Source organism: Enhydra lutris, unplaced genomic scaffold (assembly GCF_002288905.1).
Source record: "Enhydra lutris kenyoni isolate GAN:26980312 unplaced genomic scaffold, ASM228890v2 scaffoldscaffold55, whole genome shotgun sequence".
NCBI lineage: Eukaryota > Metazoa > Chordata > Mammalia > Carnivora > Mustelidae > Enhydra > Enhydra lutris.
The window spans coordinates 6,461,306-6,527,858 of record NW_019154139.1 but is presented as its reverse complement, the minus strand read 5'-3'; the positions used below and the strand labels follow the sequence as shown (position 1 = coordinate 6,527,858).

The window sequence follows — 66,553 nt, the reverse complement described above, 5'->3', positions numbered from 1 at the left end:
ACACACACACACACACACACACACACACACACACACACACACACACACAAAATGAGAAACCAGTTCTCACCTACTAGACTGACTATAATGAAAAGCCAGGCACGAACAAGTGTTGGCAAGGATGCAGAGACTCGGAACCCCCGTGCGCTGCTGGTGGAAATGTCAAAATGGGGAAAGCCACTTTGGCAAAAGGTCTAGCCATTCATCAAAGGTTAAAAAGAGAGTTACCGGGGGGGGAGGGGGGCACCTGGATGGCTCAGTGGGTTGAAACCTCTGCCTTCGGCTGGGCCCATGATCTCAGGGTCCTGGGATCGAGCCCCGCATCAGGCTCTCTGCTCGGCAGGGAGCGTGCTTCCCCCTCTTTCTCTACCTGCCTCTCTGCCTACTTGTGATCTCTCTCTGTCAAATAAATAAAATCTTAAAAAAAAAGAGAGAGAGAGAGAGAGTTACGGTACCACCCAGCGATTCTACTTCTAGGTCTAGACCCCAGAGAAATGAAAATACACATCCACACAAGAACTCGCGCACGAACGTTTATAGCAGCATTAGTCACATTATTCGTGGTAGCCCCAAAGTGGGAACAACCCACATGCTCCCCACTTGATAAAAAAAATGCAGGCAAGGTAGCCATGGAATATTATTCGGTCATTAGGAAGAAAGGACTGACTTGTGCTGTAACATGAATAAGTGAATCTCTTTTTTTTTTTAAAGATTTTATTTATTCATTTGACAGACAGAGATCACAAGTAGGCAGAGAAGCAGGCAGAGAGAGAGAGGGAAGCAGGCTCCCTGCTGAGCAGAGAGCCCGATGTGGGGCTCGATCCCAGGACCCTGGGACCATGACCTGAGCCGAAGGCAGAGGCTTAACCCACTGAGCCACCCAGGCACCCCATGAATAAGTGAATCTTAAAAACACATCATATGAGGGGCGCCTGGGTGGCTCAGTGGGTTAAAGCCTCTGCCTTCGGCTCAGGTCATGATCTCAGGGTCCTGGGATCGAGCCCCGCATCGGGTTCTCTGCTCGGCGGGGACCCTTCTTCCCCCTCCCTCTCTATGGCTGCCTCTCTGCCTACTTGTGATCTCTGTCTGTCAAATAAATGAATAAAATCTTTAAAAAAAAAAAAAAAAAGACAGTCCTGTGAAAGGGACACTATTAAAACAAAAACAAAAACAAAAACACATCATACACTCCGTGAAAGAAGCCAGACACAGAAGGTCACATATTGTCTGATTCCATAATGTGAAATGTCCGGAACTGGCAGTCCACAGAGACAGAAAGCAGGTGAGTGGTTTCCAAGGGGAGGGGGAGCCGAGGGGCCACGAGTGGGCTCAGAGTTTCTTTGGGGGATGATAAAAGTGTTCTGGAATTGGATAGCGGTGATGGTTGTACAGCTCTGTAAATATACGAAAAATTGTGGATTGTACACTTTTAAAAGGTAAATTTTATGGTATGTGAATTATATCTTGATAAAACTGTTTTGTTTTGGTTTTTAAGTGGTAAGGTCCCTACAGAGCAGTCTACCCCATAGGCCCCCAGGAGTTGGCCTACCCAGTCGTGGCCCCTGCCCCTTCCAAGTTGCCTTCCTGGGTGGATGGTGGGGTGCGGGGCAGTGGCTACTCTGACAGGGTGGGCGCTGCTTCCTGCTGTGGGTCCAGCCCATGCTTTTTGCTCTGGAGTTTGCTTCTTCCTGAAACACTCTTTCTCCCAGTCCTTCTCATCCTCAGGATCTCAGCTGGGAGGGTGGGCTGTACTGGGTGGGCTTTCCTCAGGGCAGTGGGAAACCGTGAGGATGAGGAGGACGGCATGCCAGACTTGGGTTCTAGAAGGATCCCTTTGGCTCTTTGTGCAACGGATGAAGGAGCAGTACAAGGCTGGAGGCATGAGGCCGGGAGGAGGCCAAGGAGAGGCCTGGGGTGTAGGCCTGGAGAGGCAGGGCCCAGCCTGGAGCAGAGGCTGCGCAGGACAGAGAAGGAACACGCTGGGGAGGAATCTGAGAAACGGAATTAAAGCGACTTAGAAGTAGCACCGATGTAGAGGACAGGGAGGCTGGGATGGTGCCGGATTCCAGCGGTGCAGAGGGCTGGGTGGGAATGGGGCCAGTTCCGAGGTGGGGAGCACTGTAGAAGGAGCACATCTGGTATGAGGTTTTCTGAGGTGGCCAACTGTGGAACCCCAGCAGGTCACATTAGCCCCATGTCCAGATGCAACCAGTCAGTCCTGTGACACTTCCCATATTCAAACCCCTTGATACTCCTGTTTTCTGGGTTAGGTCTCTGTACCCTGCACTGGCCAAGGCCACAGCCTTCTCTCTGGTCCCCAGCTCAGAAAACATCAGTGGTTCCCCACTGCCCTCAGAACAAAGACCAGGTGCTCCCGGGGACCCACCTGGCTTTGCAGCCTTCCCCACATCCCACATTCGCTCAGTCCTGCTCCACACCCCCACCCCCCACCCCTGCCTTTGGGTGAGCCATGCTTCTGCCTCCTTGGGAGCGCTTCCCCCCTGAGCCTTGGCAGCCTGGGGCCCTCGGCTCTGCCAGTCTTTTCTGGAACACAAACCAGGAGGCATGACCTGACCAGGGTTTCCGGTGATCATGACTTTATTTGAAATGACTTAGAAAATGTATTACAATGAAACCACATGTAGTCACACACTTGTTGCATGACCTTAAATCGGAAAGAATTAAGAGGATCCATGGGTCTTAATCTGTCCCATGAAGTTGCTTCGAGCCCAGACACACTGCATGTCAGGTCCGTGAGAGCAGGGACCCCATCTGCCGAGTTCTTGGGTACAGCCCCAATGCCTCGGGCAGTGCCTGGCTGTTGGGGTGCTAAGGAGGGGCTGGGCGGGGTGGTGGGGGAGGGACAGTAGAAGGATAGGAAAGAGAGAGGGAGGGACAGGGAGACCAGGTAGCCGTGTGGGTGAATGGGTGGGTAGGAGGCTCAGGCTCAGGGGTCTTCCTATGGGCCCAGAGACCACTTTCATCCCAGCCCCAGACCCGCATCCAGAGTGAACGGCTCTTCCCAGGGCTGAGCCGGGATCCACGGAGCACAGAAAGAACCGCCTCATCCCAGCCCACTGCCTGGTCTCCAGCCTCCTCCACTGAGCCTCTCGGCCGGGCTGTCCTCTCCAGCAAAGTGACCAGAACTCTCTGGAGCCAACCTTGACCCCCTGCTTGTACTTGGACGCACACCCTCCCCCTCTCCTCCTCTTCTCTCCCTCTCTCTCTCCCACATCCAATCCATCAGCAAATCCTGTTACATTATTCTCAACAGCCTCCTATCTGGCTCCCGGACTCGCCCTTGCCCCTCCCCCAGCCTACTCCCAGCTCAGCAGCCAGAGGGATCCTTGTAAATGGTGAGTCTGGGAGGCCTCACCATCTGGCCCCCATTTCCTCACTGGGGGACTCGGCTACCGCCTCCTCCTCCCTCGCTCGCCTCCAGCCACACCGGATCCAGCCTTCTTGCGACTCCTGGACCGCTGGCACGCTCCCTGCTGCGCACCTCTGCCCTGGCTGTTCCCTCTGCCTGGAAGTCTGTCCCTCCCAAGAGCCGTGGACTCACCTCATCACCTCCTTGCCGTCTGTGCTCAAATGTCACCTTCTCTATCAGACCTTCCTTGGACACCTTATTCATAAATAAAAATAAAAATCTACCTTGTTTCCTTTTCCTGTTTTATTTTTCTTCTTAGCGTTTATCACTCTGGAGCAAAATATTTTTTTACGCCCTTAGTATGTTGTTTGTCTCTGTTCCTCCACTAGAATGTGATCTCCATGAGGGCAGGGGTCTTGTCCATTGCCATGTCCCCAGCCCTGAGCACAGGGGTCTGCAAGTCACAAGTGAGGAGATCAATGAACATTTGCAGAATGAATGAATGAATCTAGGGGTTCAGGCTTGCTCTTACTGGGCTGGCTTGCCCTGGGCCCAATGCCCATGCAGGTCCTCGATGCCCCATCACTGCCTTTCCCCTTGGCCCCAGCTGATTCAGCCCACCAGGGGTTAAAGGATCCCGAAGTCCCTTGGGGCCACTCCCCAAGCCCCATCAGACCCCAGGAGTGTCATGCCCACTTGAGCTCCAATGACAGCTTGGGGACTGCGGCCAACCGATAGGTGAGCGGTGACAGTTTGACCTGCAGCGTTTCACAGGGACCTCACACGGGTTTGCGGTCATAGATCCTTGACTCTGGAGACTCGGGGAACTTGTTGCCTGTGGAGGTTGCGTGTATACGTGTGCACATGTGTGTATGTGTGCATTTGAGTGTGTGTGCATGTGTACGTGTGCAAGTATTACAGGCCCCCGGGCTCATGAACAGGCAGATTGCCATGGGCCCCCAAATCCATGTCCCCTCACCCCAGTGACTCCAAGAAGGTGGCCTAGAGATGAAGCAGGGCACCCAGGAAGGGGAGAAGGTCTCTGGACGATTCAGCCAGGGCCATAACAGGACAGCATCCTCACCAACACACGACACAGCGAAGTCAGCCAGACCCAGAGGCAAAACCCAATTCAGCTACCCGTCCCCGTTCTCTAAGCCTCAACTCCATCGTCTGCAAAATGGGTCTACTAATTCCCCCGTCGCAAGGTGGTCGAGATTGAACAAGATAATGTAGGTATTCAAAACACGATAACTATTTAGGTTACTGGTAGTTTTATTAGAGCTCACACTGGAGAAGGAGAATAGGCTGCCCATTTGTTCCAGAAGCTATCCCAAAGCCCCCTTTCTGGCCTTGCTGGGAACAGGGCAGGGACACTAGGCCTTGCCTTCAGGGAACCTGTAAATAATAATGATGTTCGCAAACCCATGGGTCCCAGCTGGCTGGCTTTAGGAGGCGGTGTGGTTTCCTGCTTTATGAACACAACCTCACTTAATCCCCTAGAGAACTCTGTGAATTGGGAGCCGCTAGTGCCATCCTGCAGATGAGAAAACAGAGAGGTGAAGTACCTGGTCCGTGGTCACCCAGCAGAACAAGGACAGCACCAGGATGTGGGTGGAGGGTCTTACCACCACACTCCGGCAGGACAAAAAGCTACACACTCCCTCTGGGTCATTGCTCAAATCGAGAAAGCACCCGAGGCTGTGAGAGCACTGGGAGGGAGGGTGCTGAACGGGATGGCTCAGGAAGAGACTGACCCATGAGCAGGGACCTAAGGGTACGAAGGCTGCGACAGGAGAAGGGGAAGCGGCCAGGCAGAGAGGGCAGCCTGAGCCAAGGCCAGAGTGAGGGAAGAGCAGCCAACCCTCCCCGGCCAGATCCTGGCTCTGCCCTCCTAGCTGATGCAGCCCGCTCACACTCGCTTGCCTTTGTCTCTGCAGTCCCCAATGTGCATGTCCTCTCCCCTCTGCTTCCCTCCGGGTCCAGCGGTAGCACGGCAGGATTTGAAAACCGACCTGTGCATCTCCTGCCGCCCTGCTCTGCCTCATAGAGGGAGAGACTTGAGTCCGAAGAGGCTCAGGGGAGGATGGAGTCTGCCTGGAAGTGCGTGGTGAGCAGGGGGAACAGAATGTGCAAAGATATGAAGGCATAGTCTGGGTTGTGCCTTTCTGCACTGCTCAGAGTCCCCCCATCACATCCCAGGGCTCTGAAGCCAGTGCTGCTTCCACCGTCCTGCCCGAGGGGTGGTAGGGCATAGACAGGGCAGGGCATAAACCGGGCACACTTATACACTGGGATAGAATTCCGGCTCTTGTACCGCTCAGCCCAGTTTTTTCCTCTCCCTGAAATACGGCCTTCTGTCCTGTGACATGAGATTGTAGGCCCCACCTCAAGAATTGTTCAAGCAGAGGTGAGGAAGGTCCCCAGCCCAGAGTAGGTGCTCAACAAACAGCAGTTGCCTGGGGCATCATGACAGCGCCCATCTGGGTGACAGTCCCCCAGCTCTCTGGCTCCTGGTATGGAGCCACTTCCGAGCCAGGAACCAGGAAGCCCTGGAGGGGAGGGAGGCTCAGAGTTGAGCCTGGGTGGGTCTGAAAAAAAGGTAAACCCGGCCCCTCCTGGAGGCTGGAAAGTCTGTGATAGCAAGAGGTCCCCTCTGCCCTCAAGGCCATGTTTTCCAAGGTCATTGTGGGGACCCCACCCCCACAGATGGCCCAGCCTATCTGACAGATGAGATGGGAGACAAATGCCTAGGACAGTTCAAGCCCTGCACAGACCCCTCAGTTCCCCAGACAGAGACGGGGCTGGTGAAGTGGCCCCTTTCGCACTCTGACCTCAGAGCCTGGCCATCGTAGAAGTCTGGGAGTCCCAGGAGGGGACAGTGGCACTTACTGGGTACCTTCTGTGGGTGCTTTACGGTGTTCCCAGACTACTACTTCAGACAGCTAGGTATTAATATTCCCAATGTACAGCTCGGAAAACTGAGGCTTGGAGAGGTCAAAAAAATTTGAACTGCTCAGTCCAAAAGCCCCTCTGACGTTATTCTTCCCTCCCACCAAATGCAGAGGTTGTTGGAACTCGTGATGATGGAGACCTCACTCCTGCAAAAATCCATCTTGGGCATCCCCAAAAGAACATTCTTCTCAGTGTGGGCTGAAACGGGCGACCTGAAGCTCCCAACAGAGGCCCCAGTGATCTGCTGCACAGGGCGCCAGGCCCCCATGCCTGGGCAGCCTTGGGAAATTGAATACAGCAGGACACCCCCAATTAAGCAGCATGCCTCCCTTGGACAGGGCTCCTCTCTGAGCCTCACTTTCCTAAGCTGTACAATGGGGATAACAACAGCCCCTGTGTGAGGGGTGGTTGTGAGGCTTCAGGGAGCCAACAGCCTGGGAATTTTCCAGGAGCGTCCAGAGTCTTCAGAGAAGCTCCAGCCAAGAAAAGAGGCTCAGGGGGCTTTCCAGAGGCCTGACTCACCTTCTCCAAAGGAGGGAGTGGCCTTGATCAGAGCAACCTCATGGTTGTGGGGGAGAAGGGACAAAAATTTGAAGTCTGTCATGAATGGGGATTTCACTGTACAATTCTGCTTTTTTTTAAAAGAGGTTTTTGTAATCCCAACTTTTTCTCTCTTTTTTTAGATTTTATTTATTTATCTGACACAGAGAGAGACAGAGCCCAAGCAGGCGGAGTGGAAGGCAGAGGAGGAGGGAGAAGCAGTCTCCCAGCTGAGCAGCGAGCCTGACAGGGGGCTTGATCCCAGGACCCTGGGATCATGACCTGAGCTGAAGGCAGACGCTTAACCGACAGAGCTCCCCAGGCGTCCCTTCCCCTCCTTCCCCTCCCCCCACCCCCTCCCCCTCCTCCTCCTTCTTCTTCTTTAAAGAAAGCTCTACACCCATTGTGGGGCTTGAACTCACAGTCCAGGGATCAAGAGTTACGTGCTCTACTGACCGAACCAAGCAGACGCCCCTCAACGGTGCAATTCTGGCTCTCCCAGACCTGGAGTGAGCTCACCCGCCCCACCCAAAGAATGCGGCTCAGTTTTGTTGAAGGACAGCAGGGCATGGGTTCAAGGCCTTCATCTGCCGCTTCCCAGCAGTTTGGTAATGTACCAGCAGGTCACCTCTCTGCTCTGAGCCCTGGCTTCTCCAGCTCCAGGGAAAGGCCTATCTCTCAGGGCTGCAGCACTCAGGAGAGTATGAGGTTAGAGCCGGCCAGGCCCTTGAGTGCAGAGACGGGGGCGCCTCAGGCCTCCACTGGGGACAGCCAGGCCACCCCCATCATTGTCTTCCCTGCCTCTCTGTTCGCTGAGGGAGGGACTGAAGAAACGCAGCCTGGAGGAGGGCCCCATGTCTTTGCACATTCTGTTTCCCCTGCCTACCATGCTCTTCCAGGCAGACCTCTCTCTACCCTGGGTCTCTCCAGGCTTAATGAAGTCTCTCCCTCTCTGTAAAGTAGGACAGTGCTGCAGGAAAGGCTGTGCTCAGGAGTCTACCGATGGGAAGCTGAGCCCAGCGGAGGAGAAGCTCCGCATCCAGGATCACAGAGATGCAGAGGGACAGCGGGGATTCCAACGCAGCCTCCACGGGTCCTCCTAACACCTCTCCAGGTGGCACTTAAGACCTTCCCCAATCTGTCCCCTGCCGGCCAAGCTGTGCACATACATGCCGGGTACATTTCCCCCTCGGGGAACCCCAACCTGGAAAACCTGCCCTTCTCTCCACCCACCAGGTTCCTGTTGACATCGAAGGCCCCACTTACTCTCCTGTGCCCACCCAGCCCAGTCCTCAGCCCCCGGAGTGCACTCCCACTTGTCCGCCCAACCCCTCTTCCTCCAATTCCTCTTCCCCCTCTGGCCACCTCCTGAGCCACCACCTTCAGGAAATAACCTCTCTGAAACAAAGGAGAAAGTGATATAAACATCCAAGGAAAGCGCATACCCGGAGAGGGGACAGCAAGTGCAAAGGTCCTGAGGTAGGAATATACATGAGATGTTGGAAGAAATGCAAGGAGGTCAACGAGTGGTGTGAGGGCGATGGGAACTGAGAGGGATCAAGCAGGGGACAGACACAAGACTCTGCTTTGACCCTGACCGAGCCATTGCAGGGTTCTGGGCTGAGGAGTACAGAATTTGACTTAAGTTCTAACAGGATCACTCTGGCTGCTGCACCGAGAATGGAAGCGAGGGGCCCCAGGGAGAAGCAGGAGACCCACGAGGAGGCAGCTACATGCATACAGTGGCAGTGGACATGGTCAAATTGCTGATATATTTTGAAAGCAGAGCCAGTGATATTTGCTGATGGATTGAATAAGGAAGGAGCCCAGGGGAGAGAGAGAGGAGAGAAAGGGAGGGGAGGCATTAGTAGTGTTTGCAGGGCTGGAGGGCCTGAGCAAGTGCATGGAAAGTGGAGGTGCTCTTACCTGAGATGGGGAAGATGTGGTGGTGGGGCAGGTTTCTGGGAGTGACCTCTGAGGGAGAGGGCCCTGCGGCCGTCCACATGGGGATGTGGCAGAGGGCATCAGCGGCATGGGTCTGTAGTTCAGGAGAGAAGTCCAAGCTGGGTATGGGCACCAACCGTATGAGTCCCCATGTTTTGCACATAGTAGGTCCTTAGTAAATGGCTGCTGACCTGGCCCACAAGGCCTTGTGGGGGACACAAAACTGGCCACAGTCCCACTCCTGGCCTCTAGGGGAGGTAGACAAGGGCCCTGGGGCCCAGAGCAGAGCCACACCCTGAGAGGGGCCAAAGATGACATGGCGGGAGGGTAATCTAGGAAGGCCCTTGGATGGGGTAGTGGAAGAGTCTTGGCAGGGACAGGGCAGCCCCTGGAAGGCAGTGCTCTGGCTTCCGGGATGAGCTGGAACAGGTGGAGGAAGGCTCAACAGAGCCAGGGGAGCCGGAATGAGGTGGGCAGGTGCAGGAGCCCACCCCCTGGCTCCAACCTGGGCTCTGTGACCTTGGGCAAAGATGCTTAATGTCTTTGTTTTTGCTTCTAAAATAGGAATCATGGACATAGGGGACCCATGGAAAGTTCTGTGCAGAGCGACAAAGAATGTTCCATTCCGCCCTTGGTTATCCTCCTCCTGTGCTCAGCTTGACACGTCCCCTTGCATCCCGGGCCCAACGGTCCTACCGGGCAACCTGCCTGCAGGGCTCAGGGGCCCATCTCGTAAAAACAGCTAAGGCCTGGTGATGGCTCACTATGTCAGTCCTCATGATGGCCCCATGTGTGGGGTTGGCCCTATTATTATGACGCAGATAGCAGCCGGCAGAACCAGGATGTAAAGACTAGAATCTATACTGGCTTCGCTTGGCTCCAAGGCTGTCCCCGGAGCCCTACGAAGTGGCCGGGCACCCGGGGACTGTCCAGCCTTACGGATTCTCCCAGCACGCACGGTGGGGCCCTTGTGCCAGGGTATTGGGGGGGTGGGCACTGACTACAAGATGATGTGACTTGCCCAGGGCCCCACAGCTTGTCCAAGTGGGAGTGGAGACTCCAATGCAGATCTGACAGACTCTAAATGCCAGTGCCAGAGGCGTGGTAGGCATAGCACCCCCAAACCTGAGCTTCCTGTAACCGGGGCCAGCATCAGCGGGGAGCTCCCTCTGTCTGGAGCTATTTCTGAGCTCTGAGGTCCTCTTTGGAGGGGGCAGGGAAGACAGTGGGTTCCCCCATGCCCACTCTGCCCCTTTACTGTCTGCTCCCCTCCTGACTTTATCCTTTCACATAGGTTTTTCATCCCCAAAACCGCCCTGTTCCCAGCTCCCTGTTCCTGGCTCTGCCCTGCCAAGAGGACACTGAAAAGCAGGCTTAACTGCACCGTCTTCACAGTTTCCCAGCCAGAAAAACCAGCAGAGGCAAATACAATGTTTGCAGACCAGGTCAGGTCCAAGGTCTCTCTATAAAAATGGATTCCTGGAAAAACATAAACCAGCAATTTGCCCGGTGAATTTTATTGGCCTCAAACCCAAACAAAACAAAACAAAACAAAAAAACACACCCAAACAAACAAACAAAAAAAAAACTACCCCATTTGAATAACGAAGGGACAGAAACCATTCCCAGTTCTTCCTTTATTAGTGAATAAGGACACACAAAAACTCAACCGAAAGCGAACACATTGCATTAGGTCTGATTTATTAGACGCTTTCATTTCATAAAAACCAGCATTTCTATTAAAATAGGATGATATCCAAAAGGTCCTTTTGCTTAAAAAAAAAAAAAGACTGTATTTAATACAGGACAAGGCTTAGTTTTATTTTTTTGTTTTTTAAACAAAGCTCACATTCTCCTGACTTCACTCCCATTACTACAGCCAGAGGGAAACTGATTTCAGAATCCATCTGATATGTCGGATTTCTTTGTGGCATCCACTCATCGCTCAGCAGCCAGCCATGATGTCATAAGCCCATCAGATTTCCGGTAGGGGAAACGCTGGGGAATTGGAAAGAATGGATGTTTCTTGCCCGTCAGGAAAGGGGGGCTTGGGGGGGGAAGGGGCTGGGTGTGTTAGGAAGGTGGGGGACGGGAGGCAGGCTCAATGTTTGTGATATGTAATGTCAGGCAGAAATCTGAAAAATCCAGCCACCCAGATGTTTTCTAAATATCCAGATGTCTGGCACCGAGCAGACCCCACTACCTCCCATCCCAAGAGGCGCCCGGCATTTCGGCTTTGACCTCGAGTCTGTGGCGAGTGCACGCTGCCAGGAGCTGTGCATCCTCAAGGCTGCCCACCCTCGGGTTAGGAATTTTTTCCTAAATCTTTACACATGGATGACAGGGGTAACTAGGTCCAGATTTTTAGAAGCTGTTGAAGCAGTGATTTGAAAAGTTCAGTCCCTGGAATTAGCTTCCACGGAATACGCTATAGAAGCCAGAAAGGAAGAAAGCAATCCCATAGCCAACACTCACACAGACATCCGTGACTCTTAAGCCACAGGACTTAAAAACCCAAAACAAAACCAGCGAGTCTGAGAACCGAGGACTCCAGACTGACACTGAGAAGCGATGAGCCCTCCCCCAGGAGCACGCTTCCCCCAAATCAGAAAAACACCAAACAGCTTTGTTCTTCCTGACAAAGCCCCTCGCTTCCAAGGAACAGACAGTGCCAACAAAAGCACAGGGTAGAACTAATTTACACTGAGGCTCGGGGCTTCAAGGAGTCATAAAGTACAGAAATGGCTTTGCCGGGGAATCTGCCTCCCTTCAGCTAGCAGTGGGGACCCCCTGGCCTGGGGGAGTCCCACAGGCCACAGATGGAGTGGCGTTTGGGCTTCCAGGCACACACACCCACTGAGACCACCACGGAGGCCTGTGACATCATGGCTAATTGCTCCTGAAAATGAGCCAAGAACTGCAGGCCCCTGGGGCCCAAACCCTGTGGCTTCTGCTTCGCAGGGAGCCAGGAGGAGAGGCAGCTGGGGAGGGGGGCCATCTCCAATTAGAACCCAGCGCCTAGATAATGCAAAAGAGGGTGGCCAAAGGGAGGGTGTCTGGCAGAGGGGTGGAGGAGGTACACGGTGTGGTGGGGCTCGGGGATGGAGTTGGGGGTGTGCTCTGTGGCCTCATCTCCTAGAACAACCCCTATGCTTTCGAGATGGGGAAATTGAGGGCCAGGAGTGGCTGAGTGGCCCGCGCAAGGTCACCAGGCTAATTAGCGGGACAGCCTGTACCGGGGAACAGAAAACACAGGCCTGGCATTGCACAGCCCTTCCCTGAACGTTATCTAATTTAATCCTCCCAACACCCTGTGCGGGAAGGATTATCATTAACCTCAGTTACCAGAGGAGGCAATGGAGGCGCAGAGAGGTTAAGTAATTTGCCCAAGGTCACACAGCTTGTCATTAGCAGAACTTGGCCTGAACCTCTGAGTTGTGCCAACTCCAAATCCAGGGCTCTTTCTGCTGGGGGATTGGGGGGGAGATGCTTCAGGTTTAACTGGGAGCAGTGAATCTGATTTAAATACATATTTAAAATGCTGGTGATCCCCACAGAACAGAAGGACGTAAATCATTGCAAATTAATTTTTTAAAGCAATTCCAGTCAGGAGGGCTGGCTGGCTGGCTGGGTGGGGAGGCCGCTTCTGTTTGGTCCCCACCAGAGCCTGAGTAAAGCTTGCAGACATTCTAGCGGAGCATGGAGGCAGCTCCCTGAGGTGGACGGGCGGGATGGGAGGGGGGAGCTGAAAGCTTTGTTGGGCATCTGTGAGAGCGTAATCTGCCACCAGAAAAGTGCCAGGCCCACAGGTCTGACAGAGCCAGGGGAGGGAGAAATTCACCAAGTGTGGAAACTATGAAAATTAAGGAGAGTTGGTCTTTCAAAGCCTGAGTCCTACTTTCCTGCCAGGAGTTTCAGGGAAGGGTGGGGAACCTCCATGTTCCTCACAGCTATCTGTGGCCCAGAGGCCTGACTCTGGGGCAGGCAGGTGCCACAGACAGCCTGTCGGCTCCAGATTGGGGGAGAGGCAGGAGAGACCAGGCAGCTCCTATGGCCCTCGACCCTGGCCATCTGGGGACCCTGCTGGCCACCACCTTCTCCAGAGAAGCATTTGAAGGAAATCAAGCCTCCCAGAGCTGGGACGGAGGTTGAACTGAGGACTAGATTGGTCTGAGCTCAGAGAACAGGACAGGCACATGTCCTCTGGCCTCCCCCTCTGCAGTCCCTTCCCTTCCAGTGGAACAGCCCTGGAGCTTCAGCGGGCCATCTGGGCCAGGCCTCTCCCTGCTCACTTCCTCACCAGGCCTGCTGTTTCTTTTACTTTGCTTCTGTGAACTGCAAATGGGGTGTGGAGCCCAGGACTCAGTCCAGGGAAGGAGAGAGAAGTTTCTGCCATCTGGATGCTCGACCTGGCTGAGCAGCTTGTGTTTTTCTGGGGGAAATTCTACCCATCCTTTATTCGATTTGTGTACTGTCTACCCAAAAGAAATTTGGGTCCTGCCTTCGTTACACTCCCATTTGATGGAGGGAAACAAATATTAACCCAATAATGACATAAAAATGTTCATGGAAGGAGTGGTTTCCAGGCTATAACAGCCTGTCAACAGGGGAAGTGTCAGGTCAGTGAGGTCAAGGAAGGCTTCCTGGAGATGACTGGAGTCTAAAGGTTGAGGAGGCAGAATCCCTCACTGTCACCTCTCCCGGGAAGCCTTTCCTCATGACCACACAAGGTTGCCTCGCATTCCCGTGCCCCATTCCCTTCTGGATTATTATTCATCATCTGTGTCCCTGCACTGGTCTGGAAGTCCCAGACTAGGTCTGCCTTGTTCACCACTGAGTCGCCTGTGCTTGGGATTTTCGATGAGTACTTGTTGATCAAAAAAACACACAACATGTGCAAAGGACCTGTGGTGCGGGAATCAGAGAGAAGGGGGAGTGTAGGAGTAAGAATGGGGGCAAAAGTCACAGGGAGTAGTGGGAAATGGGACTGGGCCACCCCAAGAGCCACCCTGGTATCTCTTCCCTCCTCTGGGCTGCCTTCTGCCTTCCTCCTGTGGCAGAAACTGAGTTTCAGGGTCTTCCTTACCCTACAGGAGACTGTCACACAGGTACTCTGTCCCACTGCATCAGCCCCAGGCACAGCATCAGGAAGGCGGGACTAGCATCACCTGCCCAATAAGCTTCCTCCCCACCCCTGCCTTCCCTCCTCCATTCACTCCCTCTCCAGTGCTCAAGGGCCCCCCAGATCCAAGGAAAGGCAGCGGGAGGCCGATCCAGGAGTCCCGATCCTCTCCCTACACCCCACCCCCAAGTCCCATCTGCACCCGCCCCCCCCCCCCCCCCCCACGCCTTTCTCCTCACTGAGGCGAAGTGGAAGGAGAGAAGGAGCTGGGCTGCGGGCTCGGACCAGACCGGGTTTGAGGCCCCTCAGCGAGTGTCGTGTCGGTAAGCTGGCCTCTGCCCCTCAGATTCCTCCAGCTGGAGAGACCCCCGGGCTCCAGCGGGCACAGCGCGGGCGCTTCGGGAACCTGTCTGAAAGGCTCGAAGTCAATCTCCTCCGGTTTCCCGCCCGCGCTCAGTTCAGCTGCTCCCTCCTCCCGCCCCCCTTCCCCCCCGCGTCGGCGGCTGGGCCCGGGCGCGGGGGTCCCCCCGGCTCCGGCGGCGGGGAGCAGCGGACACTCTCCCGCCGCGCGCCCCGGGCCCCGCGCCGCTTCGCTCTGCGCTCAGCCCCCCGGCGCGCCCGCCCCGCGCGCTCCGGCAAACTTTCCGCCGCCGCCCCCCGCGCGCGTCTACACCGCCCCGCGGCTCTGCGGCGCTCCCCCGGCCCCTCCGGGGCGCTGCGGCGTGCCTCGGTCAGTGTCCGCGCCTCCACCGTCTCACTCCCGCGAGTTACGCTGACCGCCTGGACTACCTCGGGATTTCTGAGGCGCCTCCGCGGGACCGCCTGCGCGCGTCTACACCGCCACGGCAGTCCCCCGGGTCACTGAAGACTCCTCGGCTCAGAAGCCGCGTCCACGCCGCCTCCGACATGCCCCAGCTCCCGGACCGCGTCTACACCGCTCAAGGCTCACGAGGCTCAGAGGGCGACCCAGGACGCAGACCCCGCGACAGCCGCTCAGTGAGCGGGGTGGTGCCGCGTTTTCCCCCGGTGCCCCCGCGCCCCGCGAAGCCGGCCGGGGGCTGCTTACCTTGCCCGCGCCCTCACGCTCCGGTCCCGGCGGTGCAGTCAGTCCCTTTCATACATTTTGCAATATTGTCGACAGCGAAAGAAAATATTATAAATCCTCTCCCAGTCACGTGGCTGCCCCCCAGTCTCCCCGCTTTCCTCTCTTTTCGGCCTTTGAGACAATACTGGGCCCCAGCGGCCGGCCGCTGGCCGGGGGGGCTGCAGGCGGGCGCTCCTGGCCGCGGCGGGGCGGGGCCTGGGCCGACAGGGGGCGGGGAGGGGGCGGGGAAGGGGCGGGGCCGGGCGGGGCGCGAGGGCTCCAGCGGCTCTTCCGCGGGAAGCCGGGGCCCTGCTGCCAGCGCTCCTGTTCCAGCGCTGATTGGTCGGTCGGCCCGCGACGCTGAGGCCTGACTGGCTGAGATGAAGAAGCGGCTCAGGCAATGGGGTGGGGTGGGGGTTGCGGGTTTCATTCTTTGCCTTTTCTTTCCTGCGGCCACCGCTGCTCTTTTGGGCCCTCCTGAGATCCGCAGCCTTTTCATCGCTGCTTCTGTGCACCCCATCGTAACACTTAACCACCCGAGTGTAACTGCATTGCTTTGCCTTTGGCGACCAAAGAGGTAGCACCTTGAGGTCGGGACCCTGGGTACGTGGTGCTCACCGCTGTACCCCCAGGGCCTGGCATGCAGGATGTACTCACAATGTGTTTGTTGATTGAATTAACGGAAAATGTGCATACAGCTTTTTAGAGCTCTCTTTAAGTCTGGTAACATCCCTAGAGAATGGTATTATCATTCTCCTTCAAGAATGGAGAGACAGACCTGCCCAGGAATGCTGTCGCCTGGGAGTGATGGCTGAGCTGATACTGGGACACGCTTACACCACTGGACCTCAGATCTCTACACAGCGATGCGCTGTGGACCATCAGGGCCTCAGTTTCACACCTGTCCAAAGATCATATTGATTGCGGAAGGTGGTTTGGAAGTTGTTTCAGTGAATATGCTGTAGGCAGGCCTGTGCTTGTCGGTGTTAAATTCTGGGTTCCTCTCCTTTTCTGGCAACCCTCCCCCACAAATCACAGGGGACGTTAAAAGCACTCTGGTCAAACCAGACTACCTTACCCACCTCTGAGGGTTTGGGGACATGTGGGAGGATTTTTCTGGGGGGAGCCCAGGGAAACTGACTTGACCAGGCATGCTATTGCGGGGGGAGGGAATCCTTGGGAAACCCCACTGCATCCTAAACTGGTCCTTTTTTTTTTTTTTTTTTTTCTTTTTTAAAGTAGGCTCCCTGCCCAGCGTGGAACCCAACTGTGGGGCTTGAAATCACAACCCTGAGATCAAGACCTGAACTGAGATCAAAAGTCAGGCATTTAACTGACTGAGTCACCCAGATTTCCCCCCCCAGACTGGTCCTTCTGACTGAAGCTCGGTCTCTGAGATGGGATAGAGGAGAAGGTTTCCTCCCATAAAAGAGGGTGTAGGAGCTGCTTTTGGAGTTGGGTGAGAGCATTAATTGACTAGAAACATGGGCTCCTGGGTGGCTCAGTGGGCTAAGCCTCTGCCTTAGGCTCAGGTTATGATCCCAGGGTCCTGGGATGGAGCCCAAGTCCAGCTGTCTGCTCAGCAGGGAGCCAGCTTCCCCCCCCCCCTTTCTGCCTGCCTCTCTGCCTACTTGTGATCTCTTTCTCTCTCCATCAAATAAATAAATAAAATCTTTTTTTTTTAAGATTTTATTTATTTATTTGACAGACAGAGATCACAAGTAGGCAGAGAGGCAGGCGGAGAGAGAGAGGGAAGCAGGCTATCCACCGAGCAGAGAGCCCAATGGGTCCCAGAGGACCCTGGGATCATGACCTGAGCCGAAGGCAGAGGCTTTAACCCACTGAGCCACCCAGGCGCCCCAATAAATAAAATCTTTAAAAAATAAAATAAAAAACAAATTTAAAAAAATTAACAGAGACACGCTGCCTAAGATCCTTGGACAGCCAGATTCAGGCATGCAGAGGAGCAGGCTTGATGGCACAGGGAGTTCTCCCTGTGTCTCTGTTTCCCTAGGATCCTTTATAAGGACAACGGTCATTGCATTAGGGCCCACCTAACCCAGTATGGCCTCATCTCAACTTCGCTACATCTGCAAAGGTCCTATTTCCAAATCAGTGACATTCACAGGTCGGGATTTCAACATCTCTTTTTGGAGGACACAATTCCGCCTGCAACAAGGCTCAGTGAAGAAAGAACATTCTGGTCGGAGGGGGACAGCAAGAGCAGGTGATCCTTCTAGTGCCCACTGCCTTCTGGGGTCTTATCTTCGGCTCCTCTCAGTTCCTGTTACCTGACAGCTGCGGAGCCAGGAGTGAGCTGATGCTCTGATATGAGGCTTTCTCAAGCCTCTCTCTCCAGCAGACTCTGCCAAGCATGCCTGTCCCTCCTTTTCCTGCCTGCATGGTCCCCACCCCCATCCACATCCCACATATGAGATGGACAAGGACAATAAAAGCTGTTTCACAAGCAGGTGGTGATTAATCGCCAAGTTAATTAAAGAGGCAGTAATGACAGTCAGATTTCAGAGGAAGGAGCGATGTCTTGGGCAGGGATGGGTGGTCAGCCTCGGTCTCCCCGAAGAGCGGGGGCTGGAAGACAGAAGGGATTTGAAAAGACAGGAAGAAAAGGCAAGTAACATTTTTAACAAGTGGGTACTTCAACCGTAGCTGTAATGTTTTATTTGACAGAGTTAGGTGGTGGGCTCAGACGTTAAGCTCATCTCTGTACTTTTCCGTGTCTTTGAAATATTTCATTAACAATAACAACAACAAAAAATGGTAAGGGGGGGGGTTAAGTTTGGGACTTATAAATGGCCTCAAATACCAGTGTGCCCCACTTTACACAACGGAGAGGGTCTTAACATTATGTGTAAATCGAATCCCTTTTGCCCACCCAGTACATTTTAACATCAGCAATGCTCAATCTTCATTTCTGATTGATTTTCCCTGGCAGAGGCGCAGAATTCTTTGCTTTAAGTGTCAGGCTCTCTCTGTCAAGTAGTTAATGACCTATAAAGCACTTAAAATGTACTGGAGGAAATGCTATTTGGAGGCACCCCGTGGTGTACCCTCTTCTATTGTCGGTAATCACCCCTCATTTATTTGCTCTTATTGGTTTAGAATTTCCTATCAGCTTTCCCTAAAGTGAAGCCCATCAGGAAAAGTCCAATTCCATATGGGCCCAGGTGGGTGCTGGGGTTGGTACCCTGAGGCACCAGCAGCAGAGGAGGGAAAGGGTCTTTCCTTAAGAGTCCTTGACCTTGGGTGCCCTGGTCACCTCTTGCCACACCTTCCCTGACTACCTCATTCCCCCTGCAGCTATGCCCACCACAGCCTTCCCAGTTTCTGCTCATCATGTGTCTGCTATCGCAACCTGTCCCCTGAGTCCTGATCCATTCTCTTAACTGCCTTTAGGACACCTCCTCCTGGTTGTTGCCCAGATTTCTCCCTACGTTGGTGCTCCACTCCTGCATTTCTGGTTGTGTTTACTGAAATCAGCCTCTGTCCCCTGGATGAGGCATGGACACTTGAGGCCAGTAGATCACCAGGTCTTATTGTCCCCTCTCCTCCGAAGTGGCTCTAGAGTCTTGTCCCCTGCCCCAGGCTATATCTCTTTGGCTTCAGTCCCAGTCCCAAAGCTTTCGCTGGTGTCAGCAGCCTCCAAATGAAACAAACCAGCCCCCCCTGAGCCATTTACTTCAGTTGCCTCCTAAAGGACAGTGTAAGGGATTTTGCTCTCCTGCTCCCCAACTTCTGTGTGCTCTTCAGGCCTCAGTCTGATACCCAAGGCCCTTCATGATCTAGGCCTGGTGCCATCTCCCCAGGCTCCCTCAGACACCTCACGTGTTCTGCCATCCCTCCTTTCATCTTCAGGCCTTAGCTCATGATATTCTCAATCTGGAATGCCTTCATCCTTCAAGGTCCCCTCTTCCGGGAAGCCTTCCTTGGTTAGCTCAGGCTTGGTTTACTCTCCTCGTGGCTCCCATAGCCCTTCCGACAATATGTTTTCTTTGGGTTTCAGTGTCTGCTTGCCTTTCAGGGAAATTTACTGTCACTCATTCAGGAGTACTTATCAAGGGCCACTCAGGGACCCTCATTCAGTGTCCACTGGGAGAGGAGTTGTTAGGAGCACCAGCTCTAGAACCAGCCAGGTCCAAAGTTCAAACCTGGCCTTGCCCCTTGCTAGCTGAGTGAACTTGGGCTTTCACTGTCCCTCTCTGAGCCTCAGTTTCTTCCTCTGCTATGCCCCAGAGCCGGTGCCTGCTCTTGGACAACTGGAGGATGACACCAGCCTGGCAATGTCAGTGGTGGGAGCAAGAGAAGAGGGCCAAGGTTGGGGCAAATGCAGAGCAGCAGCAGAACCTCCAGGGTCAGAGGTTCAGTGACCACAGGGAGCACAGAGCAGGGAGGAGCCACACACCAGGCCTGGGAGGCTCTTCTAGAAGGGAAAGCATAGTAGACTTCTACAGCTGCTGTAAGCAGGTACCACAAACTCAGTGGCTTAAAATAGTGCACATTTGTTCTCTGACAGTTCTGGAAGCCAGAAATTCAAAATCAGTTTCACCAGGCTGAAACCAAGGGCTTGGCAGGGCCATGATCCTTCCAGATTTTGAGATAATCTGCCTCATCCCCCATTCCAGCTCTAGAGCTGCATTCCTTGGCTCATGGGCCCTCCCTCCATCCTCCTCCAAAGTCGACAGTGTAGCAACTTTAAATCTCTCTACTTCCATATAGCTTTCTGCCTTCTATCCATAATCCCTCTTATAAGAACACTTGCGAATTGTAATAACCAGGATAATCTCATTTTAAAATCCTTAATCAAACCTGCAGGGTCTTTGCCATATAAGGTGGCATTTGTGGGTTCCAGGAATTAGGATGTGGACCTCTCAGGGAGGCCCACTATTCAGCCTATGGCAGAGGGCCACTGAGCAAAGAGGTTCAGATCACAGACTCTGAAGTCACCGCTGGGCCTGAATCTATCTCCGTCTTACCCCTTGCCTCTCCCCCTGCCCCCCCCCCCCATGTGGACCTGGGCAAGAGGCTACATCTCTCTGATACTCTGTTTTCTCATCTATAAAATGGGAACAATGCCTCGCTCTGGATAAGAATGTAGCAGGCATGTAATTACACAGTAGGCAGAGAGAACTCCTATGTGTCAGAGTCTGGAAAGACCCTTGTGTAAGAGGGAGGGAGGAAGGGCAGGACATGGGGGGGCAGGCTGGGGTGGAGAGCTGGAGGGTGGTGGACTTGGGTGCCTTCCCGGGGAAGTGTGTGTGTGTGTGTGTGTGTGTGTGTGTGTGTGTGTGTGTGCGTGTGTGCACACACGCATGTGTGATGTGTGCTCGGTCCTCTGTCCTGGGGGTCATGAACAGGGGACACAGAAAGTGGTGACATAGGGCAGTGTCTGGCGTTGTTTTGTCTTATTAAGATATAATTCACATATCATAAAATTCACCATTTTAAAGGGTACGATTCAGTGGCTTTTAGCATAGTCACAAGGTTGTGGAACCATTACCATTATCCTATGCTGGAACATTTTCATCACCCCAGAAAGAAACCCCATATCCATTAGCAGCCGTTCCTCCTCCTCCAAGGCAAGGGCAAGGGGTTTTTTTTGTTGTTGGGTTTTGGTTTGTTTGTTTGTTTTTTGGAGCATCTTAAAGCTCTCTGTGATCTCCCACTCCAGGCTTGAACCAGGGGAGATGACAGCGGTACCTTGTGGCGCTGAGCTGCGGGCTGGGAGTAACAGCCGCAGGACCAGGCCAGTCTGGGGTTGACTCTCCTCAGCCTCTCTCGGCTTCCTTACTATATCCCAGGAGGCAGGATGGTTAACCCACTGTACAAGGCTGAGGAGGCCCGAGGTGTGGGAGCTCAGGGCTCACTTTGTATCAACACAGACAGCATTTTTTTTTTCCTGGACCTAGTCACTCGGTTCCAGAGTCTCCCTCCCCCCAGGACTAACCTGGCCAGACTTTTCCTAATGGGTCAAGGGGCAGCTGTCCTGGCTTCACCCCCAATATACAGCACTTCAGCCTCCCTGCCCGCAAGAGGCAGTGGGCCATGAGGCCATTGGAGGCAGGTGGGGGGCATTTGAGGCTGAGTTCAGAGAGATCAGAGTATAGGACTTTTTATAAACCCTGAGTCTCCTCTACCCATCCAGACATTGTCTGGGTGGCTCTGACCTGGCCAAGGGGCTTCTTCGGGCTCCCACCCTGCTCCCCGCCGTGGGATCAGTGCTGCTGGCTGCTTGGAGGATCCCAGATCCCACATGGTCAGGGCTCGAGGCAGCTGAGGCGGGAGGAACGGCCATCTGGTGAGGCGAGGAACGGCGGTCAGAACATTGCTGAGCTGGCTAAAGCATCCCCTGGCAGTGACAAGGGGCTTCTGGGATCAATTAACAGAACCACCCGAACAGGGCTCTCGGCCTCCAAAGCAAGTTCCACAGACACGTGTCATCAATCCGAGCCTCTGACAGCTTTGGGAGCAGGGAGGTGAAGCCCGGGGCCGCTGCTCGCTCTCGCTCTCGATCACCTTTCTCTTCCTCATGTGCCTGGGCCTCCAACCAGTCCGCACAGAGCCTGCCCCCTCCTGTCTGGAGGGCTGGTGCCAGCTTTCCAGACCCTGCACGTGCCTGGCCTCCCCTCTCCCGGAGCGGCCGGAGCACCATGTCTGTTTCAGTTCTCACCGATGTGAAATGGATCATGTCCTAGAGATCACTTTCTGGAAACTGGAAAATAAAATCATTCTTCCTCTTTCAGCAAGAACGGGCACTAAATCGCCAGCAAAGGTAAAAGTTCATTTATTCTTTAAACAATTGGCTCTTGAGCCCCTCCCATGAGTTGAGGAGATACACGCGGCCTCTTCTCCGAGCTCCGAGCTCCGGAAGTTCAGAGCCTGCTGCGGGGGATGGGTGTGTGTGACCCAGTTCAACTCAAGGAGGTCAGAGCAGTGAGAAATGCAGGAACTGCTCGGTGGAGGCGGGGGTTGAAGGAAGGCTTCATGGAGGAAGTGGCTTTTGAGCAGGAATACCTCAGGCAAAGAATGGAGTGAAGGGCCTTGGGACAGAGAAAATGGGAGAAGAACAATTCAGAGCTTTGCAGCTCCGTGAACTGCAGCTGTGTCCGGGCCTGCGGGAGCGGGTCAGAAATGAGGCTGATGGACAACATGAGGACAGAAGCATACGTCTCTCTTTCTCTCTCTCTCTCTTTTTTTAAGATTTTATTTATTTATTCGACCGAGAAAGACACAGCGACAGAGGGAGCACAAGCAGCGGGAGTGGGAGAGGGAGAAGCAGGCTTCCCTCAGAGCAGGGAGCCTGATGCGGGACTCGATCCTAGGACCCTGGGATCATGACCCGAGCTGAGGGCAGATGCCTAACGACTGAGCCACCTAGGTGCCCCAGAAGCATCTGTCTCTTTTCCCACTCTCAGCACAGGGCTGAAGAGTCAAGGCTCCAACCCGTGGATGGTGGAAGCCACTGTGTGGTTCTGTACAGGGTGTGAGGTAGGGGTCTGGCTTCATCCTTTTGCATGGGAACGTCCGTATCTCCCAGCATTACCTGTTGAAAGCCTGTTTTTGCCCCTATTGCGTTATCGTGGCCCCTTTGTAGCAATGAATAAATGTAAGGTACTACAGGGTTTTGAGAGGGGAGAGGCATGGTCAGATCTGTGCTTTCGAAAGATCAGTTTGGTGGGGCGCCTGGGTGGCTCAGTGGTTAAGCAGCTGCCTTCAGCTCAGGTCATGATCCCAGGATCCTGGGATCAAGCCCTGCATCGGGCTCCCTGCTTGGCAGGAAGCCTGCTTCTCCTCTCCCACTCCCCCTGCTTGTATTCACTGTCTCACTGTCTCTCTCTCTCTCTCTGTCAAATAAATAAATAAAATCTTTAAAAGGAAAAAGAAAGAAAGAAAGAAAGATCAGAGACTGGGAAGGGCCAGCAGGAGAGGGGGTTGAAGGGAGACGAGATGAGTGGGCTGGACCCAGGAAGGAGGGAGAATTGGGGAGAAACACGACCCCCTAATCAACCTGGGGCTCCCATGGGGAGCCAGGTACAGGGCTGTGCCCTGAACCAAGGCCATGAGCTCAGCCAGCCTGGGGCCCCCGGGCCTGCCTGCGGCACTCACTGGGGGATCGGAATGGGGTGGGCGAAGGGGCACAGAGAAAACGCCTGTTCTCTTCTGCCCCTCAAGGTCCACAAAGTGGTAAACTTAAACCCTCTCCAGATACAGCCACCGCGAGGAGATTTTCAGGTAACAAGAGGGTTGTAAATGCAAACCACTGTCAATTACAGCAGCATTACCCCGGATTAGAAAGCTTCCAAGAGGCGGCTCACACCTCCAGGCGTGTTGTGCCCAGAAATTTTCAGGGGAGTCTAGGGATCCAAATGTCTAGGCTGCCTGAAGCCAGGCCCCACAGTGCGTGCTGTCTGCTGGGCGGGCCCAGGTCCACCAACCTCTACAGACCTGCCTTCCTTTCCTCAAGAAGATAGACCAAAGGCAGGGAAGGAGGACCCCCGCCCCACCCCCCAACAATCCTGCACTTTGTGCAACCCCCTCCCCTCCCCCTCCCCGATCTGACCCATGGAGCCCAAAAACCACACACAAGGAGCCAGCCCAGGGCTGCCCCTTCTGGGCTACAGGACCTTCAGCCTCTCTCTCTTATAGTTTCTGCTTTGGTAAGATGGGGAGACAAACCCCCCGTCCCCCACTTCGCAGGGGGTTTTCAGGATTAGATGAGATAGTGCAGATAGAAGCCTTAAAGAATGGAAACCCGTACAAACCTTCTGAGTGCCTACTTGACAGCATCTGCTAAAATAGTAAATGTCCACACCCGGGGCCCCAGCGAGTCCTTTCTGTCATTTCCCACAGAGAAAGTTCTGCAGATTATGTCCAAGACTGTTCCCTGCAGCACCTTCTGTGAGGCTGGAAATTGTAAACAACTGAAAAGGCCATTTATAGGGCTCTGGGTAAATTAGGGTCCATGGGTGCTGCGGAATCCTTTGCTGTAATTAAGGAGTCTGGCAGCTTCGGTGTGCTGTCACGGGCAGATCCCCACCACGTGGGGCTGTATGAACAAAGCCAGCACAGACACCACCTACAGAACGATCCCATTTAAGCTTTCAGAACCCCCCGCAATCACTGTAGAGTTTATATGTCCATATTTATGCATATTTGTTTGTGGACACAATGAAAACAGCCTGAAAAAAAAAACACACCCCAATGACCCCGGGGTGGCCTCTGGAGGGGCCTGGGATGGAGGCAGCGACTGGCAGGAGAGGAAATTTGACCTCCGGGGGCGTCTGGGTGGCTCAGTGGGTTAAAGCCTCTGCTTTTCGCTTAGGTCATGGTCTCAGGGTCCTGGGATCAAGGCCTGCATCGGGATCTCTCCCCTGCAGGGAGCCTGTTTCCTCCTCTGTCCACCTGTCTCTCTGCCTACTTGTGATCTCTGCCTGTCAAATTAATAAAATCTTAAAAAAAAAAAAAAAAAAAAAGAAAAGAAATTTGATCTCCTGCGTGATGCCCGTTATATCTGCGGCACCCGCTTAGATAAACACATGCAAAATACCGAGTGCAGATAGGGACCCAACCTGCACTCGGTCAAGGCTCGCAGGTGGTAAATTAAGACGGCAGGTCAAGGAAGCAGCCTGGTGAGGAAGGTGGTCCAGCGCCTCCTGCTGGTGCCCCCGACACGTGGAGCCTGAATCCGGGTGGGAGGAAGCGCCTCAGGTGGGTAAGGGATGTCCCCTGGCATGAAGAGGGACAGAGAGACGCCGCCTTGTCAGCCTAGCTGGGCTGGGGCCACAGCCCACCTCTTCCGGCTGAGCGGTCTGCCAAGAAAACTATTGAGCTATATAAAAATCCATCCTGGAAATCCCAAAGGCATCCTTAGAATGGAGTGCGCCTTTAAATTAGAAGTAAAAAAGAAAAGAAAAGAAAAGAAAAAGGCAGATTTGCCAGTAGCTTGATTTCAGGTTGGTGAGGGTGGGGGGCCACGACCGTGGCCGTGCGGGGCCGAAGCCCCCGGGGCCCTGGTCCTGCACTTTGGGCTGTGAGGGGGAACCCCAGCCCTGCCGAGGTTCTGTGTGGAAGTGCACGTGTTCCCATGGAAACTCTGCTCCACAGAATCCTCTGGAAATTGTTGTCGAGGAGGGGCCGCCGCTCCCACACCTATTTTGTGTTTCCTGGGCTTGGTTTTCAGGGATGATTTTCTCCAGCAAGCGCTGAGCGGAGCAGGAGCAGGAGGGGGGCTGCTGGCCGAAGCCGGAGGGAAGGGGCAGGGCAGGCCCCGTCTGAGGGGCTGCCCCAGAGAAGCCCTTGGAGGTGGAGGGTGTCGGAAGCAGCTGACGGGTTCCAGGAGCCCAAGGCTCTGCGGACGGTGACCCGGGAGGGCAGGCAGGCCCTGCTGAGAGCCGGGAGGAAATCCCGGTCAGGGCCAGGCAGGCCAGGCCCGACTGCCCCTCCGAGGGGACGAGGGGGTACCTTGGGGCAGGGTCGGGGTGGGAAGGAGTGGTGCCCAGGGCCTGGCCCTCCAGGACCGCAGGGGACTTCTATCGGCCCTAGGCCTGGGACCCACCGTTGGGGATGCTGCCATCCAGCCTTCGGGTCTAAGGCTCCCCTCACCAGGGCCTGACCTGTTCCTCTTCAGATCCTCCTCCCCGTTGGGGCGACAGAGCCCGGGGCCCCTTGTTTAGTGAACCCCCTCCGCACTGTTCTGCCATCGCCTGTTTTTCCTGGAGGAGAAGCCGAGAGGAAAATGCACACCCGCTGAGCGAGAGTTCCCCATCTGTCTTCTCTGAGCCGCTCTGAGAGGTCTCGATTATCCCCGCAACCAGGGTTCAGGAGGGCACGGCTGCTGGGAGACAGAGCTGGGGTTCCAGAAAGCTCAGCAGCCCCCAGCCCTACAGGGCTCCCAAGTTCCGTCCTTCCCTCCTTCGCCTGCTCAGAGTCCAGAGTCCACATAGGCCTGCCCTCAAGGAGCTCAGTTCGAAGCCCTCTCCTCCCTACTGTCCCCTGCTCCCCCTGTGGGAATCTGCCACCCCCCTGCCCCCCACCCCTGCACCAGCTCGTGGGGCTTTCAGCCCTGGAGGTGAAGGGACAGGTGCTCCATCGTCCTCGCTCCACACTGGGAGTCCCGGGATATCTCTTACCCCACCCCTCCAGCTTGACCTTCCTCTCTCTTCTCCTCCCTGCCTCTCTGCCTGCCCCTTGGACACCTCAGCACCCTCCCCGTCTTGCCCCCGGCCAGACTCGGCCACTATGGGGGCAGTGGCTGTGTGTGCAGAAGGGTGGCAGGTTGGTCCTGAAGGGCCTCACAGGCCTCAGGAAGGGGTTAGGATTTCGTTCCCAGTGAGGTGGGGAACTGGGGACGGTGGGAACAGCGGAGCACGAGGAGGGACGTGATCCCATGCAGGTTTTTATTTATTTATTTTAAAGATTGATTGATTGATTTGAGACAGAGCGAGCGCATGGGGGAGGGGCAGAGGGAGACCGAGAGAGAAACTTCAGCAGACTCCACAATGAGCAAGGAGCCCGACGCGGGGCTTGATCCCACGACCCTGAGATCACGACCTGAGCCGAAACCAAGAGTCAGAGGCTTAACCTCTTAACCAACTGTGCCCCCCAGGCACCTGCATCCCGTAGATGTTTTATCTGGATGCCCACAGTTGGGTGACCCAGTACTGCTCAGGGGCCAAGGTCAGGGCCTGTGCCTTGGGCCCCTCATGGTCACTGTACATGCTTGTGGGCAAGGGCCCCTCAAGGACCTCTGGGGCAGCCTGGGGGTGGGAGGGAGGGTTTTACAAATGAAAGAGTAGAAGGCAGTGGCAGAGGGGCGGGGGTAGGGGAGAGCAGGGGAGGGAAGGAGCCGAACCCCGCAGCCTGGGTGACTCCCCACCCCTCAGCCCTGTCTGCCTATGAAACGGGTTCCAGCAGGGCTACTGAAAGGGAGGAACTCGCACTGGGGGCTGCAGAATGGCTCCGTGCCCCGAGGGGCCCCCGTCTGGACAGGGTCTGAGCTCCGGCACCACCAAGCAGCTGGCCACCTGCTGGAGGAGCCCCAGGCACCAAGTCCTGCGGCTAGATCATGGGAGAAGGGCTCCTCAGAGGCCTGGGCCAGGGGAAGGAGGCAGACCAGAGAGGAGTGGGGTGGGGTCCAGGTACACCAGATGGGATCTCTGGGGAAGGAGGAGCAGCTGAGGCCTGGACGGGGTGACCAAGCATGGAGTGCAGATGGCTAGGCTGATGGGAAACCACCTCAGGGTCCTTGCTGGGGGGAGGGAGCGCTTCAGGCAGTTCAGCCTCTTTGGCCAGCATCTCCCTGTCCCCTGTCCCAAGAATGTCAGATCTCCTTCCTCGCCCTCTGGCTCCAGGCCCCCAGCCTGATGACCTCCACTCAGCCGCCTCCCTGGCCTGTCCCTGAGCCCAGCCCAGCCTCTGAGCAGCTCCCTTCTTGCCCACCCCCCCCATGCCCCCGCCCCAGCCCCCTGCCCCACCTTGCACGGCTGCCTTGTGCCTTCAACCCAGCTGGGCAGGGGGCATTTGTGTAATTGGTCCTTTAGGTGTCCCCACTGATGCTCGTGCTCACAGCAGGGACAAGGGTCCCTTGCCCATGGCTGGCCTTAGAGTCTGCGTGCAGGGCAGGCTGGCGGTGAGCGAGCCTGTGGATCCTGAGAAAGTGCGGAGGGCTTGGGGATGCGGAGGTCCCAGAGAGCCCATGGTGATGGAGGGAGGGCTGGCGGACAGAGGGAAGAGCCCGGGCAAAGGCCAGATGTGAGATGCTCAGTGGGTATGGCTGGGCCACAGAATGGGGGGGTAGGGGGCAGACCGAGGCCTGAAGTGCCTCGAATGTGGGGACGAGGTGATGGGGCACCCCTGGGACCTTGCTCCTGGTGTGGGGCCAATTCTGTGGAGGGAGGGGCTGCATGGGGCCCTGGATCCAGGCCCAGACCAATAGGCCAGTGGTTCCCGTTCTAGAGGTTTTCATAGACCATGTTAAATTCACTGTCATCCGTAAATCTTTGCGGTTTCTCCTGGGAGAAGAAAGAAAGAAAGAAAAAGCAATAGGAAGAGAACAAAGTTGCACTAATTCAGTTTTAGTCAGAAGTTAACACATAGCTTCCTGCGTGGCTTTGACAGGAAGGGTTGTCCTTGTCCCTACGGCCACCCCGCCAACCTCTTCTCCCCCCATGCCACCCACACTTGCTCCCTGCCCTCCAGCCCTTCAGGCCTCTTCACAAGCTCTCCCCGCTATCTGGGGGGCTCCCCCACCCCCAGCTGCTCCCCCACTACCTCCTACTCACCTTGCAAGTTTGGCTCAGCATCCCTGAGTGCCCCCTCCCCCAGCCCCAGCTTCCCCGCAGCCCACCCCTCACAGGGGGCTGCCAACGTCTCTGTTTGTCAGGTCAACGTCTCTTCCTGCAGACCTGAGGCTCCCAGAGGACAGGGCCACGTCCAACTGTCCCGGCCAGACCCTCAGGGCCCGGCACAGGGCGGACAGTGACTAGGATGGCCGAGACATCCTTGGGGGTCTCAGCCTGGGGAAGCCCTGCTTCCAGTCAGGGCCAAGTTCAGGGCTGAGTATAGAAAGGGCTTTGAGAAGAGGAGAGTCAACAAACAATGCCAGCCTGGGCCCCCTGAGCTGGGGAAGGCCAAGTACTGGCCCCTCACTTCCTGACACCTCTTTCAAGGTGTCCATGGTCCCGCCCACCACCCGTGGGCTCCTGTAGCGTCATAGATTATTTAACCCAGAATTCATTTAAATTCAGCGCAGCTGGTTTTGCAGAAAAATGTTACTCATCCACTTTACAGATGAACAAACTGAGGTTTAAGAGGGAATCATGATCAGGTGCTACGACTTGGCCCCCATCATGATGACAACAGAGCCCTGACCAGGCCAGCCCAGGCTGGCACCAGCCCAGACCCTAGCTTCGCACTTTAGCCGGTGTCAGCCTGGGGACAGCTAGAAGCCTAGCAATACGCCCTGCCTGGTTGGCCAGTGTAGACACTGCTCACACTGCCCAAGGGCCTACTGGTCCCAGGACGACATTTAACCTTCCTGGCAGATCTTGGGGCAGAGGGGCTGTGAGGTTCCTCGGTTTACGGAGGAGGCGCTCAGGCTCAGAGGGAGCCCATCGCTAGCGCTGCACCGCTAGGAAGGGATGGAGCAGGGCTTCCAACCCTCCAGTCCCCCTAACCACCAGGTCGCCTGCCTAGGGGAGAGTGCTGGGATTCAGCTGCAGGTGGCTCCCTCCTGTGGGCCTGTTTGCCTCACAGACCAGGAGAGGGGCCGGGACATACCTGCGAGAGGAGGCTCTGGGTGGGCGGCAGCCTGCTGGCCTCGTTCTGGATGCAGGAGTAGACTTCAGTGTCTCCGCACTGTAGGGCCTGCAGGAGAGGGCGAGGGTCAGAGGAAAGTGGACTGAAGGGCAGGGACGGTGGCCCAGCAGCCAGGCCTCCCTGTGGATCGCCCCTGCCTGCGGGAGCCCAGGGAACATTCGGAGTCCTCTGGGCCAGAGCCTGTGAGGGGGCGGCCACCCGCCCAGCCACACCGCTGCACCTTTGCACCTGCTCTCCTCTCTCGAGGAGACTCCTTGCCCTGTCCCCGCCTGCTCAAAGCGACCCTCTCTGGGCCCCCTGTCGCCTGCCTCATACCATCTTGAGGCTCTATTAGAGCCTTGTGCTCAGCCCAGGTGGGCTCTCTCCATGCTTCTACTGGGGAGCTAAAGGAGGAGCCCAGGTCCACTCCCACAGTCCCTGCCTGTCCTTAGACCCTCAGGAACGTGGCTGCCAGCAGCCCCAGCCATGACACCGTGGCTGTGGCTCCAATAGGATGGCCCCCTGTGATCTGTCCTCATTCCCCCGGGGCCAAAGCTCCTTCCCCTGTGAAAGTCCTGGCCACCCCTCCTCCCCTCTAGGACTCCTTTGACACCCTACCTTGGCCTGTGCCCGCGGATGACTTAGGCACCCACTGGGGTCACATACGTCTCTCATCAGGCTGTACCTGGTTCACCTCTGGGTCACTGAATGGACAGTTTGCTTGGCGTATGTGGACAATGGCCCCATATGAACTATGAGATCCTTGCTCATGAGGTTGCTTGTCTTGTGGCCATGCTCACTCTTGGCCCCCCTATGAGTAGCCTGATCAGAGGCCTCAGGATGGTAGAAAGAACCAGGCTTTGAAATCAGACAAAACTAAGTTCAGCTCTCAGCTCCGACACATCCCAGCCCAGGGCAACCCTGAACCTCTCTCCGTCTCCTGATCTGCAAAATGGGAATAATCATGTTGATCTTGCAGGTTCGAAGCCTCATTAAATGAGATATTGCATGTGAAGGGCCCAGCACAGGGCTTCGTAAATAGTAGGCGCTAAATAATTGCTGAATGATCATCAGTTGAATGATCGTCAAGGAGGGGGCCCTGATGCCTCCCTCCCCTCTCTGCGGCCCCAGCCTGGACCCTCCTTCAGACTCCGTCCGGCACCTGGGTCCCGGGCGACAAGCAAATGCTGCTCCTTGGAGTCGTCAGAGCAGAGCCACCAACAGCCTAAGCGAGAGGCAGGAACCTTCCCTTCCCGCGTGTACGTGTCATATGGATGCCGGCTGGTTGCCAAGGAGGTGGTTTCCCTGGTAACAGGCAAGCAGGGGTTGCCGAGGCAGGCTGGAGAGACAGGTGGTGCTCTGAGGCAAGGGGAGGGGGTGGGGAGGGGAGGAGGGAGGCGCGGAGAGGTAGCAGTGCGTGAAAACCCGCTGGGGAGACCCTCACTTCAAGGGCATCGCACACAGAGATGGCTCCGCAGCCCTGGGGATCAGTTCAAGGGGCCCTGAGTCGGAAAGAGGGTGGGTCTTGGGGAGGGGGGCTTCCGACCTCCCTCCAGGCAGGGAAGTGGGCAGGACTGCCCGAAGGAGAAGCCCCATCCTCAGTAGAAGGCCATGTCCAGGGTCTGCTCCGGCCTATGGGGTCTTGACACCTGCCCAGAGCGCCAGCCACGGCCAGCAAGCCTGGCACACAGACCGGGCATCTGTCACTCGACAGCCCTGCCCCCCCACCCCTGCCTGCCTGGACCCGGAGCATACGGAGCTGGCACCCCTCCTAGCTGTGGACGGGTCTGCTCATGTGTCTGGCCAGTGAAGGGAAAGTTCTCCTTGCTGACCCCTTGGTTGGGGAGCCATTCTGGGGCCCCACAGGTGGTTCCCTTCTGCCTTGTGTCTGGCTTACACAGGCTGCCTGTCCCACATTAGCCTAGAGAGGCTCCAAGTTGTCCCAGGTCACACAGCGTCTTGGAGGTGGGGCCAGGATTGAGACTTGGGCCTCCCACCCCAGCTCTGCGTGCTCCCACTGGGCTGGGCCGTGGCTAGGGCCTCTCTGGGCCCCGGGGACCCCACGGGCCTCTGACCCACACTGGCGGTTAGCCAGGCTGAGGGCGGGAGCAGCTATGGGGCCAAGAGCAGGGGGGCTGCAGGGGCTGCGGGCCGATTAGCAGCTGCGGAGTGAAGCCTTGGACAAGGCCTGACCTGCCGGGCTGTGACTGCGTTCAGGGTGTGACCCACATCTCTGGGCTGTGAACGTGCCGCTGCCTTGTCAACAAGACACCCTCTGAGGCCCTGTGCTGGACCCTCCTAGCCTTCCCTGGTGGTGATGGGAACTGCCTCCCTCAGGGTGCGCTTGCTGCCAGAGGGCTGCCCGGGGCTCTGAGTGGGCTGCGGGGGGCTGTGTTGTACCAGGCTGGGCTGGGCCGGGCTGGGCTGGGCTGGGCTGTGCTGGGCTGTGCTGGGCTGGGGCTGGGGCTGGGCTGGGCTGGGCTGTGTTGGGCTAGGGCGATTTGCCTGGGGCACGGGCCCTCCAAGACTGCTGGTTCCTGCCGCTCCGTGGGCGACAGTGCTGACCCAAACGGTTGTCAGCCCTGGCAGAGGTGTGAAGGCAGCGGCAAAGCTTCCCTCTAGCCCCGCTGAAGCCAAAGCCGAAGTCAGCTGCCACGGGCCACCACTCTGAGGGTTCTAGACCTTGGTGCCCTTGTAAGACCTGCCCCTCCCCCGACCGAGGAAACACAAGAGGGGCACTCTCGTGGGCTCCTGCACAGATACTTGTACAAGGCACTGCGGGGGCCGACGGGTACGATCTGGGGGAGCTGTTCAGAAAGGAGCGGCCCTCGGGGCAGAAGAAGGGTAGTGTCCTGGCACGTCTGAAGGGAGCGGCCTGGACTGGGGAGGGACTGGAGTCTGGGGAGGCCGGGCCAGGGTAGCTGTCCCTGCTCGGGCCAGGGCAGAAGGCTGGCAGCAGGGAGCCCCTGGAGGCTGCCCGGTGAGAAGAGAAGGCATCGGTGGTGTGTCAGCGGGGCCCGCCGGCGGCAGCGAGCAAGAACAGAGCAACAGGACGGCCAAGGCCGGAGCAGAGCTGAGGGGAGAGTTCCAAGTGCCCCTGAGAGAGAGCGACACCACAAAGCTGATGTCCCACGTGTGCCCCGGGGTGCCTACTCTGTGCCCAGCACGGAGACCCCGCAGAAACCCTGGCATCTGGAAGGGAGGAAGGGCCCTCCACGGCCCTGAATGCTGAGCACCTGCTCTGTGTGGGACAAACGCAATCACAGAAGTAAGGGGGGACATAAGGGCTGCGGAGAACACGAGAAGGAAGACAGGGCGGTTTGGGTCCTGAGGGGGTGGGAAGCTCGCCTTTTTTTTATTTATTTATTTATTTATTTATTTATTTTAAGGTTTTATTTATTTGCCAGAGAGAGAGCACAAGCAGGCAGAGAGGCAGGCAGAGGCAGAGAGAGAAGCAGGCTCCCTGCTGGACAAGGAGCCCGATGTGGGGCTCCATCCCAGAACCCTGGGATCATGACCTGAGCTGAAGGCAGTGGCTTAACCCGCTGAGCCTCCCGAAGTTCTCCCTTTTAAAGGGGAGCTCAGGAAAGACCTCCCTGCAACGGCGCCTTCGGAGCGGAGCATCGAGGAGTGAGCAGGCAGCCCCACGGACCACTGTGCTGAGCAAAGGTTGGTGCCAAGCAAAGGGCGAGGCTGACACCAAGGCCCCACGGTGAGGACACGCCTGGTGCTGCTGGAACAGTGAGGAAGCCAGGGTGACGGGCGCCAGCAGATAACAGGGGGAAATGGGGGTGGGGTGCGGGGAGCCCTGGGAGCTCTGTTGGGGCTCTGATGTGGACTCTGAGTGAGGCGGGGACCTTCAGAGGCCTGAGCTGTTGCAAGAATGCTCCCAGAGCTCCAGCGGCAGGAACCAGGACGGACCAGAGGTCCCAGCTGCTGGGCTCTGGAACCCATCATCATGGGTCCCTGGAGGCCAGAAGCCCTGTGCACAGTGGGCATGGCAGCGCGGCCCCCTGCCCCGGGGGACAGAAGACGACTCTGCCGTGGGCACTCCTCGGCCTTGTTGAGCCTTTCCTGCACAGTGTGGCCTCGGGGCCGTCCTTCCCACTTTCCTTACTCAGGACCAGCTCTGTTTTGGTCCGACAGCTCACCTAGCCTTCCCCGTTTCCTCTCCTGAGTGGTTTCCCTTATTAGACCATGTCAGGCTTGCCCCAGCTTGGTGGCTGCTTCTCGGAGGACCAGGACTCAGCAAGTGCTCTGAGCAGACTGAACATAGTCTGTGGTCGAGCAAAGTCACTCTGGCTGCTGCCCAAGGGCAAGGGTAATAATAAGCCAGCGAAGGGGGGGGCGGGGCGGCGTGGCGCAGTCAGTTAAGCATCCGACTCCGTTTCGGCTCAGGTCCGGATCGCAGGGTTGTGAGATCAAGCCCTTCATCCAGCTCCATGTTCAGCACAGAGTCTGCTAAAGTTTCTCTCTCTCCCTCTGCCCCTCCCCGTACTTGCTCTCTTGCTCTCTTGCTCTCTCTGTCTCTCAAATAAGTAAATCTTTTTTTTTTTTAAGATTTTATTTATTTATTTATTTGACAGAGAGAAAGATCACAAGTAGGCAGAGAGACAGAGAGGGGAGGGGAAGCAGGCACCCGGCTGAGCAGAGAGCCCGATGTGGGACTCAATCCCAGGACTCTGTGATCATGACCTGAGCTGAAGGCAGAGGCTTAACCCAGGTGCCCAGTAAGTAAATCTTTAAAAAAAAAAATAGGCCAGGGGTGCCTGGGTGGCTCAGTCAGTTAAGTGACTGCTTTCAGCTCAGGTCATGATCTTAGAGTCCTGGGATCGAGCCCCATGTTGGGCTCCCTGCTCAGTGGGGAGTCTGCTTCTCTCTCTGCCCCTGCTCATGCTCTTTCTCTCTCTCAAATAAATAAATAAAATCTTAAAAAAAAAAAAAAAAAGAAGGCCAGCTGATCAGAAATAAATTGCAGGACTCCAGGCAAGAAACGTCTGGGGTGGCTCCCACCAGTGTTAGGGCTGGAAGGGTGGGGAGGGGTGGGAAGGGATATGTTTTGGGAAAAAAAAAAAAAAAAAAGTTGTGCCGGCAGATCAGATGTGAGTAGCGATAGAGGGAAGGAAAGGACCACTTCAGATGCTTGGCCTGAGCAACTAGAAGGATGGAGCAGTCAGTCCCTTGCAATGGGGACTATGAGTAGAGGCCCCTTGGTGGGTAAAGAATTGGAGGCAGGTCTGAGAGTGAAGCCAGTGACTTGAATGGAATGACTCTGGTGTTCAGAGGATGTGTCTGGCTGGAGACAGAAATGTGGGAGTTGTCAAAATATTGATGGTCTCAAACCTTGAGGTTGAATGAGATCCCCAGGGAAGGGATGGAGGTCAAAGAGGAAGGGTCCCAGGACTGGACTCCAGTGTTTGGAGGTCAGAGTTCCATTGGTTCCTAGAACCAGTTGAAGGAAGCTAAGGAGGCCTGGTGGTGAATCGGGCGCAGGGGCATCAGGAGGGTGTGGAATATTCCAGAAACAAGTAAAGAAAGTGCATCAAGGAGGAGAGAGAGGTTGATAGTGTCAGATGCTGCTGATCCATCAAAGAAGATGAGGGCCAGGAACTGACTGTTGGATTTAACAATGTGGAGGTCGAAGGTGACCTTGAGAGAGCAGATTTTGATGAATACGTGGACAGAAAGCCCAACTGAATGGGCAGAAAGCCCAACTGAATGGGTCAGAAAGGAGAGAGAAAAGCTGAAGACAGCGAGTTATGACATTTCTCTTATGAGTTGTGGAGAAAGGTCAGGGTCCCTGGAGAGGGATGTGGGCTCGAGAAATACAGGATGGAAGAAATTGTAGCATGTTTGCAAGTTGTGAATGCAATATTCTATTGTTAAGCCCTATTTTACAGATTATGGAGCCAAGACTCAGAAAATTTAAGTAACAGAATCTGTGAGCAACAGAACAAGGCTTTGAACCCCAGTCTGTTTGACCCACCACAAATCCATGCTCCTTAATAGATCACGTTTAAAAAACAAATTAGAGTGACACAACTTTTTTTCATGTCACAATATGTCATGATCATTTTCCCATATGAATAAAAAGTAAAATCTGACACAACTAGAAGGAGAAATAAACAAATCTGTAATCATATGGACAGACTTAACTCACTTCTCTTAATACCTGATTGATCAAAAAAAAATCAGTAAGGGAATGAAATATTTTAAACAACATGATCAACAAACTTGACCTAGTTGACTGGCACCTGGTAGCTCAGTCAGTTAAGCATCTGCCTTTGGCTCAGGTAATGATCTCAGCATCCTGGGTCCTGGGGTCAAGGCACGGATCAGGCTCCCTGCTCAGCGGAGTCTGCTTCCCCCTCTTACTCTGCCCCCTTCCCTCTGCTCATGCTCTCTCCTTCTCTCTCTCAAATCAATATATAAAATCTTAAAAAAAAAACAACCTTGACCTAATTGATATACATAGAACATTTAGTCAGCCATGCCCAGTGCAAGCTTTTTGCAAGTGTGCACGAAATACACACTGAGCCACAAAGCAAGTTTCAAGACTTCAAAGGGTTAAAATCATACTGAATATATTTTCTGATCATAGTGGAATTAGCAAGAAATAAAAAGCAGAACAATGACTAAAAAGTAATTAAACATTTGAAAATGAAGCAAAATACTTTTAAACAACCCACGGGGGCAAGGAGGAACTCTCAACAGAAAATTTAAACTGAAAGTTGGTGAAAAGAGGATGTACCAAAACTTGTGGGGTGCAGCTAAAGCTGTAGTTAAAGGGACGTTCATAGCCTTTGATGCACAGATTCAAAAAGAAGAAAGATAGAAAAATCAATGATCCAAGGATCCTTCCAAAGAAAGTAGAGGTAGAAGATACAAAAACCCTTTTCTGGAGGCTGGGAACAAGACAAGGATGCTGTCACCCTTCCTACTCATCGTCAGACTGGAGGTCTGAGGCAGTGAGAGAAAGGAAGAGAAAAGAAATAAAAGCATGAGGATTGGAAAAGAAGAAATGAGACTTCCCTTATTCATGGATGACGTGAATAGACTGGGTTCATAGAAAATCCAAAGGGATTTGCAGAGACCTATTAGGATTAATGAATGAATTCAACAAGGTCACTCCATATAAAGTCAATATACAAAAACCAGTCATATGCCTACATACCAGCAATAGACAACCAGAAAATAAACTTGAACTGGGAATGATAGTTGTATCCTCAATCCCTAATATGAGTATCAATGAGGTAACAGGTGTAGACTCCTACCGCAGTGCCTGGCACGTCGCAGGAACTTGACAAAGCCTCCTGATGCCATCATCTCTGTCATTAATGTTATTCTTAACTGTTCCCTTTGTGCCTCCTTTCTTGTCTCGGGATCTCTTAAAGCTGCCCTTTAACTCTTCAGGGAAGTCAAGCCTTTTCCCCACATTCCACAGGAGTCTGCCCGAGCCTCAGAGAAGTCTAAACACACGCGGGAAAGATGTTCCAAGCAGAAGTGAGTCTCTTCCATTAAAATACGCTCTTGTAGGGGTGCCTGGGTGGCTCAGTCGTTAGGCATCTGCCTTTGGCTTGGGTCATGATCCCAGCATCCTGGGATCGAGCCCTACATCAGGCTCCCTGCTCAGTGGGAAGCTTGCTTCTCACTCTCCACTCCCCCAGCCTGTGTTCCCTCTCTCACTATCTCTCTCTGTCAAATAAATAAAATCTTTTAAAAAATATATGCTCTTGTAGGGGCACCTGGGTGGCTCAGTGGGTTAAGCCTCTGCCTTTAGCTCAGGTCATGATCTCAGGGTCCTGGGATTGAGCCCCGCTCGGGATCGGGCTCTCTGCTCGGCAGGGAGCCTGCTTCCTCCTCCCCCTCTACCTGCCTCTCAGCCTACTTGTGATCTCTCTCTCTCTCTCCATCAAATAAATAAATAAAATCTTTTAAAAAAAGTGCTCTTGTAGAAGGGTATTTATTCATGTAGAAAGATGCTCGTGAGATATTGTAACATGAACAAAAATAGCTGTACTACTCCAAAAAGAAAAAAAAAGTGTGTGTGAGTGTGTGTATGGGTCTTTTTGTGCGTATTTATAGAAAAAAGACTGGAAGGTATAGAAGTCAATGTTACTAGTATTTATCCTGGAAGAAGATAGGCTTAGGATGATGGTTATTTTCTTTATATATATGCATATGTATATGTATATATATAATATGTGATATAGATAGATCGATCTATCTATATATCTATAGTTATACATATATATACATATATATATCTGTCTATATCCCATATTATATATATGTGTGTGTATATATATATATATAGAGAGAGAGAGAGATATCTCACGTGTGTGCCCATGTGTGTTTGTGGAGAGAGAGAGAGAGAGAGAAATGTTTTTATTCAACAGCTGACACCACAAGTCCTCACATGAAAAATACCATGAGTTGCTGGGAGAGAAGAGGGAATATGGGGAAGTCTGAGGCCACGTGGGAAGCAGTGGCTGGTGGAAATTCCCAGGGACGGAGGGGAAGGTTGTCTGAGGGCTGGCCGCGCGTTATGATCTGTTTGGAGTTTTTGGTGTTATAGCGACTGTCCCTTTGCCTCCTCCCCATCGGTCCCCACCCTCAGTAAACACCCATACCCCGTATGCCCTGTGTGTGGACTCAAGTTTCATGTATGTCTGGGTGGTGAGGACAGGAACAGTGACAGCACAGACAGGCAGAACCCTCACGCGGGGGAGCCCTCGAACGCGCCCCTGGGGAACGCACACGTCCCCAGCAAGACTTGGCACCTGCCAGGTGAAGAGCCCAGTTCCTAACCTGTTGATTCTAGATCTCACGGAGTTAAGACCCCAGCTGACACGGGGTGGCATTCATTCTTCACCTTCTCTACAGTGAGTGCACGCTCCTTGCAGAACTAAAATAGAACTGGAAAAGAATGTTTGTCCCCCTCGCAGCCGCTGGGCCAAGGGGCCGTGTCCCGGCCAGTGGGCGGGCTCACACCCAGCGCACCGGGCTGAGCCTCCCCCAGGTAAACACCAAGACAGGTGCAGCGACAGGAAATGCTTATGACCTGGCATCCCAGGCCCCTGTCTCTGCTTGAGTTTAAGGATAGAAAACAAGGGGGCACCTGGGTGGCTCAGTGGGTTAAGCCTCTGCCTTCAGCTCAGGTCATGATCTCAGGGTCCTGGGATCGAGCCCCGCATCGGGCTCTCTGCTCAGTGGGGAGCCTGCTTCTCCCTCTCTCTCTGCCTGTCTCTCTGCCTACTTGTGATCTCTGTCAAATAAATAAATAAAATATTTAAAAAAAAAAGGATAGAAAACAAGGTCTGCGTGTGGGGGGAGGGAGGTGTGAAGAATTGAGAAGCATCGAGTGTGTTAGGGCTCGTGATGGTGCCTGACCTTTTCCTCTTTCTGTGATGTTTTGTTGTTGCTGTGATGTTGCTTGTGTAATCAAAACAGGAAGGGGCTGGTGAGCTGCTCAACATCATTAGGTCGGATGGAGAAACTTCCGTCATCCCTCGCCGCCCCTTGTTCCAGAAGTGGAGGGGCGATCCAGGGAAGGGGGCCTGGGGGCACTTGCGTGCCTGCGGGGGGCCAGGGGCCACACATGTGTTCATCTTCATAGAAATTCCACCAGGTGGGAATGCTTGTCCCCAGTTTACAAACAAGAAACGGGAGGCTCGGAGTTTCACACCGCTGGGACCTGACCCAGCAGGGAGCCCAGCCCTGAGACTCACCGTGTAGACAGACTCATCCAGAGGCTGCTGCTGGCTGCGGGCGCCTGGGTCCGAGCCCTTCTGGGCGGGCTGCTTCCGAGGAGTCTGCCTCCGTTTCTGTGAGGAAAGGAGTCAGGGCGGTCAGAGCCGGGAATGGGCGGCTCCCACCCCACAGACCCCCCAGGGCAGAGAATGGCCGGTTGGCAGGGGGCCACTCAGCACTGCGTCCCCACCGTCCCCAAGGATGCGCGGCAAATGCCTCTGAGACCCACATCATGCCACTCATCTGTCTGCACAGACCGGAGGTGGGATTGTCCATGGTGGGTCACGGTCACGGTGACATGGGGCCAGGGTGACAGGGTCCCCGGCAGCAGAGCTGACCATTAGGGGTTGTCCTGAGCGAGTGCCAGCCAGATCAGATGTCCAGTCCCCTCTGCCCCTTCCCCTTCCTGGGCCTCACTTTCTTCAGCCAGAACCTTCCTTCGTGGGGTTGTCGCAAGGATTCAGGGAGGGGAGGAAGGGGTAAGTGCTTGGCGCTCAGGTGGCATGAGGTGGCCCTTGGCCGACCAACACACCCTTGTCAGCCACCTCTGGCCAGCCAGGTGCTGTGAAGAGGTGGACACCGGCCCTGCCTTCCTGGGACTGAGGACCTAATGGGGAGATGGACGATGAACCCCATTTGACTAAAGTGTGGTCCATGTGCTGACTGAGAGGACAGAGCCCCTGGCACACTCTGGGGGACAAATGCCTCACCTGGCAGAAAGAGGTGTTTATTTATTTATTTATTTATTTATTTATATTTTTTAAAGATTTTATTTATTTATTTGACAGACAGAGATCACAAGTAGGCAGAGAGGCAGGCAGAGAGAGAGAGAGAGGAGGAAGCAGGCCCAGGCGCCCCTTTATTTATTTATTTGAGAGAGAGAGAGAGAGAGCAGGAGCTTGAGTGGGCAGAGGGAGAGGGAGGAACAGACTCCCTGCTGAGCAGGGAGCCCGACGCAGGACTCGATCCCAGAACCCCGGGATCGTGACCTGAGCCGAAGGCAGTCGCTTAACTGACTGAGCCACCCAGGCGCCCCAGAAAGGGGTGTTTAAAACTTAAAGGCTGGGGTGCCTGGGTGGCTCAGTGGGCTAAAGCCTCTGCCTTCCGCTCGGGTCGTGATCTCGGGGTTCCTGGGATCGAGCCCCATGTCGGGCTCTCTGCTCAGCGGGGAGCCTGCTTCCTCCTCTCTCTCTCTCTCTGCCTGCCTCTCTGCCTGTGTGATCTCTGTCTGTCAAATAAATAAATAAAATCTTAAAAAAAAAAACAAACTTAAAGGCTGAGAAACTCCTTTGGCAAGAGAGGGAGGGTAGGGAGAGGAAAAAGAGTGTGCCAAGACCTAAAGGAATGGAGGAACCTAAAGAGGGTCAACTGGGGGGGGACCTAAACGTTGACCTAAAGAGGGTCAACGAGGGGAGGTGGGGGGACCTCCCCAGACAGGGGGACCCAGCTGACAGTGTGGATGGCAGAAAGCAGCCGAGCTTCACGCAGGAGAGGCCAGGAGAGGCGAGTGTCAGGAAGCTCACGCTGGCCACAGAGGCAGGGGTGCTGGGCCCGTGGGGAGGCACCGGGCTCCGGGAGACAGGCAGCTCCTTCCGAGGCAGAGGGAGGCCACCCAGACATGCCCCTCCTCGCAGGCACCGCTCTGCCAACCGCAGAGCCATGACAGCCTCATGGCGGGGCCGGGGCTAATTAAAAACTCCTGGCCGCCTGCCCATCCCCTGCCTGTGCTCGCAGGATTAGCTCTCCCGAGCTACTTCACCGTCAGGCAGAAGCCAGAACCACCCCGGTCACAGCCTGATCGGGGCCCAGGAGAGGGGGCCTCTCCGGATGCCAGCCAGGGCTCTCTCCAAACCCTCTCATGCACTTCTCCACAAACCTGCAAGGCAAGTCTTCACACCATCTCTGGTCTACACTTGAGGACGAGAAGGCTCAGAAAGGGCAAGAAACTTGCCTGAGGCCACAGAGCCCGTTAGATAGGTGCTGGCCTCCACGTGGCACTTTACCGTGTACAAAAAACCCATGAGACACGTTCTTAGTCTCATTTAATTCTCTTCATAGCCTGAGGAAGTAGACTTTACAGAGGGGTAAACTGAGGCCTGGCCAGCTAGTCGGAGGGCTGCCTTTGGATGGAACCCAGCTGTCTTCTTCCAAATCTAGTGTCCCTCCCCTGCACCACCTGCTTCTGGAGGCGTCTGTCACAGTCAGAGGCTATGGCTCACCTCAAGATGGCTGGGGGGCTGGTGCTTCTCCCCCGCACTGAGCCTGGTGGCCCGGACACTGTCAAGGCTGGTGGGTGTGAGCTCATGGGCAGGGGCTCCTCTGGACCCCGTGGTGAGTAACACCCAGGCCCCGCCTCGTGGCTCCTACTGACACTGGTGGGGTTGCCGGGAGGTAAGTGTCACTGTGGGGCTGTGGGAAGGAACCCCACGACTGCCACAGGTCTGGGGCAGTCTTCTGAGCGCTTGCCCTATTTCCTGAAAACAGAAGAGTCTGAGAAAGTATTGCAGGCCACAGGCCACGGAGACAAGACACCAGCTCATATGGGGGCAGAAATGTCACACATCAGGGACATCCTCAAGGATGGACCATCACATAGAAAGCCACCGATGGGAGTAAAAGGTGACAGCAGCTGAGCCGGGAGGCTGGCGAGGAGGGCACTGCCACAGAAAGCGTGATCCACCGTGTCCTCCCTCGGAGGGCAGGGAAGCCATCAGATTTAGCAAGACCTGCATTTGGCTACGAGCTGGGAGGGGCGGCAAGAGGAGGAGGCAGATCTCCAGGGGTGGTGCAGTGGCAGGGAGAGGAGGCCCGGGCTGTGGCCCACGGGGGGTGACCCTCTCAAAAAATCAGATGAGTGCCTTTTGTTGCAGGGGCTAGACGCTCGGCCCCTTGGAACCACCCTTGCCCTCCCCATGTGCCTTGTTCCCTGCCACTTGCATTTGCCCTTCCAACTGTGATCTGCAAACGAACAAACCAATCCATGTGGCCACCTGCAGCTCTGGAAACCTGTAGAGCCTCAGTTTCCCCCTCTGTACTAGGGGAGTCCACCTCACAGCCTGGCCAGCTGTGACTCATCTTCCAAGTCTCAGCGCTCTCTTAACTAAGCCATCCCTCCCACGAGCACTTGATGTGTGTCAGGCTACCCAGCCCCCAACAAGCAGGGAGACTAAGTCCCTGCCTTCTGGGGCTTACGTTATGGTGGAGGAAACAGTGACAAATACATAAGCACAGGTATGGAGAGCAGAGCTGGAGGGGACATGAGTGGGACAGGGAGACCTGTATTCGGGTAAGGAGTGAGTGAGGGAAGCCCTGGGCTGGGGGCTGAGGCAGGAGAGAAGGGGCCGGATCCTACACAGACTGTGGGCAGGGCTTGCTGCGGAGGATGAGGGAGGAGCCACACCCAGCTCGGAGGCTTCTGGCCTGAGCGTCCGGGGGCACGGTGCCATCTGCCTGGGCAGGACAGGCTTGGGAGCTACAGAGTGGTGTCAGGAGCCGTGGGTGCGGATGCCACGGGGCTCACACCGTGGACGGGCTCTGGGGCTCGGGGAGGGGCCCGGGCAGCATCCGCGTAGACAGAGCGGGGAGTGCTCCAAGGAAGGGGCCAGAGACTTGCCCTGTGTAGGGACCGCAAAGCCCAAGTGATCCGCACAGGGCTGCCCTGCGGGTCCAGGAAGCAAGGGAAGATGTATGCAGTGGAGGAGGGTACCCTTAGGGGATGAGGACAGACAGGCCATCAAAGTCAGAGGCTGCCTGCCCTGGGAAGCCAGCCTTGATCCATCCCCAGGCTGGGGTGGGGAGCCCTCTGGTTGCTCTCATGGCAGGAATCATCTGCCTTTTCTGGGCCAAGCTCCGGCTTCGATTCATTTATCTGCAGCCACCTGGGCTCCTAGGGTCCTCTGTGCCTCCCCTCCTGCCTGGCCTTCTCCTCTTGGCCCCCATGGCTGACTGCCTGGCCTGGCCACTGGCTGGGGTCCCCCGCCTCCCCACCCCCCGCCCCATGCTCTGTTCTTTCACTCAGTTCAAACCACGCTTGCCTGTGAGGGGCAGGGCTACGGGGTCGGCCACGCTGGAATGGCAGCCACAGACCCCGCACCTCAAATTTGGATCCAGTTCCAGGGAGCTCTGGGGACATCTCTGGCCTCTGGCCTTCTAATTTCTCTCTCCTTCAAGGCCAGGCTCCTGCACCAGCCCTTCCTCCCCCACGTGCAGGGAGGGAGGCCAGGAGGCATCTCCATGCCGCCCTCCCACTGTGGGTCAGGCGCCCCAGCTGGTGTCTCCAAAATGCTCCCTTCCACCCTTCCCAGGTGAGGCGGGATCCATCCTCATCCCTGCTGCTGGAGGAAGAGAGCAAGGCTCGGAGAGGGCTGCAGCTTGGTGAGAGGCAGGGGCTGCCTCTGTCTTGCTTTCCACTGTGTCTGGCACTCAGCCTGGTGCCTGGCACGTTCTAGATACTCGGGAGCTATTCCTGGAAGGAGAGAGAGGCTAGGAGTGGTTGAAGCCGCACAGGAGGGGGAGGGGCTGGGCTCGGCAGTGGGGCCGGGCTGAGTCTTACCCCCAACTCCCCTCTTCCCCGGACTTTACTGACCACTGACTCTGCTCCGGGTGCCTCCCTGACCTGGCAGGACCCCGAGCTCCACCCATTACAATCCAGTTTTTGCAGAGCAGCGGCTGGAGTGGAGGCTCAGGGTCAAGGTCTCGCCCTGACTCGGTTCTGACCCTCACCTGCTGGGCTTCCTGCCTGCAGAAGGCACCCGTGCAGTCTCTCATACAAGCTGGCATGGGGGTCCACAGCCCGAGTGGGGGTCCTTCATCGCCCCTGCCCGACACACAGCCTCTGTGTCCACACCCACGTCCCACTAGACGCTCAGCTGATGTTTGCTGAGTGACAAGTCCAGAGCTGTCCTATCTGCTGCCATCATGGGAAGAGCAGCGGGGGTGGGGGAAGGAATATACTGGGGATAAGAGCCGAGCTGGGCGCACAGTAGGGGCTCAGCACATGTTGGTTGAAGGAGAGAAAGGGCCTAGTGGTGGGTGGGCCTCTCTCCTAAATGCAGGATTCATGGGAGGCCCAGGGAAGCATTTCCCATCGTCTTCCTTCTTCCCTGCTCAGTTGTCCCTGTGGCCAGGCCAGAGGCAGGGGGCCAAGGGCCCTCGGAGGGGTCCTCGCCTCCCCGGGGACCTCATAGCAGAGCCTGCTCCTGGGTGGAACGGAGTGGACTCCTGTGGCTTGTCGGCCGGATGAGCCAGATTAGGAACTGGTCACGCCAGGGTCATGCCCCACACCTGCGGATCACAGGACAGCAGAGGAACTAGAACGGTGGCTGAAGTCCTCACCAGGCTCTGGCTCCCAGATGGCAGGAAAGGCAGCCTCCAGAGTTTTAGGGACGGCCAAGTGGCCATGTTCACCTTCTTTTATCACCTTGGAGCCTTTTCTGGAGAGTGACCATGTCTCCAGCCCGAGGCAAAGTGGGAAACTGGGGCCGGGGTCCAAGCCTCCAACCTGCCTCGCTCGCCACTTCCCCAGAAGCCACCCTCGTCCCACCTCGGTCGCCTCTGCCTGGACTGCTGCAGTAGCTCCTCACCGAGTCTCCCCTCCCCTGCTTCTCACAGCTGCCGGAGGGTCCATCGGGGTCAGTCTGATCCTGCCCCACGTCTCCTGACGTCCTGCGGGGCCTTCCCAGTTCACTTAGAGTAAACCCAGTCAATGTGCCTTGCCTGACCTACATGGCCTCCCCCCTCCCCCCTGAACTCAGGCGGCCCGGCCCACCCCGGGGCCTCCCTGCAGCTCCTGCCTCAGAGCACCCCATACCTGTGGTTCCCCTGTTGCACACACTCTTCCTGACATCTGCCCGCCCCTCTTCCTTCCGGGTGCGGTGGGGGGAGGCCCTCCCCAGCTCCTTACTGAAAACCACAATCTCCCTCCTTCCCACACTCACTACTCTCTGTTTCGCTGTGTTCTCCCCCAACACTCATCACATCCGTTAGGCTATTTATTTCTCTGTTTGTTTAGGGTCTGCCTCCCCTCAGCTGGAATGCAAATCTGACGCAGGCAGGGATTTCTTGGGGACCATTTTAGTCATTGCTATGGCCCTGGGGCCTCCACGGGGCCTGGAATCGAGTAGGTCCTCATGTGGGTTGAATGAGCGAATGCATGAAATCCCGTCTCAGGGGGCCCTTCCCTGGGTGTGGATGGGGAGCGGCAGGGTGCAGGGGCTGAGCCTCTCTTGACCCGAGAATCCCCCATGGTGGTGCAGAACCCTCTTCCCACACTCAGGGCCTTCGCTGATGGGGCTGCTCCCCAGACTTGCCCCCGAAGGCAGGCAAGGAATCGGGGAGTTCCTGGTCCGGAGAGGGCAGAGCACAGGCCCGAGCTGTTCTGATGCAGGCCTTCAAGGAGCCAGGACAGAGGGTCCGAATTGCAAGCTGGGGCCCTGACCACCCTCTTTGCCCCCCCTCGCCCTGCCCTGAGCTGGGCAGAACCTGGCACCCACTGGGAAGGCATTCTACCGCCCAAGAAACATCTACTGAGCACGCGAGGGCCTACACAGAGCCACGGAGACAAACTCACTGCAGCCTCTGTCCTCAGGGCACTTACGGAACCAGGCCCCCAGGACTGGGTGACAAGGAGAGTGACAAGAGCCCACGGGGGAGACAACCCTCCCTGTGTTGGTGCCACCACAGCCCGAACAGGAGTCAGCCGGGCGCAGACCTGGACCAAACACCCCATCCACCTGCCATTCCAGCCCCCGCCCCTGCCACAGGCTTGCCGGGAGATCTCGGGCGAGCCACCATCTCTCTGGGCCTCACTTTCCAGAGTTGTAAAATGGGAAGAAACATCCCTCGCAGAGCTACGGTGGGACGCAGAGGGGAGGGTAAGGGTGCCTGGTAGACAGCGGCTGTTAGGAAACGCTTCCTCCTCCCTTCCGGCGTGCTGGGGATCCGGAAAAACCGGGACAGTGTTTCCGACTCAAAAGAGCCAGAAATGGGGCCTGAGCCTTGCAACGAAACACCCGGGAGGACCTGTGACCTAGAAAAGGCGGGTGGACCCTGGTTTTGTGCGAGATCCAAGGGGACCTGGCCTTGGCAAGAGGGCACCCCGGGCCCAACTATGGAGGTGAGTGAGGAGGGGTCCGGGTGCAGGGAGGCCACAAGGAAGACTCTGGCCGGCAGCCCTCACCAGGGCCCCTGGGACGCCGTGCGGGGCGGGCGGGCAGCCCCTCCGCTCCTCGGGAAGCTCCCGGAGCCACAGCGAAGGGCCCGGACGGGCAGCACTGCCATGTGTGCGGGTCCCCTACCTTCTTCCAGAGCAGCAGGGCTGTGACCAAGACACTCAACGCGGTCAGGAGGCCCGTGAAGCTGGAGAGCAGGAGCAGCCGGGAGTCCTGCGCGGGGGCTCGGTACCCTGCGTCTGGGAGGAGGGCAGGGAAGCAGAGGGTTAGTCCCCCGAGAGAGGCAGGGGTACACCCCCCCCCCCAACCCCCAGGCTCCCCACTCCTATGTTCTCCTTTACCCAGGACGCCACTGTCAGCACTCCCCCACCACGAGCCCCCCAGACCCCCGCGGCCAGCAAGGTTCTCATTCCCACGCTGGCTTTGGCCACGCCCCTTTCTAGGTTGGCAGCCTTGATTCTTGTCAAGGGCAAGGAACCCATCTTTTGCTTCTTGAGTCACCTGCCTCGGGGTGAATCGGCTCCCCCAAGAGCTCCCTGTGGGACCCTGGGCGAGTTGCACCATCTCTCGAGGCCTTCTGTGCTCCGCATGAGGAACGGCGGCCACGGGGACAGGTGTGATGGGGCGGTAGCGGGGGTGGCCTGGGCCTAGCAGGCGACTGGCCTTCACCAGGGGCAGGTGAAGGGCCCAGCCCGGCCCCTTCCCTTGGGCCATCCCTCCTTTTATGCCTCCCTCCCTTCCTCCCTCCTTCCCTCCCACCATCTGCCGGCAGAAAGGGCCGGGCGCCAACCACGTGCCAGGTGCGTCCGTGTCTGTTATTAATCAAACATTTCCTAGTAGCAGACACCAGCCCTTGCACGCAGGATCCCGTTCATCCTCATAAAAGCCCTCGATGGGCAGGGTGTTGCCACAAAGCCCGGGCCCAGAGCCACAGCCGGGCCAGCCAGCTCCCCGAACCCCCGCCGCTCCTGGTGGGAAGCATGGACGCAGGTCAGAGCCTCACGGCTTTGCCGATGATAATTTTCAGTCATCACTCCTTCGGGGATGTGATGAAACTAGGAACCTTTCCCAGAAATACCTACTTGAGCCAAGTGCTGCCACAGACACACACATGCATGAGCCCAATCGTGTACTCAGCCTCCGACACCCTCCTACCCCCCCACACACACTTGGTGCCGCAGCGATGCTGAGACCAGCACGCCAGGGACTTCTCTCGGGCACCTGCCAGAGGTGGCCGGAGGCACAGCCACGACCCAGGCTTCTGTCCTTCCCAAATCAAGGTAGACATCGGCACACCTGCGTGGTCAGGGGCTCCCTGAGGACACGGTTGCCTTTTACCCAAGCTGATCAATGAGACAGATAATCCCCTTGATCAATGAGACAGCTTTATTTATTTATTTGTTGGTTTATTTCTTGTTAATTTTTTTTGTAGTGATCTCCATGTTTCTTTCTCTTTTTAAAATTTTTTTTCAGTGTTCCAAAATTCATTGTTTGTGCACCACACCCAGTGCTCCATGCAATACGTGCCCTCCTGAATACCCACCACCAGGCTCACCCCAGCCCCCACACCCCCAAAACCCTCAGTTTGTTTCTCAGAGTCCACAGTCTCTCATGGTTCGTCTCCCCCTCTGATTTCCCCCAACTCCCTTCTCTTCATCTCCCAATGTCTTTTGTGTAAGATTTTATTTATTTATTTGACAGAGAGAGACACAGCGAGAGAAGGAACGCAAGCAGGGGAACCCTCTGGACCCTGCAGGAAGCCTCACCTCTGACCAGGATGAAGACGCCTTGGCTAATTATTTTCAAGTCCTGCCAGTCCACGGAGCAGTAGTAGGTACCAGTGGCCGACGCGTTGGGCAGCGTGGGGGTGACCCGGCATTGCAGGGTGTGCGTCTGGTTCTCTTTGGCCAGGTCGGGTGAGCATTTCATCTGCTCCTTGAGGCTCTCCCGTTTCTGGAGGTCCACGTGAAAGTACCAGGTTGTGAAGTCCCTGAATTTGGGGCTGTCCGGGTACGTGATTCTGCAGTCGAAGGAAATGGTCTTGTTGGCCAGAGAGACCAAAATGGGGGCACCAATTGGGGTCACGGACTGCCCTCCTGCAGGGGAAGAGAAAGGAAAGAGTGGGAGCTTACCCTCTGGGTCGCTTCAGTCCTTTCTACCTCCTCCCAAGGACCTCAGCTCATGCTCACACTCACACTGTTCATGCAGGCGCTGTGTGCGGGCGTTGTGCCAAGTGTCTCACACATAGAATTCTCCATCTCCCGACACACCCAAGGTGAAGTGTGTAAGAGCTCCACTTCACAGAGAGGAAGAGTCCGAGGGTCAGGCAGGTCAAACTGCTAGCTTTCACTCTCTCAGCAGGGATGGCGTGGAGCTACAACCCTGCCCAAGGCGGGCAGACTCCAGACCCCACAGCCCTAACTGCTCTCCTGATCAAAGGCCAAGAAGCCACATTGGATAAAAGCACCAGCCTGAGAAGACCCAGAGCTGCTGGAGAATGAGAAGTAAAGAGGAGGGAGGCAGGAGACAAGACAAAGAAATGCTCCCTGGCAGGAAGAAGAGCTTCCCGGCAGTGGACCCCTGGAGGGGAGCCAGGGTTCTCCCCAGCCTGTAGGAGGAGCCATGCCAGCCATCAGGAGAGAAGAGCCTTGCCCTGAATCAGAGCTCGGAGAAGCATTTGTCAAGTTTCTATGGACAGTAACAAAAAATGCCCCGAGAGCAGCTTTCCAGCAGCACAGAGGGAGCCATTTGGGCCACGACCAGGATGTCTGATGACCGTTACAAAGGCAGGTGTCTGTGCGAGCCTCCTTCCCGGACACCTGGACACCCCTCCTCATCACAGGCTCCGAGGAAAACACTGGCACCTGCCGGGCTGGGCCTCCCACCCTCCCGCAGGCTCTGGGCCCGAGCAGCGGGGGTCCCCTCGCACCCCCAGACGTCAGCACACAAGCCCCCGCCGCTTCAGCTTGCCTCGTCCCCTAGCCCCTTCCTTCTCCAGCAGCCGAACAGACAGTTCTAAACTGAGGTCGGCAGGAAGCAGCCAAGATCACGCCGGCCTGGCTGTTCATCGGGAGAAGATCACACATTGGAGTGACTCAGAGGGCTCAGAGGGCCGGCCAGGTGTACTTTGCGGGGGCAGGGCAAGGTGTGGGCCCCCGGGGCACCGGGGTGTGGGGCTGGCATGAGGCCAGACTGGACTGGTCTCTGGGCTCTTCCGCTGAGCCCGGCGCTGGGTCCCCAGGGGAGGTGAGGCCAGGGCCTCTGGAAGACTTGGGGACAAGACAGAGGGGGTCCTCTCAACCAGCCAGTCCCTCGGAGCTCCCACCGCGTGGTTATTTTGAGCTTCGTGCTGAGTTACTGAAGAGTTCGCCCCTCCACCAAAGAGCGAAAGGCAGTGACAGCTCCAGGGACCGGGCTGGATGTCCAGGGGACTGGGGGGACCGGCTTCGCTGTCCTGCATGACTATGACAGAGGTCGCACCTGGAGAAGCCCCTGGGCTGGGACCCAGGGTTCTCCTCCACTGAGCGGGGCGGGAAGGATCTCACGGGTCCTTGGTGTCACCCGGCGCGCCAGTGGGGTTGCCGTTGTGGTTTAATGACAACGCTCTGTACTGTCGTGAGAAGGAGGAGCTCTGATTCAGGCCCGAAGCTCCCCTGACACATGGCAGCCAGGGCAGAGGCGCGGCAGGCGGAGGAAGGGGTCATGGCATCATCCCAGGTAAGGACAAGGGGCCAGAGGGTTGAGACAGACCTGGTTTGCCCGCCCAGCAAGGCCATGCTGCATGCAGGCCGTGGCCATGCTCCCCACCGCCCCCAAAGGGCCACTTCCCACGCTGCAGCTACCTCTGCACGCCCCTCCGGCTGGGACTCCTACCCAGACCTCCAGACTCAGCTCAGGACCCCTCTGACTTCTAGCTGCATTCTCCGTTTGGCTCTGCAGGAGGCCAGTCCTCCCTGCTGGGGGTCGGGAGGTGGGAACCTGGCCAAAACCACCAGGAAAGTGGCCACACCAGGGCTGGCAAGGAGGGCTCTCCCCTCCCCCCACTTCAGACACCTGCTTCTCACCCCAGACCCAGAGGGGCTCTGGTGGGACCCTCGCAAACCTTGCAGGTTGCCCCCCCAAGTGCACAGGGCTGGTGCAGTGGCTGGTGTCCATCTTGCACCTGGTGGCGGCTGTATGATTTGTCCCTTGTTCAGGTCAAGGGCGCCTGTACCCTGTGGAACAAGGTGGGCCAGAGCAGAGTGAGCTGGCCTGGGGATCTTCTTAGATTCTGCCCGTGGGCCTCGAAGAGGAGCACATGGCCCAGAGAGGAGGACTGAGGAGGGGGGGTGGGCGGCGACTTGGATTCCTGGGGCGGGGAGGGGCATGGGAGGCCGTCTGGCACACCCCAGTGACCTACGAGCGTGTCTGAGGGGGTCCACTGCAAACCCTGCAAGGCCCCAGAGACAGGGCCAGCTGTCCACAGCACCTCTTCCCACTCCCTCCCTCTCCCGTCTCCACCCAGCTGATATGTGGGAAAGGGGTCTAGGGGGAGAGGGGAAGAGGGCCCTGACCCTTTATTCTCATACAGGTCCCAGACCCCGCCTCCGGCCTGTACCACATCCAGCCTTCCACTCTGGCAGGCGCTATGAAGAACCAGGAGTTGGTTCTGACGTGAGTGACCATAAGGCACAGGGGCTGGGAGAGCCCAGCCTGGCTTGGCTTTCTCTCCAGGTGCCAGCGGACATGTCCCCAAGACAAAAGACCCAAAAGGACTACAGAAGCAACAGGAACTTGCTCTTCGGATAATTCTCTGGGAGGCGGGTGAGTCCTTGGCACAGCCTAGGCCAGGACAGGCACAGGGAGGAAAGCATTGCCAGGAGCCTGGCTTGTTTTCTGCGGGGAGATGAATTCGTTCAACTTGCAGATCCTCCTGCCCGAGAGGGCGAAGAGCCTAGAGGTGGCCGTGTGGAGGGCGGGCAGAGATGGGGCAGCCCTGAGGAGGGGCGGGGAGTGGAGAGGCAGGATCTCCCACCTGCCCCAGCACCTGCTCTTTCCAGCACGGGTAGGAGAGGGAGAGAAGGGAGCGGGAGGAGCTGGGAGAACGCAAAGGGCAGTTCCAGGGAGGGGCCAGGCTGCCTTTCCCCAGTGACAAAAAAGGGGCAAGGAAGTTAGAGGAGTCCCAAGTCCTCGCTGAATCTAGAAAAGCAAACGCCAGACTGGCCCTTCTGCCTAGAAAGTACCAGGCCCACAGGGCAGGGCACATGCGGCCTGGGGTGGCCTCCACAGGACAGCCTGTCTACCTTGGCCCTGGGCCGGACACGGGGGAAGGGGGAATGGGGGACTCCCTGGGGTGCAGACCCAAGCCTGGGGCGTCAGGCTTCCCTGCGGGGTGGCCAGCATAGCAAGCAGAGAGAACCCTCCCCCCAGCAGCGGCCTCCTCCTGCTCTCCCTGCTTACTCCTTATCTGTTGCCCTTGTTGGGAAAGATTTTGTCTACTGCCCACTTTTTGAATCTGTGGCCACTTGCACTACGGTCTTGAGAGCGGTAGGGAGGGGCCCCAGTCCTACCCTGGCCCAGGGACCCCATGCCAAGTCCCTGGGGGGGAGGGATTCACAATCAAAGAACTTGGCTGGGTGTAGAAAGGATGCCCCCCCCATCTGCCCTCCTCACCCCCTATACAGGGCACCCCGCACTGCAGCCCTGCTCTGGAATCTGGATTCCCCTCCCAGCACCCCACCCCGCACCCCCACCCCAGGCAGAGAGCTGCCTGGAGCTGCTCCCCAGGGAACCACAGACCACCTTGCTGACTGACCCTGCTGCGGTGCCCCCCACCCCAGAGGAGACCCAGGAAGGAGTCTGAAATCAATTTACATGGTGAGGATAAGCAATTTAAAAAAATAGAACCTTGCAGCATTTTGTGCGTAATGACGGCGCTTTTCGTGAACTTTTGGTTTCAGTTACAGTCGCACAACTGGGTTCAGACAGGGTCGTGCTCTAACATGCATCCCTTTGCTTTGGGTCACCTTAAAAAAAAATTGTTGGGCTGGAGGATCCAGTCCACGATTCTGGGCCCTACACAGCCCAGCTGAGCTGCCCTCCATTCACTCCCCCGCGGACGCCAGGCCTGCCGGGCCGTTCCACTTGCTCAGAAGGCCGTCCTGTTCCCTTCCTCTCCCAGAATTGGGGGTCACCCTCTCCGTCTGCAGGACTCCCTCTGCCCCACACAGACTCTTGGGCGGGCGTCGCTGTGAAGCTGTGTTATGACAGCGCGTTACTGTGGGGCAGGGGGCGGGGGGCACACTCCCCTTTTGCAGAGGACAAACGCGAGGCTCTGAGAGAGGAAGAGGTTTGCCCAGAAGCACAGCTAGTCAGAGGTGGGGATGGGATTGTAAACGGAGTCCCTTTGGGTCCTTAACTCCAAACTCTTCATCACTGCCCTATGCCACAGTTTTAAAATCTGGGAGCAAGACAAAGAAAACATCTCTCAAATGAAAGGATTGCACCCCTTTATTTTTTTAAGATTTCATTTATTTATTAGACCGAGAGAGACAGAGAGCACAAGCAGGGGAGCCACAGGGAGAGGGAGAGGGAGAAGCAGGCAAGGGGCTGAGCAGGGAGACAGATGCGGGGCTGGATCCCAGGATCCTGGGATCATGACCTGAGCCAAAGGCAGACGCTTAACGACTGAGCCCCCCAGGTACCCCGAGCTGCACCCCTTTAAAGGGAGCTACAAATTCAGAGGCCATTTTTCTAGATTTGGGTCATCTAATAGACCTGTCGTCTGGCAGGATGTGGGGACAAAGGTCCTCACCAGAACAGCCCCTGCCGCTCTAGAGGGACAGCTACTGTCATCCAGCTCAAGATCTGCGGCTCCCAGAGCAGAAGCATGTGGTCCCACAAACCGTGTACAGACGGTCCCGTATCAGCGCCAACCGAGTGCCCAAAGGGCCAGCCAGCGTCCCTCCTTCACTGCAGCGATGACATCCCCCCAGCCCGGCATCGGGCCCTCCCTCCCCACTCTCCCCAGCTGCCCTGGCCTCCTCGCAGCCCCTCTGACCCACCTGGCCCAGACCTTGCCCCAGCTGTCCACTCTGCCTGGAACTCGATCCCTTCTGTGGCCCCCAGCCTCAGCAGCCAAGGGGGTGAGAGTCCAGATGTGCTGCTCAAAGGTATCCATCCCCACTTCAGTCGATTTTAAAGGAAAGTACTTTGATTCTCCAGCTACAGAAGAAAGCAGTTCCCACGGTCTTTATTTTAGGCATGGAGTTTCACCCTCTAATTTAATTCTGGCGTCTCTCAGAGCCATGCCATTTTTTTTTTTTCCTTTAAGGCCCATGTGAAGGGCTGCTGGGAAGCCACAGACGTGGGGCTGCTGGCTTTATCACAGGGCTCCGGCCATTTGCCTGAGCACGAATCCCAGGACACCACCGAAAAACGGGGGGAGTCCTTCAGGACCCGCGCATCAAACAACGGCGCGTGGCCAAGTGGCTGATTAGGGAGAAGTGTGTAGCAGGCCTTGGAAGGCAACCTTTGAACAGAGAGTGTGTACTCTGAAGCTTTTAGCGCTGGTGCCCTCGGAACACTGCCATCAGACCGGCTGTCACATCTTTCAACACCTCCGAATTACAAAGATACAGACGGACGTGGCTGGCCTCGGGGGCCATTTCCTCCGCCCTGCCTGCGTTCTGTTCTAAAGCCTCCAGACTCTAGACCCCGGGAGCACCGTGGCCACGCAGGGACACAAACTGAGTGCAGAAGGTCGACTGTCTGGTCCCAGAAACGCAGAGGCCTTGTGGGTACTCATCGGCATTTGTATAACAATCACCTCTCCTTCAGGTTGAAAAAGCAAGTTTCTCCAACTTTGAGGGTGCTGCCTAGGACAGCTGGAGACTCAGTTTCTCCCTTCATACCCACCTCTGCCCTCAAAGAAGGACGTCGGGTTGGGGTGGAGATGGAGATAGGACCAAAGAGGGAGAATGGGGGTTCTGGTTCTTGTCCCTGGATGGGTGTAGGACAAAATGGAGCGAGGGGGGAGACCCCACCAGGACACCCCCTTGCAGGGGGCACCCACCCAAAGTCCTGCCAGAGCGGGCTGGGCCCTGCTACTGGGCAGAGCTTGCTGATGAAGCTGGAACGTGGGGAGATAAAGGGAAGACCCAGAGCCTGCAGAAACCCAGAGCAGGGGACCCAGCCCTGCTGGGAGGAGTAGAGGAATCCAGGAGGGGCAACTCTGGGACTGGGTCTTTGTTTTTTTAAATTATAATTCTTCAGCCCCTTCCCCCCTTACAAAAAGGAAACGTGCGCGCTATAGGAGTTCTAGACACCACAGCGAAGGATCAAGAACATTGAACTTGCCCATAGTTCTGACATACCCTGTCACAGCTGTGGACATCCGATCACGTTGCCAGGCTGGGCTTTGAAGGAAGAATGGGAGGCAGCCAGGTTGGGGAGGGGAGCAGAGAGGGGCGGGTTAAGCACAAAAAGCTCTTGGATGAAGCTTCTAGAAGTCATCATTGGTAGCTGGGGAACTCAAAAGGAGTTGTGGAGGCATAAGTGTTGGGGGGGGCACTCAGGGAGGTGGGAGGGAGACAGTGCAGGCCAAGTGTTGTCCTGGAAACCCAGGGGGAGCTTCTGAGGGCTTCTAGATTGGGGATTGACAGGATCCCATTCTGTGCTAGAAAGACAACAAGAGAGGGGCGTCTGGGTGGCTCAGCCGGTTAAGGGTCCAACTCTTGATTTCGGCTCTGGTCATGATCTCAGGGCTGTGAGATTAAGCCCCGTGTCGGGCTCCTCGTGGGGCATGGAGCCTGCTTAAGATTCTCTCCCTCTCCCTCTGTCCCTCCCTGATCTAAAAAAAGAAAGAAAGAAAGATAACAAGAGAAACACTACAGAGTTCCCATCTTCTCCAGCTGCCTAAAACCCTCACATTAGTGATTCATTCTGACGGCTTGGGACTCCTCCCCCTCCAGCCTCCTTCTAAAATATAAATGCTTCTGGCTGTCAACACACTAACTCCTTCCTATAGACGCCTTCGCCAGATCACTTTTATCCTGACTTCTCTTAAATCTCTATCTCCCCAAAGATCTGGTGCCCTCTGGGCGCAAAATCACTCACTGTCCTCCATCCTCCTCGGCCTCTCCTTCCTCAGCCTCTGCTCTGCCCTGTCCCGGCCTCCTGTCAGCCTCCTCCCCTCCCATGGCAAGCGGAGGTCAGCCAAGATCTTAGAGCCAAGGCTGTGGTTCCCACTGCTTCTGGCCTTGACCCTCACTTGCAAATGTCTTCCTCGTTGACCTTTCCTCCTCCCACCAGAGCTCCCCAGCCAGCACCCTCTCTCCTGGCCCTTTCTCTGGCTTTTCGCACAGAGCCCACCTCTGAAGGTTGGGGACCTGTTCCCTGGTGCTGTCGGGACCCCCGGCTGCCCAGGGGAGCTCTGTCATGCCCTTCATTCCTCTGAGTTCCTGAGCAGAACCACAGGGGAACACCTTGGTGGGGCAGGGCTGGCCATTGGGTTTGTGGGGGGGCATGGGAGAGTGGACCAGAGTGGGCACCACAGAGAAGGTCGCCAAGTTTGACCTTGAGCAACAGGTTGGAGTCACCAGGTGGGCAAGTGCAAAGACCCCTTCCAGGAAAAGGGGGCATCGGGAGCAAAGGCTTCAGGGCAAGCAGTCAACCAGCAGGGCTGGAAGGTGGGTTTGGGAGGCAGGAGCCAAGAGCCAAGGGTAGCTCAGGGCCAGGGGGTGGGGGAGGGCCTTGTCTAAACCCACTGCGGTGAGGGGACAGCTGGTGGCCCTGGGGGTCTGCGGCTGTGCTCCACGGACCCTTGAGGGATCGGGCTTGTATATAAAGGCTGTCTGGTCTCGAAAAGGGGAGTTAGTGGTTCAAAGGAGATGTACCCAGGGGGCACCGGGTGGCTCAGGTGGTTCAGCATCCGACTCTTGATTTTGGCTCAGGTCATGATCTCAGGATGGTGACAGCGAGCCCCCAGGTTGGGGAGTCTGCTTGAGATTCTCTCTCTCCCTCTCTCTCTCTGCCTCTTCCCCTGCTGGAGGGTGCACTCTCTCTCTCTCTCTCTCTCTCAGAAATACATAAATCTTCAAAGGGTGGGGATCCTTTTAAATTTTTAATTTTTGCTATAGGTCGCCAAGTGGCCTTCAGAAATATGGCCTGCGCTGCTGGGAGGGCCTCTGCTGACTGAGAAGCTGGCTTGCCTTGCCCGGGGTTGTGCTCGCGCGGCCCCCCTCCCCCAGCCCACCGCCAGCGAGCACGGATCTGGCTGCTGACCTCACCTTCTTCCCCCACAGTCCATGCAGTCCTGGGGGGGTGGTGAGGGGAGCGGAAACAACCAGGCTTCACCACACCTTCCCTTACAGGCACCCCAATCCCATAGTTGAGGCCCTCCCTGAGGGGTCCCACGGGCCAGGTCCCAGGGCCACCAGTGGTCCTGGATATGCCTTCTTGTTCCCGTTGGCAAGGGGCCTGCATCAGAGGGCGCCCAGGACCCCAACAGGGAAGTGGGGGTGGAGTGCTGGGGTGACTCGGCCACGTCTCCCAAAGCTCATCCCAGGCCGGCCACACTGTCCTCCCCAGGGGACCAGGAGCTCCTCCTGCCAACTTCACACCCAATCTCTTCCCCTCCCCCTCTCCAGCCTCAGGTCCCCCCCCTTCCCTTCCTCGGTTTCCAGACCCCACCCCAGTGCCCTAGGCCAGTCCTCTGACCGCGGCCCCTAGATCCACAACGAGGGTCCGCTCTCCTGTGTCAGGGCCCATGGGGACGCGGCATTCCCGTATCCATACTCTCGTCCCCAAGACACGAGGGTCTCGCTGCTCTGCCTGTGCCGAGAAGATCCTGAGGCCAGGCCCCCGCCCTACCAGGCGGACCCACCTCGTAGGCCTGGACCCTCGTGCCTCTCCCTGCGGCGTCACATCTCCACCCCGCCCTCCTGGAACTCCTCCTGGGCTGAGGAGCTCAATCCCGGCCACTATCTTTGGAGTCTGCCGGGCGTCCTTTGGGTGCCAGGCTCTGTGCTAGGTGTCGAGGATTCGAACCAAGAAAGTGCACGCGTTTCCTGCCCCCTGAAGCTCACAGTTCCCCTAAGGGAGGCAGACAGCTGGGGAAGAAGCAGCCTCCACGGAAATACGTGCTCCCAGAGGCCCCGAACACCCGTGGGCCTGGAGGCCACACCGGAGTGCTCACGGCCACCGAGGGCAAGGCCTGAAACGTACATCACAGGAAAGAAATTGCAATATATTCCTTCAGTGGGACACTCCGCGGCGGGACTTGACCAACACGCTCTGTGAAGGGCCGGAGGGTGAATATTTTCCGCTTTGGGGGCCATGGGGTCTCTGTCCCAACGCTCAGCTCTGCCAATGGAGGGTGACAGCCTCCTAGATCGCCCACGAATGAATGAGCGTGGCCGTGTTCCAATAAAACTTTATTCGTGGGGGCCGAGATGTGAATGTTGTATCATTGTCATGTACCGTGAAATATTCTCTTGATTTTCTTCCAACCATTAAAAACACGGGAGAAAAACCACTCCTACCTCGCAGGCCTTACCGAAAGGCGGCGGGGCCGGATTGAGCCTTCCCCCGACTCCGCCACCCCTGCCCTGGGGCCGCTGTTTACGACCCCTGCTCTTTAGCGATGAAAACGCACAGACTGTAGCCACACTGGCAGCTGGACAGATCTTGCAGAACACAACGGAGTGAAAGGAGCAGGTCGTGAGAGAATACACAGCCTCACTGTGATTATACAAAGTTCAAGGACAGGGAACATGAATCTGTATCATTCAGGGACACACACTGAGAATTAAAACTATAAAGAGATGCTGGGAAGCAATTGCCCCGAGAGTCAGGATGGGAGAGAGGGGTGTCTAGGTGGTGGCCGGGGGGGACCAGGGGCTGCAGAAGCTGGCCCCACGGGACTTTGTTTTATGATGTTTATTGTGCTGCTCTGCACAGGTATTAGAGCTCACAACTTAAAAAGAGAAAGCGATGATAATAGGGCCAACTAGAAGAGCATCTGAACCCCGACCTGAGAGGCGTTTACGGTCTACCTGGAACACAGCCCAGTGGGATTCCTATCCCACTGCTCCACCGAGAGACCCCCCCTCTCCAGTCAGACTGAACCTCTCCCCATCCCCGCCCTAGCTCTGCCTTCTGGCCTCCCAGTCTTTATTCCCGCTGTGCGTGCCACCCACCCACCTGCTCGGCCTCCTCCCCCTCTCGGCTCCCTTGCCCCCGCCAACACTCCCCCTGCCCCACCTCCAGCGGCGAGGTGCTTCTCTCTGCCTGCCTCCGGAGCTCTGTATTGGGATTAGACAAAGATGAAAAGCAGAGGCCAATCCTGACAGAGGCTCGGAGCTGCAGGAAAGAAGGCGGGAGGCTCCTGAACATCTTTTGGACAACAAAGGAGCAGTGACACCTGAGTCCAGAGCAAGGGGGGAGGGGAGAAACCTGCATCGGCAACTCTCTCCTTGGGTCATGTTCTGTCATGTTCTCTGGGCAAGCCTCGGCGTTTCCATCAGGCTGACAGTAGGGATGGTTCACCTCTAGTCCCCCCCCCAACCAGCCAGTGCCCAGAACGGGTCCTCCTCATGGGCACTGGAGAAATAAATACAGCCCAGAGTTCTGAAAAGGCCGAGAAGAGAGAGGGGACTGACATTTGTTGGGAGCACAGAGGCTCAGAAAGGTTAAGTAACTTCTCCAAGGTCATGCAGCAGTCCGCGGAAGAAGGTAGGACTTGAACCTGGGCTCTGCCTGGCCCCAGAGCCCTCACAGGTGACTGAAGGCTGCTGGAAGTGGGGAGCGGATGTGCAGCTGTTCCCAGGAGAGCCGAATCTCAGGTTCGCATGACTCAGCCCCGGGGGAGAGCAGCTGTCCATGAGCCCACAAGTGGCTGCCAGACCCTTTGAGAAAAGTAGAATTTGCAGAGAGCTCAAAAGACGGGAGGAGGGTAGGACTCAGGCTCGAGTCCCAGCTCACGACAGGAGGAGGAGGGCTGGGAGCAAGGGAGGTCCTGAGACACCAACGCATAATGAGCCAGAGGCCACCAGCAAGGTCAGAGAGAGCCAAAGGAGCCCGTGGGCTCGCTAAGATACCCAACTGGCCAACTGACTCTTGGATTTCCATTGGCTCTGCTAGACCGGCAGGTGGCTGACGTTCTCTGAGCCCCAACCACTCCGTCTCGGGGCCTAACGCCAGGCAGGAACTGCTATTGTACCCATTTAACAGATGAGGCAATCGAGGCATAGAGACATTAGGAACCTGCCCGGGGACTTGGGGTGAATCACAGAGCTCAGATGGAAAGTCAGCCTGAACGCCCTGGTGTATGTCCTCAATCCTGCACCACCCCGCGGCTCAGGGAAGGGGCCCGCTGTCCCTAGGCTTAGGGGACAGATGGAGAGAGTGAGCCAGGCACCCGCAGGGCAGGACAAGGAGTGACGTTGCTGTCTGCTGCTCTGAGACATTCTAGGGGACCACAAGGCTTTGTCACCCCTTGTGAAAGAGCAGAGTTTCTCTTTTGTACAAACTTTGCTGCAATCCTGAGAAAAAAAATCTGCTGCCTGTTTACAGTTCAGACAGTTACAAAAGTGCTTCTCACCGTGGCATCCCGCAAAGTGTCACCCACTGTTACCCAGGTGTGCTGGGTGCCTTCTGGGGAGGAGGCCCGCACAAGGAGAAATGGTGGGAATTCGAGGGAAATTCAGTTAGACATGACCGAGTTGACGCATTGTCACCAACAAGCTGCATTTCCTTGGGGCCATATCTGAACCAGCCACCTGGAGGGGGTGGGGGGAGGATGCAGGAGGGACTGCAAGGTGTGCGAGGAGAAAGGACATGATGTCACAAGGGGCCCAGCCCAGGAAGCCTGCTGTAGGTACCCAGTCAGCTCTTGCCTCCTGGGGGGAGGACAGTGACATTTTTCTATGAGGAATGTTCTTTACAGAGAGAGCTAAGAAGTGGGGGCCTGGGTGGCTCAGTGGGTTAAGCCTCTGCCTTCGGCTCAGGTCATGATCTCTGGGTCCTGGGATCGAGTCCTGCCTCTGCCTCCCTGCTCAGCAGGGAGACTGCTTCTCCCTCTGCCCCTCCCCCGCTCATGCGTGCACTTGCTATCTCTCTCTCAAAAATAAATAAAATCTTATAAGAAAGAAGAAAGGCTGAGAGGAGACCCAAGGGTCCTGGCTTAGGGATCAGGCTGACTTGGGTCTAAACCTGACCTCCACTCACCCTCTAGGTCTTGGGCAAGCTACCTGGCCTCCCTGGGGCTCTGTTTCCCCGTCCTTAAGCGGTGCCGGCCGTGACAGTACCCCAAGGGTGGCTGGAGGGGGGCTGACCGTGAGAGTATAGCCCAGAGCAAGTGCTCAAAGCGGCTAATTCATGACAGTAAGAAGAGCTATTGTCGTTTATGGCATAAATGAAAGGCAGAGCATGAAGCAGAAGTTGGAGGCAGCTCCCGGAAGCCTCATAAAAGTCTGGGTGAATATAGGAAACCAAGCACCCAGGCTGCACAGTGGGGTGGGGGGACCCTGGGAATCCAAGAGTTTGCCGGGGCTGCCCTGGGAGAGACTGAGCCGGAGGGACCCCAGCTTGGGCAGCCCCGGAGAGACAGTCCTCGTCTGGATAAAGGTGCTCCAAGGCCATGCACCCCAGGGCCTGGCTTGGATCCAGGCCGCCCCCTTTCTGAGGGGACCTGGGACCAGGAAAGGGGGCACGGCTTTGGCCCCAGGAATGGCATCAGCTCATGTTGCGAAAGAACATGAGGCGGCCCCTGGCTGTAGGTCAGGAAGTGGGGGGTGCTCCCCTTTCTGGCAAGAGTGACCATTTGGTGTCCCCGGGCACAGTGTTCCTGGTCTCCCGGGATAACACAGGGAGCGAGGCCGAGGCTGGCCCTGCCTCTTGGCAGATTAAGATTCCATGGGGGAAAGCTGTCCCTCCCCACCGACCCCACACCTGCGCTGACACCCTTGGCCGAAGCAACGCCCACCCACCCTGTCTGAGGGCCAGGGGTCAGGCTGTGGGAGGAAGGCTGCTCACTCGGCGGGGTGGGGTTGCTGCCCGCACCCCTTTAAAAGCCACTTTGGTGAGGCATTAGCGAACCATCTCCCGGATCCCCGAAGGCTTTCCCTGTGAAGTCTACAACGTTCAAACGCAACCAGCAAATCTCCCGAGACAGGTCCCCAGGAATTAGCCGCTCGGGCAGATGAAAGCGGCTGTGATGTGCCGGCCGGAGGGCTCGTGGGAAGGAGGCAGGCAGCGTACCTGTGAGCCGCAGGGTCCAGGGAAACAGGAGCAAGGCCAGGAGCCAGGGGCCCGAGAGCAGGTCCAGCGGGGCCCGCCGCCACAGAGGCCGGCGCTCCATCGGGGCCTCCTGCTCAGTCTTCCTCTTTCGTCTCAAGTTCACTGAGGGGATGGCCTGCCAGCCCCACAGTTCCCCTTTGAGTCCCCACAAAGCTCCTCCTTAGCCAAGCTTCTGCTTCCTCGGGGCCTCACTGGGTTGGATCCCCTTCATAACTCGGACTTTCCGAGCAAGGAGTGGGTACGGTTCTGGGGCGAGGAATCTGGTGCATGCGCCCCTCTGCCTTGGGGAGTTGCTCCCCTCCTCGGTCCCCTTCAAGCCGGTGGCCCATCGGTAGACACTTGGCGACAGAGGGGATGCAGGACTGCCACGAGGAACTGTGGGGCTTGATTTAGCTGCCACAGCTGAAACTTTTAAAACTGTGTTCACAGACTTCCTGCCAGAAATTGTCCAGGGGCCTGTGGATTTGTGTGCTCATCCCAGCGCAGGGTTTCGGGGGGGCGGTGGGAGTTGGGGTATCGGCTGGGGGCGTGATGGAGAAGGGGCAGGCAGCTAGGGTGAGGGCAGGAGCCCATGTTCGCAGCCCTGACTGGTGCCAGGAGGCCAGCTGACGGTCATCAGCGCGGTGAGGGCCACCACAGACACAGCACAGAGGCCCAGTGGTGGCCTCCTCTCTGACTCCCCGGCAATGTTCTTCCCCCGGCCCCCAAGCTTCCCTCGGCCTGAGCTCACCCCTCTCCCACCAGCAGGCATCTTAATTATTGGCTGCCTGACGCCCCCTTCCCCAGCAGCCTCCAGTTTTGCCCTTGGCCTTTTGGAGCCCAGCCCTGGGCCTGAGCCGGGGGAGGTAGGGGGTCGATGTTTGCCTGCAGGCTCTGGGAGGCAGAAGGCAGGGGGGTCTGGGGCTGGAGGGGAGGACCCAGCGCGAGGCAGTGGAGGCTGGGAGAAATTCGGTCGAGCTTCTGCACACATGAGCGCTTCTCCTTTCCCCATGAGTGCCTGTTAACCCTCAAGACAAACGTGATTCTTCCAATTTTACAGAAGAGAAAATGATGCCTCCTAGAGGCAGAGCACCTTGCTGGAGATCAGGGCAGTTCCGTGGGGCCAGAATTCAACGCCCAGCTGTGCGAAGCCTGCCCCAGGCAATCCCCAGCGGGGGCGCGGCAGGGTCCAGCTTTGGTTCTCCTTCCAAAAGCTTTGCACATGCACCATGAAAGCCAGAGATGTTTCCCCAAGCCCAGCAGCCCTAGGAGGGTGGCAAGGAGGAGGAGGGCTGCCCACCAGGTGAGGAAGACCCATGAACGCCAGCCCGGTCCCGCTGGCTGGGGGGCCGCAGGGACCCCAGCGCTACTGACTGTTGATCCGTCAGTGATACACGATCGCATATGTCACACTGAGACACAGATAATCTGCTTCACGCTGTTTCCAACCTCCGGGGGGATCGGGTTGTCTAAGCACCTCGATGCCATGGTGATAGACGTCACGTTAATGCCTCTGTGTGCGGAGGGAGCGTTCTGAAGGCATCGGTCTGTGTCTCTAAGAGTCTCTTTGTGGCTTGGCACTGAGGCTGAGCACCAAGACTCCTCGGAACTCAGACACGGGCTCTGTCCTCGCTCCTGGCCACGCAGGTGCCACTCTTCCCCCTCCGCACACAAAGCCCTCAGCCCCTAAAGAGGGCAGCCCATGATATGCACTCCAGGGTAGCCCACAATATGCTCCCCAGGGCAGCCCAGATCTGCACCCCAGGGCAGCCCACGATCTGCACCCCAGGGCAGCCCACGATCTGCACCCCAGGGCAGCCTACGATCTGCACCCCAGGGCAGCCCACGATCTGCACTCTGGAGCCCTGGATGCTGTGCAGCTTCAGGGGTTGGGTCTGGCGTATGATCTCTGGCCCGTCTGGGGACACCTCTGTCCCCTTTGCCTCTGACACCCCTGGGACTCTGCCCAGTGCAGGCACCTAGTATGTACTCAGTAAATATCGGTGTGTGAATGGCTGGCTGGCTGGATGAGCAGAAGGTGAGGTCAAGTGCCTTACTCCCAGGCTTGCTGTAAAGGTGGTGCCTACTGAGGAGCCTGGCACAGGGCAGGATCCCAACAGGCTACCGTGGGATGACTGTCCCCAGCGAGAGGCAGGGATGCGCCTTGGGCAGGGAGCCAGGGGTGGGGGGGTGCCGGGCTTGCCTGTCAGGCCTTCAAGAGCCAAGTGATGGAAATGAAACCATAGCACATCGAGAAACCTCATTTTCATGAACACTTTCCACCTGTTCTTCCCGCCGTGGTCCCCGAGCAGAGAAGCTGCTGGACTTGGATGTGATGGCTTTTCCTCCCCTGCGCTCCTGGTGGGGCTTTCGGGTAAGCAGGGACGGGAGGGGCAGAGGACGTGGGTTCTGGGGGCACCCCCAGCGGGTAGCCGTGGGCCAGGTCTCCACAGCTGAGTTTGCGGGTAAGGACCCTAAGGGACAGCACACTTCAGTACTCCTGCTTGTCCAGGCACCGGTCTGAGCGTCCATCCATCTGTCCCCTCACATTTGGCTGAGCGCCTCCCGCCGTGGGCATTGGCATCAGCGGGAGGATGCAGAAGTGAGAGACCCAAGCTTCGAGGGCCCCACATGTGGGTGAGGAGCAACCATCCCAGCACAACCAGGCAGTAACATAGTTCTGAGCGGTTACTAAACGCCAAGACACTCTGAATCTACAAATCAGTTTAATCCTCACTGCAATCCCAAAGGTAGGTACAAAACCAATTCCATTTTACAGATGAGGACACCGAGGCACAGGAAGGTTAAAATAAGATTTACATGGGACACCTGGGTGGCTCAGTCAGTTAAGCTTCTGACTCTTGGTTTCAGCTCAAGTCATGATCTCAGGGTCGTGAGATCAAGCCCCGTGTCAAGCTCCGTGCTGGGCACCAAGCCTGCTGAAGACTCTCTCTCTTTCCCCCTGTCCCTCCCACGTATGCTCTCTCTCTTTCAAATAAATAAGCTTTTTAAAAATAAAAAAAATAAATTTTGCCTATAGTCACAAAGCTAAGAAGTGTGTCCAGAGGAAGTGACTGAGGATAACCACAGGCTCTGGGGTCCCATCCACTCTTCCAGCCTGCCTTAATAGCAGCAGTGTGGACAGAGTCAAGAGTGGAGCACAGAGGGGCACCTGGGTGGCTCAGTGGGTTAAAACCTCTGCCTTCGGCTGGGGTCATGATCCCAGGGTCTTGGGATTGAGCCCCGAATCGAGCTCTCTGCTCAGCAGGGAACCTGCCCCCACCCCTGCCTACCTCTCTGGCTACTTGTGATCTATCTGTCAAATAAATAAATAAAATCTTAAAAAAAAAAAAAAAGTGGAGCACAGGAAGAAGGCATTTACTCAGGGTGAAGGGAGGAGGGAGTGCCAAGGAGGGCTTCATGGAGGAGGGGGCAACCCTGAAGGAGGAGGAAACGGGAGAGCTCAGACCTCCCTGGCAGTCCAGAGGTGCCTTACCCACACGAAGACTACAGCTTTCCAAAGTGGACCCAGATGACTGGTCTCTGTTCTCAGTTTAGTTCCTATGCGCACTTATTAAGCGCCTACCGTGTACCAGGTAATGGAAGCACAGAACATAAATCAGGTTGCTCCCCATCTAGAGAAGAAAACAGAACCCCCAGACAGGATTTCCGGCTGCCCTGAGTGAGCAAAGGTGAGCAAGCAGGCGACCATGAGGCCCCTGGCCTGGTGGCTTTGGTTCCCATGCTCCGGAGCTGCGTGTCTTCCCTGTGTTCCCCTCCCCAGCTGCAGGACGTCATTTCCTTTCTGCCCACAGTCTCCAGAACCAGGGGAACCCCACCAGTTGGAGGGCCCCCCTGCAAAACAACCCTCTGCTCTGGCCTGGTGTTCAAGATGGAGAGCGTCAACTCTATCGAGCCCCCCCCACCACACTGGAGAAGGCTGCTGGGGAGGGCAGCCTCCCTCCCCTCCTAGCACCACCCATGGGAGCAGTGAGCCTACTCCCGGGGGGAGGGTATGGGGGGACCTGACCACTAAGTCAGGGGCACTACCCAGCCTGAGAACCAGCTAGCACTCAGTTGAAGGGGACCCTTCTAATCATGAGCTGGACTGGCGCACAGTAGACCGGGCTCCTTTCTCTGGGAAAATGAGCTCGCTGTCACTGGAGGTGAGCAAACCCACCTGGAGGCCCTTTTCCCTGCAGGCTGCCCATGTCCAGACTGTCGTCCCTGTTCAAGCCAGTATTTTTGCCTGTTTTGTTTGTATTTGTTTCGTGCCAGACATGGTTCTAACGGCTTTTCATGTATTGACTACTTCAGGCCTCACGGAAACCTCATGTAGATACTATTATTATTGTCTCTGCTTTACAGATGAAGAAACTGAAGATCAGAGAGAGCAAGCCACTTGCCCAAGGCCACACAGCAAGTAGGCAGTGGCACAAGGGCGTGAGTTCCGTGACTGCGTGACTGCGCTTTTAATCATTATGTTCTCTTGCAAAATTCACTTGATCCTCCCGGCAGGGCTGGTATTATAACCCTCATCGTCCAGAATTAGTGAAAGAGGAAAAATCGGGCAAATGACCTGCTCAGGGTCATAGAAGGGATGAGGGGCATACCCAGGGGCAGAGACCAGGGTTTTCCTGATGGACACATGCTCAGAGTGAGACAAGACTCTCCCAGCTAGTTCTGTTGGGGGAAGGCGGCAAGGACGCAGAGCTTCCTCCTCAGCCCCTGCCACGCGGAAAATAATCCTTAAGATCTGGGAGAAGAAAAAAAAAAAAAAACAACAAAGATGGCATCATTTTTCAGTATTTATCCATGTTTGCCATGTGCGGAGGCCCTGTTAGGATCAGCATCCTGGTACAACCGTGTCCCTGGGAGAGATAAGCACTGAGCAGGTGGCTCGGGGGAGGGCCTCACCGGAGGTCCTCAGGTGGACAGAAGGCCTTGGTCTTGAACTAATGGTACCACCCCGGTCCCCACTGGCCACACGGGACAGCCCCGGGTTGTCCTGTGCCAATGGCGCCACCTGGTGGCAAATAGGGGAAGGC

General features: G+C 56.4%; 1 protein-coding gene across 1 annotated transcript; it reads right to left on the bottom strand.

The window, feature by feature from the left end:
• Window positions 1-26,850: 26,850 nt before the first annotated feature.
• On the bottom strand, window positions 26,851-61,621 carry LOC111157588 (NFAT activating protein with ITAM motif 1). The gene is made up of 6 exons (XM_022519128.1): window positions 61,488-61,621; window positions 48,014-48,343; window positions 46,374-46,486; window positions 39,057-39,152; window positions 29,308-29,394; window positions 26,851-28,040 (listed from the first exon to the last, which is right to left on the bottom strand). Exons 1-6 carry the CDS (start codon window positions 61,585-61,587, stop codon window positions 27,981-27,983), a joined length of 786 nt encoding a protein of 261 aa, XP_022374836.1. The 5' UTR covers window positions 61,588-61,621; the 3' UTR covers window positions 26,851-27,980.
• Window positions 61,622-66,553: the final 4,932 nt, after the last annotated feature.

What these genes read in the sequence shown, in the direction of transcription:
- LOC111157588 (XM_022519128.1), bottom strand. Translation starts at nt 61,587, where the DNA reads ATGGAGCGCCGGCCTCTGTGGCGGCGGGCCCCGCTGGACCTGCTCTCG. An exon ending in CGTCTTCATCCTGGTCAGAG is followed by an intron (nt 46,487 to 48,013) that starts GTGAGGCTTCCT and finishes CCCTCCTCCCAG; the next exon opens with ACGCAGGGTACCGAGCCCCC. An exon ending in CCCAGAGCCTCCTCTCGCAG is followed by an intron (nt 28,041 to 29,307) that starts GTATGTCCCGGC and finishes TTCTTCTCCCAG; the next exon opens with GAGAAACCGCAAAGATTTAC.